The sequence below is a fragment of the Chionomys nivalis genome, chromosome 7 (assembly GCF_950005125.1).
Source record: "Chionomys nivalis chromosome 7, mChiNiv1.1, whole genome shotgun sequence".
NCBI classification, from domain to species: Eukaryota; Metazoa; Chordata; class Mammalia; order Rodentia; family Cricetidae; genus Chionomys; species Chionomys nivalis.
Genome location: NC_080092.1, coordinates 35,492,847 through 35,553,794, shown reverse-complemented (window position 1 = coordinate 35,553,794; position 60,948 = coordinate 35,492,847). Strand labels below are relative to the sequence as shown.

Below are 60,948 nucleotides of genomic sequence, written 5' to 3'. Positions count from 1 at the left end.
CCCAGATGCCACGCACGCCAGACTTTCTTGATATTACTATGTCTTTTCCCCAGGACGGTACCAGCACGCTTGGACACCTGCGACCTCTTCCTTCTGTGCAAAAGCAAAGCCAGTGGCAACCCCACGCTGATAAGATAAATCTACAGGGCCGAGGATGGTGTAATTTCCTATGCTGAAACTTTGTAGATTTTTTTTTAAAGGGTTTCATTTTCCAATTGGTCTGATTTCACAGGAAAATTTACCTGTTTTCTCTGAGGCATTTTTTCTCCTGGAAGAGAGGTGCTGATTGGCCCAAAATAACTGACAATCTGGTGTAACAAAAATTTCCAACGTAAACTCATTTTCCCTTGGTTTCAGCAATTTTAATGCTATATATAGAGATATCTCTGTCAGAATTGCATTGTTAGCGTCGCTTGATAAACTTAATTGTCGCCCATCACTGACAGTGGAGATCTATTGATGGGTCTCAGCCCCCAGGGAGTTGCTATCTTGCTCTGCCTTCTAGCATGTACTGGGAACTCTACCCACGGATGCGACGGCAGAGCCTTGAAAGAGATCATCCACATTTTGAACCAGGTCACAGAAAAAGGGGTGAGTATCTATCTGGCACCATCTCCCCAGACGATCAGGTGATACTGCCGGCGGTTCTAGGCTAGGAGAACCGAGTTGATAGAGAAGCCAGTGGCTGGTGGTTGGAGCAGGACTAAGGACATAGCCAGACTTCAGGAGATCCTGCTACTTCCAACTGCGAGGCAGCAGGGAGTTTTCTTGGGGTAGGGGAGTGAGAGGAGTATGGATGATTTCTCTGTCCTGCTTGGATTTAACGCTTATCTTTTCATCTTGTCTGTGTCAAGACGCCATGCACCGACAGAATGAACGTATCAGACATCCTTACAGCGAGAAACGTGAGTGGAGCCATGGGGTCTGCTTCGGCATCTGTGGGAGGTGGGAGAGGAGGGTTTCCCACAAGTCTGAATGAGAAACTTCGGTGACAGAAAACTAACAGGCCCAAAGGAGGGACTTTTAGACAGACACCGTGGAGGCTCTTACTCCAGTGTAGCTTGCAGTTTCGGATTTGACTAGACTTCGAAAGCATCATAGAACGAGTGGATGTGTCTTCCTAAGTCAGGGTGCAGGAGTGCTAGAGCCCTACCCAGGCTTGGGCGGTATCTATAACCTAGGAGGCCCACAACTGTGTCTGTTGAGAATTCTCTCTCTCTCTCTCTCTCTCTCTCTGTCTCCTCTCTCTCTCTCTTTCTCTCTTTCTCTCTCTCTCCCTCCCTCTCTTTCTCCCTTTCTTTGGCCCATGCATTTCTGAAAAACCAAATACTCTCAAAAACAGATATGGAGATTACAGGCTGAGAAGGCTTTCGCTTTGTCTAAGAGACTTCCTACGGTACCACTAGATCTCCTCTTTCTCAGCCTGGTCAACCTAACAGCCAGCTGGGATGGTGGCCCTCTGTGTGGATCCTCAGCTCACTCTGCCCCACCCCAGTGCCCCTCAGCCTAGTCCGGAACTGCCTGCTGGCTGGAGTCTGACCATCCCGGCTCTGCTTGGGCATCTAGCACCCCTTTCTGCCTCCCGCACTGCCTCCCTCCCACCCCTCCATCTGTAGTGGGAGGGGACAGATGTGACAGCTGATAGTGCATTTTCTCTGACAAACACATGACTGGCTACCTCCATATCAATAGCTCTGTGCTCTTCAGTTCCTGTTTTCATGGAAACACACAAGTGAGAATGAAAGCCCCAAAGCCTTAATTTACCAGTGGTCTCCCTGCTGCCTGCTTCCCACGTGTGCCAGACGGGGGTGAGGTCGGGAGCGCAGCTCTGGGGTAGTCAGGGTCAAGGGCCAGCACCCAGGCCTGATTTACATGAGGACACTTTGCCTGGATGATCTCATTTTATTCAAGATTACTACAGGATGTTTCTGAAGGACAAATGTACATGTATGTATATATGTAAACATTCATATGCATACATGTGTGATCTACATATCTATATATGTGCGCGTGCATATATATCTCATTGTTTAGTAGCTATGTAACCTTAAGTATTTATTGATTCTCTGAGTCCTTCCAGCCAGGAGCCAAATCTACTGTCCTGTCCTAGCAAAGCCCAGGGCAGGGAATGGCTCCCGATAACTGGACCTAAAGGGAGTGCCAGGCCTGGCTGTGAGAACCTTTGTTTTGGCTGCGGTTCTGCCATTTACTGGCCGTCTGGCTTTTGGCAGATCTTGATATACGTCTCATCATCCACATGTGGAGACACAAAGGTTGATTCTGAAGGTCATATGAGGGCCGGGTGGAGGCTAGTTCTAGGAATTTAGCTGAAATTGTTTGTGTGACCAAGTGCACAGCCCTGCTGCAGAGAAGCAACAAGTCTAAGGAAAGCCGTCAGCCGGCCAAGCCTCCATGGCTCCAAGCCTGGGGCTACTCATTGTAGGCCACATCTAGACCACTGTGTGCCCCCACTCCCGCCCCCACTCCCACCCCCACCCCATACTGGCTTTGCTCTTCCTCAGTCTGCCCCACACTTACCTGTGCTTGAAATCAAGCCTTCCCTGACTTCTGTCGCACGCCCTTGTCTCATGGGCTCCCCCCAAATGCTTCAGTGCCTTCCCTGGCTTCTGTCACACGCCCGTCTCATGGGCTCCCTCCAAATGCTCAGGCCTCCTGGTTTTGCTCCCCTTCCTCCCGTTCTTGTCTGTCCCCTGAAGACTAGGCCTTGCTTACTTTCAGAGTGTGGTATTTCTGATCAGGGAAAGGTTATTCTCTAGAGTCCACAAAATCGGTTTGAGGGGGACTACTTCTTTGAGGTTCCCAAAGAGACTACCTTTCTAAAATCTAGTATTTAACTTTTGGGGGGATCAAAGCTTGCAGTCTCTTTAAGCTGGGCAGCACGCAGCTGATGGTAGGGAGACCTCTCTGAGATAGACCCCTGGTGTCAACACTGACAGTGGTCACCTGGGAAAAGCAAGAGGCAAGCACCAAGCTGGCTGTTCTGTGAAGGGCCTCTGGGTGGCCCATCAGCCGCTGGGGTATTTCTTCTTGTTTTGCTTTTTTTTTTTTTTTTTTTTTGAGACAAGGTTTCTCTGTAGATTTGGTACTTGTCCCGAAACTCTTATAGACCAGGTTGGCCTCAAACTCACAGAGATCTGCCTGCCTCTGCCTCCCAAGTGCTGGGATTGAAGGTGTGTGCCACCACCGCCCTGCTGGGTATTTCTTCTTTACAAAATAAAATTAAAGACAGAAGCCCTTGAGATGCTCGGAAGGTGTGTGTGTGTTCACATATATGCATGTGGATGCATGTAGTGGCACCCTCTATATTGTTGCTTTTTCATTTTTTAAAAGACAGATTCTCATTGGCCTGGAGCTTGGCAAGTTAGGCTATACTGGCTGCCCATTGAACCTCAGGGATCCTCCTGTCCCTGGCTCTCCAGCCCTGGGATGACTAAGCTACACTACCACATCCAGTCTTTTAAAAAGTGCGTGGGTTCTGAGGGCTGAACCAGGGCCCTCACAGTTGCCAGGCAAGCTCTCTAGCCACTGGGCCATCTCCTCCCTTCCCACTTGTTTGCTTTAAAGGGTTACCTCATCTAAAGCGCTGGCTGATTAGATCTGGGCCCAGCTAGAGATAAAGGAATGCAATAGGGATAGGATTTGATTTTCTTGGGCCTAACCAAGGCTGGTGGAGACCTGGTGGGGACCCTGAAACAGTTGCTGCCCCAGAAGACGCCTCCTTGGTAGTCGTTTCCTGCCATTCTTGTGAGCCACAGACTCACTTGTGGTAAGGAGCGAGGTGCAAGGCTGGCTGCCTGTCACCGTGTGTTCCCTGAGCCGCAGCTACACCTGCCAGGCAGGACTTTCTCCTGCAAACACACACAACAGGCAGGTGGGGTGGCATGTCATCTTTGGTGGTAAAATCGATGGAACTAAAACTCAAAGGTCCCTGGCTAAGCCGCCTTTGAGACCAGCTCTTTTGAAGTTGTCCCACTTGCGCAGTCTCTTTCCATTTTGAATTTAGTTATTTTTAGAGACTACATACTGATGAGCCGGTGTGGTGGCGCATGCCTTTAAATCCCAGCACAGGAGGAAGAGGCAGATGGATCTCTGTGAGTTCTAGGCCAGCCAGGAGTGCACAGTGAGATCCTGTCTCAAACCCAACAAGACTCTAGTAAGATATTTGGTATTTTCTCTTTCTATATTGGAGACTGAACCTGGCCCTCACACACACTAGGCAAGTACTCTACCACTGAGTTCATCCTCATTCCTGATATTTACCCAAAAATTACCAGTAGAAGGGTTACCTTTGGCTAGTGGGATAAGTGAATTCATTTTTGTTAAGTATACCGTAATAGTCAGGAAAAAATTAGGCGACCGTGAGAAGTGAAAACAGCTGGAAGCTGCCTGGGCAGTGCATCGCCTGGTGTCCTCAGGGTACATCCTGGCTCAGTGGGCTGAGAGTAGGCCGTGAGAGTCACTGCCAGCCTCCTGGTGATGTCAGACCATGGTGCAAGCTGCGGGGTAGCCAGGGTTGTGCACACATCATGGCATAGGTAGCGGCAGTTTCTCTCAGTGGGATACAGACACTGACTCACGCTGACACTCTCCATGATCTGTGCGAGCTTCAGGGGAAGCCAGAGGAAACCTGAGGCCTGGGAAGACAGAGCCCATCCTGCCCCCAGGTTCCCCACTGGTGCCTTCTGTCTTCTGAGACCTGAGTCCTTGGGAAGAGCCGGGAGCTCTTATGTCTACCAATGACAAACAAAGGCTCCTCTCAGAAGCCCCAACCAAGGCCCAGGACAATGGCACCCTCTCCTAGAAGCCCTTCCCGGCCACCGACTGGGTTCCTATCTCTGGCTTTCTGGGGGACATGCCTTAGCCCTCCATCGAGAGGGCATGTCCAGATACTGCTTTCTCCTTGGGTAGGGCCGTGTGCTCCCAGCAGGCATTCGGCCATCAGTAAACATGGAGGTCTCCAGGACCATGGAGGAACAAGAGCCACAGCTGGCTAAGAACTCATATGGGCACCTTGGGCAGACAGGAGAGCCCACAGGGTAGAAAGATGGGGACTGAAGATGTGGACGGGTCCTCCACACTCTGCCATTGACCTAGGTGGGTGACTTTACTGAAGGAACCCTTTCAATGAAACCCTCCATGGAAAAGAACCTGGGAAATTCTGCAGAAATACTTGCATAGAGATCCCGAGCTTAGCAGACCCACCCCTGGGGTAGGAAAATCTCCCGCTCAAGTTCCAAGCTAAGCAGCTGACAGCTTCCTGTATCATTTCCCTTGGCAGGACACCACGGAGAGGGAACTTATGTGCAAGACTTTCCAGGTGCTTCACAAGTTCTATATCCCACATAAGGAGACTCTGTGCTTGGCGAACAATCCCAGGCTTCTCAAAGACCTGAAAAGACTCATCAGGAGCATCCGCGGCCTGTCTCCATCGCCGGTAAGCAGGGCAGGACAACAGCTCACAGCTCACAAAAGACCTGGCGCTGTGGGAACAGCGTGAAAGACCAGCAGACAGAGAGCTCTTGGCTCTCATGGAATGTTCTAGTGAAGTGGTTAGAAGAGATAAGCAGCAAGACAATGCCCAGTTGTGTTCGTGCTATGAAGAAAGACATAGGGATAAACAGAGTGGGTGGCTGGGGAGGGGGCTGATTCTCTGAGCAGATATTTGAATTAAGTGAGGAAGCAGGCTATGAGATTAACAGACAAATGCCCGGATGAAACGCATGTGTTCTAGTGTGGCTGCATCAGAGTTAGGGAAGCAGGTTTAAGCCAGGCGGTGGTGGCGCACGCCTTTAATCCCAGCACTAGGGAGGCAGAGGCGGGTAGATCTCCGAATTTGAGGCCAGCCTGATCTATAGAGTGAGTTCCAGGACAGTCAGGGCTACACAGAGAAACCCTGTCTCCAAAAACAAAACAAAAACAAAGAAGTAGGTTTAGCAGCTAGGCTCATACAAGTCTTTGGATGTGGTCCCAGGGATGGAGGGAAGCAGCTAGAATTGCCATCAGGATGGAGCCCAGGTGTGCTCCAAGTGATACTTGTTCACACTGGCTCCTGGGTGGAGGGGGACAGGTAAGCAAGTGGAGAAGAAGATAGCCCGATGAAGGGCCATTGTCACACGGCCAGGACAGGGATAACGGTGATAGTCACTGATGAATAAACTCAGCACTGCCACCTCACAGTCCCTAAGGGAGGGAACTGAAGCTTTTGTGAGCAAGGTGGCTGGTCCAAGCTATGTAACGATGGTGGCACTGATACCCAAACTGCAACATCAGCATGGAGAGGATTCCTAGACTCCTTATTACGTCACTGTCCCACTCTGAAATGCACCTGCTGGAGGGGAAGGAGGGCAGCAAGACTTGCATCTTGCTTCCTAGGCCGAGTGACAGCACAGCCAGGTCTGAGCCTATGTGTTCTGCTCCCCCTCCAGCATCCTGTCTGTGACACGCCACTGCAGAGGCTGTGGTGTCCTGAAGGCAGATCAGTAGTGACCATAGCGCATACCAAAAAGCAGGCCAGATCTTGCTGGCTTCATGAAAGTCAAACTCAGGCCGAGATAGTCTGGAAGCCCTGGTCTGAACATTGTTTTGGAGGACACCAGAGTGGGCTTGACCGAACACGCAGGCCTGACAGGGAGACCTGATGTACTCACACGATGAACGTTTCTTTTGTAGAAAAACTGCACTGTGAATGAGTCCACGCACACAACACTGACAGACTTCTTGGGAAGCCTAAAAAGGATCATGCAAAGGAATTACTGGCTGTGTGGGAGCTCCACGTCTTAACTTATAAATTTTTAATGGTTTTATTTTTAATATTTATATATTTATAATTAATAAAATATGTATAATCTAACAGCAGTGACAATTAACAGCACTTCATTTGGCAATGAGGTCATAGTTCCTACTGTTACAGAAGCTTGTTTAACTGACAGCCACTACAGTTTGTGTGAGGACACCACAGAAAGCCTGCTTCCTTCTCAAGGAGTCTCCACTTGTGTCAAGGACATAATATACAAAATCATTAAAGGATAGCAGTGGGGTGGGGGCGGGAGGAGGCTGGAGGGATGGCTTAGCGGATAAGGGCACTGACTACTCTTCCAGAGGACCAGGGTTCAGTTCCCAGCACTCACATGGTCTGTAACTCCAAGATCGGACACACACACAGACAGACATGCAGGCAAAACACCAATGCACATAAAATAATAAATAAATAATTAGAAAGGAGGCTGGAGAGATGGTCCATTGGCTAAGAGTATTTGTTGCTCTTCCAGAGGACCCAGGTTCCATCTCCAGCACCCACATGGGGCCTTAAAAGAGTAACTATAGCCCCAGAGAATCTGATGCCCTCGTCTGGCCTCCTATTGGAGGCATGCGTGTGGTACACAGACTACATGTATGTAGACAAAATACCCATACACATAAAAACAAAATAAAATAAAATAGCCAGGCGGTGGTGGCACATGCCTTTAATCCCAGCACTCAGGAGGCAGAGGCAGGCAGATCTCTGTGAGTTCAAGGCCAGACTGGTCTACAAGAGCTGGTTCCAGGATAGGCTCCAAAGCTACAGAGAAACCCTGTCTCAAAAAAACCAAATAAATAAATTAAATAAATAAATAAATAAATAAGTATAGAATAGCCAGGGAGATGAATCCGTAGGTAGGAAAGAATTGACTTCATGGGATTATCCTCTGAACCCTACACACTCAAACCCCCTATACACACACACACATACTCAAACCCCCTACCTCCCACATACAAACCCCCTACTCCCCCAACGCTCACACACTCAAACTCCCTACACACACACTCACACACTCAAACTCCCTACACACACACTCACACACTTAAACCCCCTACCCCCCACACTCACACACTCAAACCCCCTACCCCCCACACTCACACACTCAACCCCCCTACCACACACACATACACTCAACCCCCCTAACACACACACACACACACACTCTCACACTCTAAGTAAATAAAACAGCAGAAACAAAGAGGCATGGCACACACTCTACCTTCCAGAGGAGGAATCACTGAGACAGCAGAGCCTTTGCAGCTGACGAAACAAGAACCAAAAATTTAAAAATATTTTTTTTTAAAGGGCAGGGAATTGGTAGCACATACCTACAATCCAGTCTGAGGCAGGCCAGCATGGATCCCCAGAACCCATATCAAAGTAGAAGGAGAAAAAGCTCTGCAAAGTTGCCCTCTGACCTCTACCTGTGCATCTTATGTACACAATCATAACAAAGAAAAACAGGAGACCTCTGTGACTTGTGTGAGCCTGAGGCCAGCCTGGCCTATACCGGAGCTGCAAGCCAGCCAGAGTTACAAAGTGAAACCCTGTTGCAAGGAAAGAAAACTAAAAGTCACTGGGCAGAAGTGGCCCAGTGGTTAGAGCACTTGCTGCTCTTGAATAGGGACCAAGTTGGTTCCCAGCACCCACAAGGTGGATCACAATTATCTAACTCCAGGGGGTCTGACACCTCTGGCCTCTGGGGGCACTGAACTCATAAACACACATCCACATGCACACACACACACATTTACACGTAATTTAATAGAATCAAAGTATATTTTTTAAAAGAATGTGAGTTATGACCAACATGAATAAATGAGATTTTGCCTCAACTCTGCACCCTCCAAAAACATGAAATAAGTCTTAATTTTTCAATAAGGAAATAAACATTTAACATCTAAAGTTGATAATTGAGAAAACTGTTGTAGTTATGATTGAGGGCTGGAGAGATGGCTCAGTGGTTAAGAGTGCTGACTCCTTTTCCAAAGGACCCGGGTTCAAGTCCCAGCACCACATGGGGATTCGCAACTGTCCAAAACTCCAGTTTCAGGGCATCTGATGCCCTTTCTGACCTCTGTCGGCACTGCATGCAGAACACAGACATGCATGCGGGCCATACACTCACACACATAAGAATGAACAAATCTCAAAAAAATTTAGAGATTAGTCCTGAGTTGGTGACGGCTGTAAGAGAGGCCACAGGGCGAACGACCTTGCTCCCATGTGGAGCTTTCTTTATAGAAAGTGAAGAAAAGTAAAGAACAAGTTAGGAGATCTTGGAATTTATGATGACGGCCACCGGAAGAATAAAAACAAGGGAAAGATGGACAGGTGATCGGGCTAAGGAGGGATGAAGCAGAGCTGGAGTGGCTATTGGCAGTCAGTGCATTTTAAGTCTGTGTGTGTGTGTGTGGACACGCACGTGCACACACCCTGTCCATGTGCATAAGAAACAACACTGTGTTTCATTCTGCTGACCCAGGTTTGATTCCTAGCACACGTGTGGCAGCGCACACCCATCTGAAATTTCAGTTCTAAGGGACTCACAGGCATCGCCTCCTTCACATTGTGCCCGCATATATGAAGGCAAAACACGCGTAAAATCAGAATAAAATGTGTGTGTGTGCATACACATACACAAACACACACACACTTCTTTTTTTCAAGACAAGGTTTCTCTGTGTAACAGCCCTGGCTGTCCTGGAACTCACTCTGGCCTCGAATTCACAGAGATCCACCTGCCTCTGCCTCTTGAGTACTGGGATTAAAGGTGTGTGCACCACCACCTGGTAAAATATATTTTTCAAAAGAGCAAGGGTTATGTCTTAATAACACTTATTTTAAAGGAATGGAAGCAAGAGGAGAAAAACTAGCTAAGGCCCCTGGCATCCAACTTGCCCCTGGGAAGATACTCTGTGAAGGAAGAGGAGTCTAGTAACAGTGACTTGGCATTCTTTTGGCCCTCAGTCACACGCATGTGACGACAATTAACACCAGCACTAAAATCACACCAAAAATACATACCAACTTTTTAACCCCTTCAAAATAAGGGGAAACAAATCAAAAGCTTAAAATCTCACCCTGACCACAGTCAGTTTCACCCTGCCCACATAAAATACCAGTGTGCCAAGGGCAATAAAAGCTTCTAAGGCCAATTGGGGAAGATGCACAGTGACAATTTTAATTTCCTTACTCCTTTGATTGAAACTCATTTGCATGTGCTACCTAACATGAGCTGTGTCTGCCACAGGATATGAATTGTGGGTTTGTACTTGGTATATGAGGCCAGGATGATGAAGGAAAGGCTGTCAAAAAGAAAGACCTAGATCAGACCACAGGACACACACCGGCTCTAGGTCAGTCAATCACACAGGGAGCTCAGATGATCAGGGCATACTAACATTCTTGTTTGCATTCGAACAGAGGGGCTAGACTCTGGATCCTCTGATGGGACCAAGAGAAGAGGAAAACACAGGCTAAGGATAGACATAAAACACACGTGAGGAGAAACTTCAGGATTAAGTGCAAGCCTTGGGGCTTGTGATCGGAGCAGTTACGGAGGCTACCTAGCCACAGCCAGCGCCTGCTCGGTGGACTGTACCTTGTCACTGACAGCGAAGATGGTACCATCGGCTCTCTCCCATCGTCCCTATCATCACTGCTTTGCCCTCAACCACTGGATAGGTTATCTCTAACTGGCACTTGGCAATGGGTAATCAGTACCTAGTGGATAAATGCCTAACAAAACCACATATCTGTGTCTTGTGCGCAACACTTTTGGGGGCGCATTAAGGAATGTTGGCCTCTAATAAGAATGCCATGGGATGTGCCAATCAAGATGGCCCAGCTTGAACACCTGAGTTTGGTCCCAGGATCGACATGGTAGGAGGAGAGAACTGGTTTCCACAAGCTGTCCCCTGGTCGCCACAGGTGCTGTTGCATACACGTGTCCCTAAGTGCTCACGCACACACATGCACACATGCAAATAAATAAACGTAATCTAAAAAATGGTCCAAGGATTTTTTTTTTTTTTTGGTTTTTCGAGACAGGGTTTCTCTGTAGCTTTGGTGCCCGTCCCGGAACTAGCTCTTGTAGACCAGGCTGGCCTCGAACTCCCAGAGATCGGCTTGCCTCTGCCTCCCGAGTGCTGGGATTAAAGGCGTGCGCCACCACCACCAGGCTCCAGGGATTCTTTTTGTCGCTGCTCTCTTTGCACCATTCCTGTGACCTTGGTTTTTCTTTGTCTGCCTGCACCTGTCTTCTCAGGTGGCATCCCGCAGTATCAAGATCCTCCAAGGATGGGGCAGCTCAAAGCAAAATGCAGCACCCAACTTCCTTGTGGAAGAGGCGTGTCATGCGCCTTCAACACACAGGTCAGGGGCTCAGCTCTGTCAATCTCCATCCAGGGCAGGTAGGGGCTGTCTTGCATCTTGGGGCCAATCTCTTGTTAACTTGCAGGGTTAATTTATTCAACACAAGGTAGGGTTCCACTCTTGGGCACTGTAGTTCCTTAAGTAACTGTCATGGCTGACATCTCTTGAACTGGCCTCTCTTAAAAAAGAAAAGAAAGGTTTAAGAGTCCTCCTGCTGTACTAGGGATTGAACCCAGGGCCTTGTGCACAGTAGAGTACCCCCAGCCCTCTTGGTCTCCCACCCTGAGACCATGACATTCCCACCTTAGCTCTCCAGATTGCCTCTGTGTGGGTGTGTGTACGCACAAGTACATATGGGCATGTGACTTTACATTGCAATGTGAAGGCCAGACAATTGCATGTGTCTTTCTCAATCACTATTTTTCTTTTTCTGAATGTGTGTGCGCATGTGAGTGTGCGAGTGCATGCCCGTATGTATGCATTTAAGTGGATGTGAGTGTGTGCCTGTGTGTACCTGTGCGGCATGGCACACATGCTGAAGAACAGTCAGCCCTCTCTCCCTCCTTTAGGTCAGTATCAGACACTGACCTCAGGCTGGTAGGTTTGCACAGCAAACCCCTTTACCCTCTGAACCATCGCCCCGACTATCTTGCTTCTTAAAACAGGATCTTACTTAACCTGGAGCTCACCCTATAGGGTAGATTGGCTGGCTAGCGAGTGCCCCAGATCCACCTGTCTCCACCTAACTCTGGGCAGGTTTGAGCTGCTATACCCGGCTTCTGTGTGGGTGCTGGTGATGGGAACTCAGGTCGGCATGACTACTCTGTAAGTGTCCTTACCCACTGAGCCATCTCCCCAATCCCAAGGCACACTTAATTAACCAGGACACTTAGACACTACTGTGGGAACTGGTGTGGAGGTGCCCAAAGAACTAAACACAGGTCTCCCGCGTGTTTCAGTTACTATGAACCAGGAGGGTTGTGAGTGAGCACACCACAGGGATGCTCGTACATTCACGATTGTTGTAGCTCTGTGAAGCATGGAGATATGGAACCAAGATATCTACCGACAGATAAACAGAGGATATGCTGTTCGGACACACAGTGGATTCATGCTTAGGCATGAAGAATGAAATCATGGTGTTTACAGAAAGCAGATGTAGCCCGAGATTATGTTAAGCAAAATAAAGCCAGATACAAATTTTTCCGTTTTATGCAGAATCTGGATTTAAATCTGTGTGTATTTAGAGTGTGTGCACATGTGTAAAGTGAAAGGGAACTAAGGGAGGGGGGACCTACAGGGGTGGGGTGACCTGTGAGAAGCACAAGCCAGGACTATTTGGAGGAAGGATGGAGAAGGAGAGAGGACGATGAGTGCTAATTAATCACATTATGATGGTGTTTGAGCATGAGGATGCTACAAGGAAACCAACCATTCTGTATGGTAACTTAACAACAGAACGGAGGCCGCCTGGCCAGTGGGGGTGGGTGGAGGCCGCCTGGCCAGTGGGGGTGGGTGGGGCAAGACTCTAGGTGGAGATCAGAAGTTGAGGCCAGCATCGGATTTCTGCAGCCTCTCTGGCACTTTTAGGTTGGGTTAGGCAATATCCTCTTTGTTCAGATTGGTATCAGACTCTGAGAAAATTTTATTCAGTTGTAAAGTCCCAGCTAAATTCTTAGCTACAATGGGAGAAACGCAGCCTTTGATTACAACTCAAATTTCCCCAGTCCTCTGAGAGGCTGGGGGAGGGGAGCAGGTGTGGGAGGACATCTGATCTGTCCCAGGCTTCAGAGAGCCACACCGTGTCTGGGTAAGACAGCCCGATGTTCTGATAACACTGATAAAAGTAACCTGAAGGTTGGGTCGCAGGAAGCCCAAGATAAATGCTGAGAGGAAACAGGTTGTTTTTGAAGTAGCCTCTTCACCTCCACTTTCCCACACAAGGGCTCAGCTTCCGAAGGAAGACGGAATACCTGATTTGCTTTGCAAATCAAACGGTTTAAGGAGCAATTCTGCTAATCCACTAACAAATGTGCCTGGAGGCCCCGCCCCTCAGCCTGAAGCTCAGACCCCAAAGGCTTCAGAGCCCCTGGACTGTTCCTGCTGGACTTGGGCTCACAGTAATTCCCACTCGTTCAGATACTGCCTAGTTTTACAATGGAACTGAGTGATTCACTGGAAAAGATGAAGGCAGGAAACAGCAATGGTGGCTAGCCTTTGGTGTCTACTGCCCATGATCTCAGCAATCAGGTGGAGTCAAGATGATCAGAAACTGAAGGTTACTCTTGTCTCTGTACAGAGTTGGAGGCCAGCCTGGGCTAAACAAGACTGTCTCAAACAAACAAAAAGCATTGGGGTGGGGGGCCCCTAAGAGATGGCTCAGAGGTTAAGAGCACAGACTACTTTTCCAGAGGACTGGCATTTAGTTCCCAGCACCAATGCTGTGTGGCTCCCAAATGTCGGTAGCTCCAGCTTAAGGGGATCTGACGCTCCCTTCTGGCTTCCACTGGCAATTGCATCACGCCCACCAAACACATAAATAAAAATAAAATCTTAAAAGCAGAGAAGGGACATGGCTGAGAAGACAGCTCAGCAAGTGAAGTGCTAAGTTTGGCCCAGCACCCATTAAGAAGCAGAGCATAGCAGCATCTGGCCTGGGGAGGCAGAGAAAGGACCATACCTGGGACTCCCGGGTCCGCCAGCCTGGCCTAACCAGTGGTCCCTTGGAGCGTAAGAACACTGCACCTGCACACACACGCACACACGAGGTGTACTCATGTGCCTCCCCCCAAACTAATGCTATTCGTCTCAAAGAAAGGAGTAGGGAATGGTGACCCAGAGTCAACCAGGCCAGAGATAGGGAGGCCATTAGATCATCTAGTCCATTAGATCATCTAGTCCATTAGATCACCTAGTTCATTAGATCATCTAGTCCATTAGATCACCTAGTCCATTAGATCACCTAGTCCATTAGATCATCTAGTCCATTAGATCACCTAGTCCATTAGATCATCTAGTCCATTAGATCACCTAGTCTATTAGATCACCTAGTCCATTAGATCATCTAGTCCATTAGATCACCTAGTCCATTAGATCACCTAGTCCATTAGATCACCTAGTCCATTAGATCACCTAGTTCATTAGATCACCTAGTTCATTAGATCACCTAGTTCATTAGATCACCTAGTTCATTAGATCATCTAGTTCATTAGATCATCTAGCAATCGGAAGAATTCTTGAGGGCTGTGCAGACAGCTCGGCTGGGCAGTTAAGAGCACTGGCTGCTCTTGCAGGGCTGGAATTCAGCTTCCAGGACCCACAGTTCTGAGGGATCTGACGCCTTCTCCTGAGACTGTAGGCACCAGGTGCATTTACAGTGCACATACATAGATGCAGGCAAACATGCAAACTCATAAAACAACTTAGTCCTTAAAAAGGAAACCGTGAAGCCATCCATTCCTAGAGGACATCAGGCTTTAGAGAAGTTTGCTTTTGGGGGCTTGTCCTGGAGTCCTCTCAAGTGTCCCTCCCACAACCAAGAATAATTCTGCCCTAGTTGTCTACGGCCTCAGACTCACTGGGGAAGTATGAGGGGAGATGGTGGCATCGGCACAGCCATGGAGAAGCCGGGACCCCAGTTAGGGGTGACATTCCCTGCACCTCATTTCCAAGCTGGACTCCTGAAGATGGCCGCATTCTGGCGCAGAGGGGGGGCTCTATAAAAGCTAGCAGAGAGAAGATTATCTGGGTAGAAAAGGGGGCCACCGAGGCAAGCAAGGGGGATGAATATGAGCAAAGCCTAGTGAAATGCATGTCTGAAAATGGCAAACAACACGCAGTCACTGTATGTTAACTTGGAATAAAAAAAAAGTTCTTTAAAGTAATCATTAAGTCAAACCTTCTCAAGGCCCAGGCTGAACTTCTTTAGCCTGTCTACCACACACATGGCAACTCGTAAATGTAACTCCAGTTCAAGGGACCCAACACTCTCTGGTCAACACAGGCACACAGCACACACATGGTGCACACATGTGTAAGCAGACACAACAAAATAAAAATCTCTTAAAAGACAGTAGGCATTGGGAGGAATTTTATTTCTCATCATGCTGCATGTGCACACAACACTGATATATACAACTTAAACAAATACAATTTATACATAAAATACAACCGAAGTGTGGTTTTTGAATTAACACAGCCAACTTATTATACAGTTTGTGTCCTGGTTGGTAACAGCAATACAGCAATGCTGCTCAGGTTTCCACGAATTCTAATTAGTCAAAACTGCAGGGTCAGCTCAAAGGCACTAGGAAGAACTGTGTTTTCTAGTAGTTAAAAGAAAAAGAACAAAGAAGAAAACAATTCTATATATTAAGACATGGGGGAGAGGGGCTGGGGTGTAGTGGTGCATAAATGTAATCCCAGCAATTGTGAGGTGGAGGTAGAGGAGGATCAGGAGTTCAAGGCCAGCCTGAGCTACATAGAGGGTTTGTGGCCAGCCTAGGCTAATGGGAGTCTATCTCAGAATGAAAGGAGGGAGGAGAAACTGGGTGGACACAGTGTGTGCAAATGTAAACGTCGCCCGTCCGTAACTCACAGCTCTACAGAAAAGAGGGTGTTCCTTGTGCTACACCTTAAAAGGGGGCAAGGAGGACGGGACACATTCTAAACCTAAGATGAAAACAGAAACGTTAAAACTGTAATCATGACTTTAAAACCATGTCGTAGATGAAGCAACACTTTCCCCTGCAAAACAACCTTGATATTCCAGCTGCCAAAAACACAAACTAGAAAATCACCTTCTCCAGAATGTAAACATCTTGTGAGAGGATTCTGTTGTCAGGGAAACACTGGCTGCACAGCCTTCCCTCAGCTAAGCCTGAACATCACAACAGACAGAGTGGAGCGCCTGGCTGTCAGAGCCAGCTTCCTGCTAGGGTTCCTTTCAAGTAAATAAATATTACTTTTTAAATTAAGGGGAAAAAGGATACTCATCAATACCCTATTTATAGGTCTGTGCCACTCATTTAAAATCTGTACATTTATTTTAAACATTAAGCAAGTTTGTTCTTCATCTCTATCCATTCAAGAAATCAACACTGAAAATACAAACTCCTCCTTTGTGGACAAAGACACAGGAAGTGAGGAGCAGTCAGTGCTGCTGTGACAGAAGTGGGTGTCCTACCGTCTTCAAACGGACCTCCCAACCCGGCAGGAATCTAACACGGTTTTCAGAAAATGAACCATGTCCGCCTGGTCAGAGCAAACACTTTCATGAACACACTGTTTGGTGTTAGGACATCACCTGTAATCATAGCACCTGGAGGCTGAGGCAGAAGAATCCTGAGTCCCAGGCCAGCCCGGGCTAACACCGAGAGATCCTATCTCAAAACAAGAAACAAGCAAGCAAACAAAATTTCTAAGATGTTTAGAGAATTTTCTCAATATTTTCAGTTTTTTTTTTTTCCTTCAAGACAGGGTTTCTCTGTGGTTTAGGAGCCTGTCCTGGAACTAGCTCTTGTAGACCAGGCTGGCCTCGAACTCACGGAGATCCGCCTGCCTCTGCCTCCCAAGTGCTGGGATTAAAGGCGTGCGCCACCACCGCCCGGCAATATTTTCAGTTTTTATGGAGTTATTTTGTTATTGTTATAGGTTTTAACACACATTAGAGAATCAACATCTCTAATGTTTTAGTTTAATTCACAGCAGATATTCCTTCCAGGCCAACTAAATTGTTAAATGATAGAAACACAGACTTTTAAAATGAAAGCATGTAGATTAATTTTCCTTACAGGTTAAATTAAGATTCTGTCATTACTAACAGTTAAATTTACACCATGAAGAAATTAGACATCACCAAGATGCTTGGCTCACATGAGCCTTTATGAAACACACACTCTGCTCAGTGCGCCACAGTACCCAGGCCACTCACTACCTTGAGGACACTGCCACCGTGGCCACGGTCATATCAGCACACACTGCACATACAGGACACTCTCTTTCTGGAAGACTCCACATTTTCCGTCACCTCACCAGGCTGCACCTCTACTCAGTCATTCACAGCCTACACACAGCTCTGTAATTATAAGCCATTATTTACCCAAACTTCTAAAATCATACTAACCTAGTCCTAACTTGGGAAGTCTCAAAACCTTTGTAATCAAGAGCTTGGAGTGGTCGCACAATTTCAAACTTAGAACGCATGATAGGTTTCCGAAGCATAAGACCTCATAAACTTAAAAAAGTTTTATAAGTAGACACCAAAAAAGTAAAAACATTTATTATAAAAATTTATTATAACTTATTTTACTATATATTGAATATAACTTTTTCGGAGAGGAATATGGCCTAAGTGGATTAATCAACAGAAGAAACTCAGAACAGTATTTTCTATATATGTAAATGCTATAAAGAAAATTCAAAGGTATTCTTCTGGTTTAGCTTCATTTTCTGAAAAATGAGACTGGTTTCAATTTGTATACAGTCATTTCCATCAAAACTTAAAATGCAGCAATAGAGTGTCTGTAAGCCGTACGTCCAGGGAAACCTTTAAAAACGTGTGTGAGCAAGGGTAGGTGGTCAGTGTTAGCTTTGGGAGGGAAACCAAGCCAGCAACAACAAGAAAGGCTAATGTGGGTGGGGTTAGGGTGAGAGAAACTGGTGGAGGGTAGAGGGTGGCCAGATGAAGCACATGCTCAAACTGTACCTTTAGAATGCAGACCTGCAAAGCTGTCAAATTATACATTTCTACAGTCATCTCATACCTAAATGCACAAACATCAGTATAAAGTCAGAATGCATTGAGACAGGCCTGTCAGGTATTAGGAGAAGTTACTGTTTAGATGAGCCCCCAGGCATTTGACACAGGACAAGGTGATCTGCTATGCACTGTGTGCAAACGAGACAGACTTTCTTCTACTCTGAGATTCTGCTTATCTAGATACACAATAGTTGAGTACAAAGCTAAGAGACACACATTCACATACAACCACAATGTTCTGTAAGAACTGCGCCCTGCCTTCCACAGAGCATTGCTGCACAGTGTGGCATCCCCAACAGTCATGACCTATGCACACATGTTACAGAAACTTAAGAGTCTAAGAGTTATTAGGAAAATTACTATTTCCAGTCTCACTCCATAATTTACAGCTTACATTCTATGAATTACACAGGTGTCCTCAGTGTCTTAATTAAGGATGTCTGTCCAGGCATGAGAATATCGCTCTTTTTTATTGTAACCTTAATTCTGTAACATTTACTGAAGTAAAGAATCAATTACGGTCTCAGGCTTTGCAGAACGCTTTCTGTTAAGAGAAGAAAAAAAATGCAAGGTGAGTGCTCTTCCCTAACAGACTGTCAACACATCACGTGGCCGGAGTCCACAATGGACCAACACTGGTCATGCCTGACCACAGCAGTTTGATCGATACCCAGAGTAGGTAAGGTTACCAAAAGCAAATACAAGAACAAATTACCACAGTACGGTGATCCAGAGTGGTGAGGAGCTGAGCACAGGGTCAGGCAAGGTGCAGACAGGTGTCCACTAAGCTTATCAGGGATGTCCCTTGGTCATCTCCTCCGAGGCTAACAGTACAGAGAGCCTCAGAGAAGCAGGACTCCCAGTGTCTGAGCCTACAGCACTTTCATGTGCCTTCTCTGCTCCTGTCAGCACACTGACCTGCATGCTTCTCACGAAGCACTGCATGGGCCCTCACAGAGAACACAAGCACATCATCTAGCGCACATATCTGCTTCTTTCCCACGAAGACTAGTTTTTTATTCTGTTACAGAGTTGAGTCTGGATCACGTTGGCTCACAAGTATTTTCTTTAACTTAAGCTAAACAAAAAGCGTATTTTATAGTGGTGCACTATAGAAACTATATCTAATAGCTTATCAAATTATTTAAGGTCTATACAATTTAAAAAATGTAGCTGAACTTGAGAGACCTCATGAAAGCAATCTGGATTCTCTTTATAAAGACACCGGTCCAGTAATAATGGGGCCTCTGTTCCTACACTAATGGGGGACAGAACCACTCACCAGCTTGCTCCACTGCCCTTCTCTGCCTGGCTCATTACTGCCACATCTGAAATGCATCTTCCTAACGACCACGGAGCTCAGAGGAGGATCTATTAACCCTCTAACAGGGAGGGACCACTCAAGAGCTGTTTTTCAGGACAGATTACTTTGTTCCCCGATATTACACGTGTGGGGTTGCAGAAACAGCATGACACTTAAGAGCACTGTTGTTCTTCCTTAGGACCCGAGTTCACACCCCAATACCCATACTGGTGGCTTACAACCAACTATTCCGGGAAATCTAACACCAGTGCACATATAAACATGCAGGCAAAACACTCACATAAAGATAAAATAAATACTTATATATTATAAAGATTCCATCTGAAGATTCAGTTAGCATATGAAAATCTTTAAATCACTTCATCTAAATGCTAAAAAATGCAAAAATATTATTATACATTTTAGCATGTAGCTGTTTCTTTCTAGCCGTAGTTTAATGATTCCAACATTTTTAGTGTTATATTACATCTAAAAAACTACGTAACATAAAGACATAAAACCCATTAACTTCACCTTATATGTAAAGCAAAAGTCTTGCAACTGGTGCAAATTAACTTAGTGTAGGAACATGAGGAGCACTGCCAGCCCAGGCTTCCCAGTGAGCTGACGAGATGAAGCGCTGACTACTGACTACTGTCACAAGCGGTGCTGGGGAGAAACGCATGCTTCCCTTGAGAAATCAACGTCCTTGAGGCAGTATCTTTGCCAGATAACTGCCCGGATGAATATAGTATTTGAGGAGCCTAACTAGCACTTAATTAGTTTCTTAGTAGGAGAATTATTGTGAAAATGAAGACCCTAGACAAGACAGTAGGTGGTGGGTAAACTCTAGGAACGAACAAGGCAAGCTGAAACTAGTTCTGCTCCTCCCATGGCAGAAGTCTGAAAGAATGCAGTTCTGTTTCTGTTTTGAGACAGGGTCTCATTTTGCAGTTTTGGTTGTTTTGAAATTTGAAATGTAGACAAGAGCTCTGCCTGCCTCTGCCTCTCAAGTCCTGAGATAAAAGGTGTGTGCCACTACAACGGTCCCAGAATGCAATTCTTTTGTTTGTTTTGTTTGTTTTTTGAGACAGGGTTTCTCTGTGTAACAGCTCTTGCTGTCCTGAAACTTTTGCTCTATAGACCAGACTGGCCTTGAACTCACAGAGTACAATTCTTTATCCATATTTTGCTTATCAAATTGTAACTGCATAAGAACATAACTTCAAACCACGCATCATGTTAACTAAAGTTTGGCTTCCTTGAGATATATCTAACCATAGTATCACAACACAGTCACTTTAGGACTTTAGGCCTTGGGGCTGTCCTCACCTTCTCCCAGTCTTTGGCCTTGCTTTCCCCTTGGAGGTCCGTGGCCTTTCTAGCTTCATCAAAGACTGACGCAGACTCTCCTCTGTATAGGCGAGGTACACGTGGGAAAGATCTACTTCAAAAGGCTACAAGAACGAACACACAAACACACACACACACACACACACACACGAAGTTAAATCAGATTTGAGGAAGATTTAAAACACAAACTGACACTGGGCAAAAGACAACAATATCAAATACCCTTTTGAAGAGAGTCTTCTATCCTACGCTGTAAATGCACTCTAAGTTGGAGAATTACGAGCCCAGACGTAAAGAAAAACTGTCTTCCTTTCTCTAAAACCAGCACTTTGGATGACCTGGGACTGAGGGAAGCAAGGCATCCTAGTCTCCCGCCACATCCCACAGCCCAGAGCGGTGAAGAGGGCACAGCAGAGAGTGACAACAGGCCATGTTTGTGGCAGGAGTGACTTTTGCTAAGTGCATGCCCAAGAGCAGACCTGTCCTAACAGCCCCACCCAAGAGTCTCTTCTCTTTTACCAAAGAACGAACGGCTCAGCCCACACACTAGGAACAAGGCAGCAAGCGACCCCCATTCTAGTAAAGACAAACAAGTGTGTAAAGTGCTCTCACGTCTCTCTCCTTCTTGTCAGGCACTGGGGTTTGTTTCCTCATGTTATTTCCTGTGTAGGCCACACATTTCTCAAAAAAGGAAAAGAGGGAAGAGAAATGTCTAAATCAATACTGAGAACTGGGAAGGCCGCTGTGAGCCATCCTGACGGCTCACTAGCAAACATGATGTGAACCCTGGAGCAAAAAGGCTCCAGTGTGCACCCAGCACCCAGAAGCACCAGGCCTAATGCACTGCCACAAATGGTTCACCGAGTTCTGATCTGATCCACCCAGCACCACCTTCCTCCATAGCAGTCCGCACCAGCTCCACTCCATAATTTCATGCAGCGTGAATACTCACCAGCTGCCATTCTCCTATGTCTTCATTCCAGTGGACATAGTTTTCAATCATTTCCTTTAGAAAGAGTCAAAGCCAACTTTTAGTCAACAGTTAGAACACTGAAAACTATGACCAGAACTGACAGTAGATGTGTGGCTCTTCCTGTATCTGTCACTAATATTGCTCATGAGAATCCCTTTGACTTCCCCATGCCTTGAACTAAGCTCTTTTTAAGGGCACTTCTCTCTCCCTCCCTCTCATACACATACACACACACACACACACACACACGCACGCACACACACGCATGACGAGGGTAGGGACAAGTCATGGAAGTCATGGTCCCTATGTGGCGGTCAGAATAAGCCTTTATTGCTGAACCATTTGACCCATTAGACCTACACTTCCATCAGTGTTAAGTGAAAAAAGCTGTTTCTAAACATGACATACTGCATCAAGCATTTAAAAATACACAGTCCTTGGGCTGAAGAGTTAGCTGAGTGGTTAGACCAACTTTTCTGGCAGAGGAAATAGGTTCAGTTCCCAGCACTACATAGTGGCTCACAACAGTATGTAACTCTAATTCCAGGGGACCCAACACCTCTTCTGGTCACTGTGGGCACCAGGCATGTGCATGGTACGTACATACATACATACACACACATACAAGGAAAATATCCATATGCATAAAATAAAAATAAATTTAAAGACACACACTTCTTAAGAACACATGTGGATACTATTCAACTACATTAAAAAAAAAAAAAAAAGCAAAAGTTGAATCCTGGCAATCAGGAGGACGGGCAAGCTGGGCTGGAAGAGGCCAAGGGTAAAAAGGCTGGGAAAGGACTCAGCTAGAAACGGGTCACAGTCTAGCTTTCAGCTAACCTGGGTTATCAGTCACAACATGGAACTGGAACATCCAGGAGTGTACCAGAAACCCAGCACTGACTCAGGGAAACTGAGGTCTGAAGGGAAAATTTCAGAAAAATTTCTCATAGCTTTTCTGAGATTCACAACATTGTGAATCTACTAGAAGGTGGTATGGAGAGATGGCTCCAGAGCTGAGTGCTCACTGCACTTGCACACACCTGTGGCTAATCCCAGCATCCACACCCACCCAGTAGAGGGGACCCAATACTCTAGCCTAGACTCTGTGCACAAACTCACATTCCCATATACTTAAAGAAAAAGATAAGATTTTAAATTATGCTGGTGATTAACAACTACCACCTGTTTGAAAACGACTAGTGCTGATGGCTGACTGTACAACCACGTGAACGTCTTCAGTGTTACTGAACTATAAAGATGACTATAACGAGCATTTTCATGTTCTATTTTTGTACACACACAGAGGACAGCAGCATATTCTGATTTTTTTATTTAAGAAAGTAGCTATGCATATACTCCATGTACATGAGTGTTTTGTCTGCATGTGTGTCTGTGCACCACACATCTGCCTGATGCCTATGAGGACAAAAGAGGGTGTTGGATCCCCAGGGCTGGAATTACAGATGGCTGTGAGTTGCCATGTAGGGATTAGATCTGGATCTCTGAAAGAGCAGGCAGCGCTCTTAACCACTGCCACCTCTCCAGTTCCATCTCTACTTTCTAATAAAATATGTCAATGAATCAACAGGACCTTCACCTAGGTTTCATGCATTTACATGAACCAAGATTCTTCCTTTCAGTGGACTGACACATTCTTATTTAGATACTTAGATACTCACAAAGAGAATCGCATTTTAAAGAAAACTAACACCTTTTGTGCTGGCTCGCCTTATGTCAACCTGACACAAGCCAGAGTTATCTGAAAGGAGAGAACCTCAGCTGAAAAATGACTCCGTATGATCCAGCTGTAACGCATTTTCTTTCTCTCTCTCTCTCTCTCTCTCTCTCTCTCTCTCTCTCTCTGTCTTTCGAGACAGGGTTTCACTGTGTAGCCCTGGTTGTCTTCTCAAACTCACTCACAAAGACCTGCCTGCCTTTGCTTCCTGAGTGTTGGGATTAAAGATGTGTCCCACTACTGCCTGGCAGGTATTTTTCTTAATTAGTGATTGATGGGAGAGGGCCCAGCCCATTGTGAGTGGTGACATACGTTGTTTGGTGGGCCTGGATTCTATAAGAAAACAAGTTGAGCAAGCCAGTAAGCAGCATTCTTCCATGGCCTCTGCATTAGCTCCTGCCTCTAGGTTCCTGGTGTGTTTGAGTTCCTGTCCTGCCTTCCCTCAGTGATGAACTTAATGTGGAAGTGTAAGTTGAATAAATCCTTTTGTCCCCAAGTGGCTTCTGTCATATTGTTTTAGTACAGCAATAGTAACCCTAAGTCACTTTTATATGATGGCGTTAGTTCAAGAAAGCTTTACAGAGGACAGCTGCAAAGTAAACATGTAACATCTTAATTAGTTACACGGGCTTATTCTTTATTCTTTAGCCCTTGCCAATGACCCAATGTCTAAATCAGACTCTCCCCTCACCTGGTAATCCTGAGGTATGAAGTTATCAATAATGAGCATCTGAAGCCGAAGCTCACGGCTGAGCTGCCGAATGTTCTCCAGGAGGCCTTCAATTTCTCTCTGATGCTCTTGCTGGAGATCAGCCATCTACCAGAGAACCCATGACAGTATAAAGCAAACAAGATTTTAAGCAATAAGTCAGGCGGCGGTGGCACACACCTTCAATTGCAGCACTTGGGAGGCAGAGGCAGGTGGATCTCTGTGAGTTTGAGGCCAGCCTGGTCTACAGAGTGAGTTCCAGGACAGGCTCCAAAGCTAAAGAGAAACCCCTGTCTTGAAAAACAGAAAACAAACAAACAAAACAAGATTTCAATCACAAATACTGCACTGAGCCCAGGACACTGGTCTATAAGGCCTGGTGAGAACTGGCCAGTTCGTGCACAGACCGATACTGTCACTTAGAGCCAGGGGCAGGACCACACTGCAAACACACAGAAAGGAGTGTTTTAGTGCTTCACAGCTGTAACCACACAAAGCTAGGTTGTGGGGGCAGTGGTGGCAGTAGGCAGTAGTCACACTTTTAATCCCAGCACTCAGGAGGCAGAGGCAGGCAGATCTGAGTTCAAGGCCAGCCTGGCCTACAGAACAATTTCCAGGACAGTTAGGGCTATATAGAAAAATTCTGTCTTAAAAACAAAAACAAAACAAAAAACCCATAAGCTCACATTAAGATTCTGAACTGCATTGTGGGCAGTTTCTAAGACACGAACCTCTGACTTTGCAGCCATCAGCATGGTCCAGACTTTCTTTAATTTCTTGGTCTTTCCCTGCGCCTCCTCTTGCAGACTGGTATATTTTTCCTCAATGTCCAAGCGTTCTTGCTATGATAAAAACAGGTTAAGTTCAGAAAGTTTTAAGTTGCAAATTCAACGCAACAAATGATCTAGATGTTTCCTAACTACTGTCTTCAAGTCTATTTCCACCCTATTTCCGGGAGTTTCCCTCTGGAAAGGGCAGGCATGCCTCACACACCATACTCAACATGGCGTCACCTCTTTCTCCTCGAGTTCTTTCCGAAGTTGCTCAGCTCTCTTCCTCCTCTCCTCCAGCTCCATATTGGACTCCTCAAGAAGCTTCTCTTGCTCCTCAGCTTTGGCCAACAAGTCCACACCACCAACAATGACCTTCTTCTCCAAAGCAGAGAGTTTTTCCAGCAAAGACTGGTGCTCTTGTCTATAAGGAAGAGGAGAGCACTCTAAATTCCTGTCTGCCGCTCTAATCTCACTCCTCCATTGAAGGAGAACTGAAGATGCACTTAGAAAAGCTCAGTCATGTGATTTATCTCTCCAAATCATACCAGTACATGGCATTAACTCATCAGTTAAGGTATCATTCACATTGGCCACTATTTTCTCCTACAGAGAATAAATGATCAGAAAGACCCAAGCTTTAAAAATATCACACACGGTGGACCCTCTACCCTAAAACAGAGATCTTGGAGACAAAGATCAAGCTTTAGATTATTTTTTAATTGCTTGACTTTCCTGATGCACAGTTTTATGAAGAACACAGAAACTGCAGCCACGAGCCTGTCTGGACCCCACCACACTCACTGGGCTTTCAGAAGGTCCTTCTCCCGTCTCTCCAGTTCAGCTCTAGCCTTGTTTCTTTCTTCTTCTTCCATGTCAAGTTTTGTTTCCAATGCTTTTCTCTCCTCATCAATTTTCGCTTGCATTTCCACCATCTTATCTGGGGAAACTTTCTTTTTACCTATTTGAGTCATGTAATTGCAGCAGTCACTAAAAGCAGTCAATGTTTCAGACATAAGAATTAGCTTAGTATAGCACTGTCTATACCCAGTCAGCAAATGTTAAACTTCCGTTTCTACTTCGTAGTTCCTAGACTTTTTAAATTCATTAATAAATTCAAACTGTTGTTCAACTGTATAATGATATGTAAAGGGAAAACAAAAAAAAAAAAAAGGAGAGAAACAAAGTAGATGAGCAGAAAAATAGGGAAAGAAAGTAATAGGAAAGCCAAATAAAAAAGCAAAGCTTGTGGGTCCCCAAATGGCAAGGAGAGGCTAAAAGGGAAAATGATTCTTCAATCATTTTCACAGCCATTATGTAAGTTACTCATTTACAGCAGGTATTTTACACTGATAAGCTTCACTGGTAAATCACATATGAGCCTCCAAAGTAACTTACTATGTCAAACTAGACCATCAAAGTCCCTAACTCTGATCAAATATGCTAAGACAACAGTCAGTAGAAGCAAAACCAACTAATAAGATGGAATGCAGCTTCCAGCTGACTGCAATGTCCAAGCACGTGTAGGTGTATGTACGCAGCCTGCTCACACAAAGTTCATCCGTGAACCTCAACGCCATCAAGTTAGATGAAAAAAATCAGAAAGAGAAAACAAACACTAGCTTATTAAAACGGTTCTGAAACTGAGCCAATGACAGTTCATTTCTGGCTGATGCAAGTTCTTAGAAACGCGCTCCCTTGGAACAACAAGCATTTCACAGAACTGTCAGACCTGAGGCTCTGCTGAGAGTCTGCCATTCTCAACTTCCTTCCCGAGGGACGAGGATGGAGGATTACAGATTAATGTCTCCACCCCCAAACCCAGCTCCTCCTGCTAAGAAGGAAAAGGGACTGAAAAAAATCATGATTGCACCACAGATCTGAGTATATTCTTGTAGGAATCATGAAAGGCAGGGTCATGCATAGGCTTTTTCAACTCAACACAAAATCTCATTAGGAACTTAAGGGTTTAATGGCATCCTTCCTTCTACAGAACCAAAGTCTAAAGCAAAATCTAGGCACAAAACCAAAGAGGAACTAAGAGCTGTGATCCAGGCAGTTGGTGTGGTGTGATTCACTGCACTCCGTGTCAGCGGTGGGCCTCAGTCTATTGGCACAGCCACCTGCCTTTAACGTTCTGAATTACGCTGTAGAAGAAAATTTTTCACAAATAAGTTAACTTCTATTCCCAATTGAATTACTTGAAAAGATTTTTTATCCATAATAATACTTACTAAAAATTTGAGGAGAAAAGTCTAAGTTGAGGTTTTCAGGAAGTATATGCAACAATAAAACATGTATGTAACTTCCACCTCAGGACTACAAATGTTTAGAGAAAATCGCAAATACATTAAAACCAAAATAGTGTGTGTGGAAGGCGTGGGTGCCAAAGGCACAGACAGGTCAGTAAATGAATCTCGGATTTTTAGTGCTTTGTTCTGCTAATGTTATAAAGGGTTCCAAAAACCCATCAGGAGGGAGTAATACAAAAAGGGTTGCACGTAAAAATATATAAACACTGTCTCTTGATGAACTGACTGCCTTACATAGTAATCCCTTCAAACCCATGTTTTGGAAGCAGGTGTCTCACTGTGCACGAGGGCTTCACGAAGACACTCTCTACACATCTAGGGTCAGTTCAAAAGTCCACACATTCAAGTCCCATGTGGCTCTAGGCAGAAACACCGTGACAAGCCATGGCATTATTTTTCAGATAACACTTTAAGTTAAATGTGACTGTGTAAAAAGTAAAAATTTGGTGACCAATAGTTACTTGTACATAAATCTTTAAGGCATTCCTTGATGCCTTAATCCTGAGCATGTGCTCCCCTGTGTACAAGTCTTAGCCTCCACTGGGAAGGAGCTGCCAGGAGCCTGAACTGGTCTGTGCCCCTATGCAGCCACTGAGCACGTTCATCCCTCCAATGGGATAAGAAACTACATGTGCTTCTAAAGACATTTTTAAAAGGAGATGGGGGCGTAGCTCAGTCCTTGGCCACCAGGTGCAAAGCCCTGGGTCCTTCCCAGGACAATACACACATACACAGTCTCCTCAACCAAATCAACTTAAAAAAACAAAACAATCTCAGAAACTTTTCTAGTTCCCCATGATAAAACTTTGCACAAAAATTTTAAGTAAATAAATCTAAAAAGGCAGCTGGGTGATGGTGACACAGACTTTTAACCCAGCATTTGGGAGACAGAAGCAGAAGGATCTCTGTGCGTTCAAGGCCAACCTGGTCCACAAATTGAGTTCCTGGACAGCCAGGGCTGTTAATCAAAGAAACCCTGTCTAAGGGAAAAAAAAAAAAAAAAAAAAAAGAAAGAAAGAAATCTAAAAAGGCATTCTGATGTCAAAGGGAGGTAGTGAGCCTTTCCCTTCCCCTTTGCCAAGTGCTACCTGAGTGAAGGTGACCTGGTAGGGTGGGTGTAAGGGTAGCACTAATGTATCTGCATCACAAGCACCCATGGTGTGGACTCTTGGCCTGAATGTCAAATCAATTATAAGTGTATTTTCAAAAATTGGTTTAGTAGATTATTAAGGATTTAGGGGAAAAGTTTTTTAAAATAGTTAAAATGGAATTAAAAAAAAGACAGATACTTACCTTGTAAAAATTATTAAATTAAAAAAATGTGAAGAACTTAAATAAAAGGTCTTGAGAGAATGAGTAGCTGCACCACGTGGAGTGCGAGCCAATCACACCAACCTGCTTGGTCTTGCAAAGAAGCGGTAAGCGAGTCGCAGACAGGAAGCATGTGCACAGAGATGAGGAGGGAAGAAAGGAAAACATTATTTCCTTTGTAAAACAGAGAAAACGTGTAACAGCATTCACTTGGCATGAGCAAAGACATGAATCAAATAATCAAAACTGAAATAGAGTCCACAGAAAAAGAAAGCATGTTCCATAAGAAGACACCACGAATGCTAGACGCAATCAATCCCCTCTGTGGTTCCCACACAATCCCAGGTGCCCACAGTGCCCCTGCAAGTGGACCAGCTCAGTGCATATGCTGATGGATTACACATGGAATTGGGAACCTACTGAGACCTGCAAAAATATCTAAAAGGGCAAAAACAAAAATGAAGTCAATTTTTAAAATTTGCAAGTTAAAAGGAACAAAGCTCTCACTGTCCATCTCCAAAATTTCCCAATTCAATGTTTCTCCTATAAAGACACATTACAGGTGTTCCCCATTTTAAGAAAATCCACCAGGTAGACCTGAAGTAACTACACAGATAAACTATTTTGCACAAGTTTATACTGGTCGTGAGATTAACAACAGGGTTAATGAATTTTAAAGGCAGTAAGTTCACAATATTTTATTTCCTAACTTGATTTGTAAGCAGTTCTCTCTGAATACGTAAAATGAAGTGCACCTGTATAGTAGCAAACTTACATTCAGCCTACGTGTTGATTGTTCTCGGTGATTAAATAATGACTAGATAAATAAATGACAGCTGATGATTCAAGCAAGGGACATTGAATGACCATTCATATTTAATGGGAGGGGTAATACACACAAGTTACACACAGCAACCACATGCTGGGACGATAATCTCTCCACCTCCCCAACGCATCCACGTTATGACAACAAAAGTTAAATGCTAGGCATGAAAACAGCAATTAAAGCTTCTTGAATTGGAAAAAAAAGTCTTGAATTGAATAAGGTACAACTCATTTTGTAACTTACTTTCATATAACTACTCTCTAAGAATGGTAAGTGTAAGAACAGAAAACTAAATTACAATGCTTCCTCTCATATATTTTCTCTCATTTCACAGTTTATAATACAAAACTGTGCTTCTATGTGGTGTTTGAACAATGTCATGAGTTTTATAAATTATCAGGTGAGGTCAGCTGTTCTGGTAATTTGCTTCAACAGTGTTCACAGACACAGTGTCTTGAGATTCCTGAGATTTTCCCTGGTAAAGCTAAAAGCAATGGCCTTTGCCATTAGTCTGGAAAAGGTAAGGACACAGATAATGCTTTAAGAGACAGCAAGCTGCAAGGTGGTGAAAGCAAGCATCACTTCCATTTTCTTCTGAAAGTAGAAACAGACAAAATTAAATAATGCTTTTTAACTTACAGTTAAAAAAATATCTAAGACTAGAGAAGTCTAGACAAACTTTTTGTACTCTGTGTGACTCCGAATTTTCTAATCACATTTCAGAAAGAGTCTCAAAATTGACCGGTATTAGGAGTGGGGAAGCATCCAGTTGGGATGAAGTGCTACTCGGTCTTCTTCACCTGCCTTAGGCTTCGCTCATCCTTTATTTGGAGCACACACGGCCTGTTACACTGGGCGCTGTTGCACCAACAAACATTAATTTGTACTCGTAGAGATTCAAGATGTGTTGTTCACATCTCTTACACTGACCAGAATTAAAAACATATAACGAAGCATAAAAGAGAATCCTGAGAATTATTCTTTCACACAGCTCACTGGCTCTCTTGACATTATCTCAGCAGCAAAGGCATGAGTCTTTCTTTCACTGTCTCAAACATAGGCTCTGGCCTATGTTTCAGTTAACTGAAGCCATGGCAGGGTGGGGCCACATGCTTTCCTCCTGGGAGCCCAACATGAACCAGTCATGACAGGGAGTGGGGCAGCATCTCTCAAATGAAGCCCATGAGTGATGGAGAAGCCAGAGCTCTGTTAGAGAAGGTGAGGGCCGCCACTCACGAGGCAAGAACTCATCCAGAGGCTTCTCTATGACAGAACATGTGGAGTCTGAGCTACTGCTGCTGCTACTGCCTGGAAGACAAAGAAACGAGCCCACGGAACCAGAGAGAGGGAACAAGAAATGAACAAAAATACACAGAGAAAACTTGAGTTCTGTAGGAAGAATTTAGAGGACAATCAAGCTTTGCATTCAAGAGCGACTCACTCTAGCTTACAACTAAGTCCAGCTGCTTCCTTGTCACAAAGCCATGCGGGATTAAAACTGCATTTCTTTACAGATCCGCAGTAGTGCAAACCCCACTACTCATCTGAACATAATTATTCAGAGGGTTGAAATGACCAAAATGTCACCTAGTGACATGCAAGTCTATATACACTGCTAAGAAAAAGAAACAACTTTAAAATGTAAAAATCACACAATTCACATTACTGAAATCAGCCACTCTTCATTATAGACAAGGCACTGTCTCCAAGTCCCATCCCCCCAAAACACACTATCAGATTTTACTTATGTCTAAAGCTTGACAGCATAATTAACAAGGCTCAGAGAAAAATGTTAAGCTTCTCAGCACAAGTTAAGACATATTTAAAATATTTTAACATATTAAACCGTGGCACTTTTTCTATATAAATTTATTTTTAGTAAGTCTACTCTCAGTTCAAGTAAAAAAAAAAAAACATTATTTTACTCTGAAAAACTAGCTATGAATAAAAACACTTATTTTTTTATTTTCGAGACAGGGTTTCTCCGCAGCTTTTTTGGTTCCAGTCCTGGAACTAGCTCTTGTAGACCAGGCTGGCCTCGAACTCACAGAGATCCGCCTGCCTCTGCCTCCCGAGTGCTGGGATTAAAGGCGTGCGCCACCACCGCCCGGCTAAAAACACTTTTTAAGTCAGGGACTGATAAAGAGTTTTTGCAAAGGGCCAGGTCACGTGTTTTGATGTGAAAGAGCCATAAATCACACGTAAACAAATGATTGTGGCTGCTTTAAGAACACTTTAAAAAAAAAAAAAGGCTCCACATGGACATGGCCAGCACACTGTACTCTGCCAACTTCTGCCCTACTTGGTGCTTTTTCTGTATTCTGGATGTACAAAATCTTCAGTTTTTAATTTGGGATCTCACCGAGCAGTGATAGGCTTGTTTTCACCAAGACTGATTAACTATGACTGTGCAGCAGCCTGCAGGAGCTGAGGAGCGCTCAGGGTTTGAAATGAGGCAGGGACCTTCTTTTCTCTCTGCCCTCTGCAGCCTCAGCAAAGCAGTTCATGCTGGAAGCTGCTCCAAAGGGTGAGGATGCCACACAGTTTACAAAGAAAGAACTTGGGGGGCGGGGCGGTGGTGGCACACGACCGTAATCCCAGCACTTGGGAGACAGAGGCAGGAGGATCTCTTTGAGTTCAAGGCCAGTCTGGTCTACAAGAGCTAGTTCCAGGACAGTCAGGGCTGTTACACAGAGAAACCATCTCAAAAAAACCAAAAAAAAAAAAAAAAAAAGGATGGACTTCAGTGAAAAACTGTATTCCTCACGCAGCTCACCACCTGCAAATTATTTTTAAAGGCTAACATCACTTTAAGAAAAATCCCACGTTATCCTAGTTTCAAAAACTGATAGGGACCTAACAGATGTAAAGCTGGAAGATAGTGTATCTCCTACCACAGTTTCACAACTTAAAATTTTACAGGAGATGATATGGCATCCTGGGTAAGCAAAACAAACAAGAGAGAATGTTTACAAAGTTAACCATATATAGCGTAAGTTCCCTGCTGGAACCAATACCATAATTAAAAATGCCAAATATAAAGTGGACATCATCAGGGAGCAATTCTAGCCAGCTGTGAGCGATCAGAACATGAAGAGAACTTACCCCTTCTCTTCTTCCTTTTCTCTCCATCTTCTCCAAGTTCACCCTCCTCATTATCATCCTCCTCCGACCCACTGACGTCAGAGCCTGAAACTTCTTCCCCTTGAACAGAAATTTAACCATTTTTAGTCTGTACCAAGTCACTGGCTATTTAGAAAATGCCTATATTCATTCAATTCATTACATTTTTGTTGCTCAAACACAAATTGAAAATCTACCTAAACGTTCACAGTGTACCTGACAAGCAGGTGTACACTGGGGATCCCTGGGGTTTGCTGACAAGCCAGCCCAGACTACTTGGGGAGTTCCAGGTCCATGAGAACCTGTCTTCCCCTCGCCCACCGAAACAATGAACAGTATTTGGACACATTCTGTTATTGTCTCTAAGCATGCACACATGCACATATTCACATGCAACCTCACACACATGTACACAGAAATTTTATTTTACTTTCTTAGAAAAATTAATTTTTGAGACAGGACCTAACTATGTAGTTCCAGCTGGCCTGGAACTCACAGCATTCTGGCTGCATTTGTCTCCTGAGTGCGGGGTTAAAGGTGTACCTTCATGCCTAGTTATAAATTTTATTTTACAGTCCTGAAAGAGAACTTAAAGTCTGACACATGGTGAGTAGAGGTATAAACATACACAAGGATTACGTGCTAGCATTTGCATTTTTAAAAATGTGACAATTAGCTGGGTGGTGGTGGAGTACTTTGATCCCAGCACTCAGGAGGCAAAGGCAGGCATATCTCTGTGAACTCAAGACTAGCATGGCCTACAAAGCAAGTTCTAGAACAGCGAGAGCTGTGAAACAGAGAACTCCTGTCTCAAAAAACAAAAACAAAACAAACAAACAAAAAAGTCCTTTAATGTCTTTGCCTACTGAACATAGGGTCAGAAGAATAAAAATGAAGTGGAACACATCACAGAGAATATGACTATACGACTGCCTCTGGCTGCGTGCCCAGCACATACACAGGGACTGGAACATGTCTACCCAATGTGCACAGCCACGCCATCACAAGGACTAAGAGAACTCCGGGTGGTGGTGGCGCACGACTTTAATCCCAGCACTTGGGAAGCAGAGACAGCAGGTGGATTTGAGTTTGAGGCCAGCCTGGTTGGTCTACATAGTGAGTTCCAGTACAGCCAGGGCTACTGAGAGATACCCTGGGGAGAAGGAGAAGGAGAGAAAGAGGGAGGAAGGAGGGAGGGAGGAAGGGAGAGGCAGAGAGAGGGGAAGGAAATGAAATCATCAAAATGAAGGCACGCATTCAGCACTAACTAGGGGAATAAAAGATCTTAAAAACAAACTGGCTACAAATGCCACCTAGTGGCCATTTAAAAACACAACTTTACTATCTGTGAAGTGGTTCTCAGGCTTCTTCCCCAGACACACCAGTCGTCTCTGGGTCTTCCCCCAGAGACTCCAATGGCTTAGACTCCAGGCCCTTCACCTGCTGCACAGGGAGTCTACACCAGTCAGAGAGGGTTCATCCCCCTGTTAACGGCGTGGGAGTTCCAGAACTGATCAGGAAGTTCCTCATCACCATCAGTCGGACTTCAAACTTTCCTGTTTTTGTTTTGTTTTGGTTTTTCAAGACAGAGTTTCTCTGTGTAGCCTTGGCTGTCCTGGAACTCACTCTGGCCTCGAGCTCAGAGATTGGACTGCCTCTGCCTCCCAAGTGCTGAGAATAAAGGCGTGCACAGCCACCACCACCATCAGGGGCTGTGACTTCAAACTTTGTAATCTAGATGGTCTTAGAAAACATTTTCTTGCCGGGAAATAGTAGTGCATGCCTTCAATCCCAGCACTCAGGATGAGGCAGCAGGCGGATCTCTGTGAGTTTGAGACCAGCCTGATCTATAAAGCAAGTTCCAGGACAGGCTCCAAAGCTACACAGAGAAACTCTGTCTCGAAAAACCAAAAAGAAAAAAAGGGGAAAAAAAATTTTTCTTAGAAGACTCATATTCCTCAGAAATAGTATTTTTAAATGTCAATGTTACAATCTAACAAAGGGCTCAGGAGGTAAAATATTTGCCCTCTAAGTCTGACATGAGTTCAATCCCAAAAACCATAATGCAAGAGAGAATCAGCTCCCACAGGTGTCCTCTGACCTTCACACATACACCACGGCATGAGTGTGCTTGCACTCACACATGTCCAACATACACAGATGCACATGCGTAAGACACCTTAAATGTCAGTGCTAGAGGCTACTGCTTGGCAGGTTGTTCTGGAAGTAAATGCAGTGGTCACCAGCAAGCCTCAACTACAGTAAGCTTTGTGAGAAGTTACCTTCCTCAAGCTTTCTCTTCAGCTCTTCTATTTCTTTCTGGAACTGACGAAGCAGAGCGTCCTTAGGGTCTTCATTAATTCTCGCTTTGTTTTTAATGTTCTTGGCTCGGTTGGCATACCGCAAGGTACTGATGGTTTCATCGTAATTATAATCTGCTGGCCCAATATTTGCACACTGTTGAATTAGAAACGTAAATCATTCTACACAGCTACTAATATCATCATTACCAAAACAAATGCCCAAACTAGATAGACAGTTTGGTCTTCGAAAAACCAGTACATAGGTACGGAAACAACACAACCACAGGCAATTACATTTTGTAATACACAAAGAAAAGGAATTGATTTGTAAAATGCTATTCACATCAATTATGGAAATAAATTAGAATCTTAAATTTGCCTTAGACAAATTAACTATGCCATGACTGAAGTCTTACCATCATGGTTTTTGAGTTCCCTCCCAAGGAATCCTGCAGAAGACGCGTCAGTTTAGAGTTCCGATATGGCACATGCGTGCTTTTTCCATCCACCAAGGCAGAGATGACATTGCCCAGGGTGGAAAGTGAAAGGTTGATTTTTGTAGCTTCCTTGAGGCGCTGTCCCGTGGCTCCAGTTTTCGCTTGTCTTTCTGACCCCTAGCAATAAACAGATAAAAACTAAAGTTTTTTTTAAAACCAAGAAGTACTTTTCTAAAATCTGGGTTTTTAAAAGTAATTTAAAATATTCCAATGTAGCGTCTGAAATTCACTTCAAAACAATAAGGGAAAAAGGAAGAATAGACAAAAAAGTCTAGGCAGTAGGTGAAAAAAAGCGCAGTCATAATGCTACTATATCTACTGTCAGATATCCCACAATAATAAGCAATTTAAAATCACATGTACACCATGCCTTTGGCTTTAATTTTTTATTAACAGGTAACTGGAGCACAAGAAAAACTCTCCCTTAAGTAGTAGCATCCTGTGGGCTAGAAAAATGGCTCAAAGGTTAAGATCACTGAATGCTCTTCCAAGGGTGCTGAGTTCAATTCCCAGTGCTAACATAGTGGCTCACAACCAGCTGTAATGAGATCTGGTGCCCTCTTCTGGTCTGCAAGCACACATGCAGGCAGAACACTATATACATAATAAATAAATCAATCTTTAAGGGAAAACGTAGCGTCCTGTTACTTACAGCGAGATCCACAAGATGGAGCTTCCCCATCCTGACATGCATGTTTCCATCAACACCTTTCTCGCTACACTCTATAGTAATTGTAAAAATGGCATGGGACCTTGAACTGTGCTCATTCATGTTAGTTGCACCAACAGAACCTTTAACAAAGAAAAGAAACCCTTAAAAACTGTAACAGAATGCCTTTATGTTTACTTTTTTTTTGTTTCCACAGGGTGTTCTGTAGCCCAGGCTGTCCCTGAACTTTGATCTTCTATCTCTCTACCTCCTGCGCCACCACACCCAGTTTATGGAGTGCTGGGGATTGACCCAGGACTCTGTGTAGTAGGGAGCTGCGGGCCTCTTCCCACAGCCTGGCTCATGGCTGCCTAGCTAGCTTATGCCTGTTTACTCCGCCTACCTAATTTTTTGTCCTATTAAAGGGGCCAAGGCAGTTTCTTTATTATTTAACCAATGACCTTCCTCCCTCAACTCTGTGCATGCTAGATAAGCACTCTACCAACTGAGTTACCCTCAGCCATCTGTAATGAGATCTGGCACCCTCTTCTGGCCTGCAGGCATACATGCAGACAAGAACACTGTGTATATAATAGATAGATAGATAGATAGATAGATAGATAGATAGATAGATAGATAGATAGATAGATAGATAGATAGATAGATAGATAGATAAATGGGAAAAGAATTGCTGACAACTCTTTCCAGAGAGAATTTTGTTTGGGACTCTAAACCACAGACTGATTTGCACACACACATTAGAAATCAATACAACACTATTTAAAACAGTGAGACCAGAAAGATCCAATACAATATTGTTTAATCTACTATAGAATAGTTAAGTCACTAATCGGTCATTAAAAACATGATGTGGGGTTGGAGAGATGGCTCAGAGGTTAAGAGCATTGTCTGCTCTTCCAGAAGTCATGAGTTCAATTCCCAGCAACCACATGGTGGCTCACAACCATCTGTAATGAGATGTGGTGTCCTTTTCTGGCATTCAAGCAAACATGCAGACAGAACACTGTATATATAATAAATAAAATAAATCTTTAAAACACACACACATACACACACACACACACACACACAGGGTAGATCCATATACAGCAGCATCAAAAGATGCCAATTCCACAGGAACTTTGTTAAACCATGAAGAGTTTGGCATGGATGGTGCATGTCTTTAATCTCAGTGCTTAGGAGGAGGCAGAAGCAGGTGGAACTCTGTGACCAGGTTCATCTATATATCAAGTTCCAGGCCAACCAGAACTACCTGTGAGACTTTTGCTAAAATCAAAAGTAAACAAACAAAAATTTTAACACAAGCTAAGCAATCAGTGTAGAGATTCATTCTTTTAATCTAGTACTTAGGAGGCTGAGGCAGGAGGATCACAAGCAAGACAGTTCTGTCTGGTCTAAAACTCCCTCTGTAGACAAAGCTGGCCTCAATCTCAGAAGCCCATCTCCTTTGCCTCTTGAACACTGGGTGTGGAAGGCCATGGGAATGTAGAGCAGTGACAACTAACTAGTGTTTAACAAGCCAACTCATCTAGAAAGGCCATGGGGTCACCGGCTCTGGAAACCAATTGCTCCTGTCTGTAGTTTCTCATGAGTCACTTCATTTCTTCCCTAAGAACTTCATTTCTTCCCTAAGAACTTCATTTCTTTCCTAAGAACAGCTTTGGGTGTATTCCCACTGCTTGTGTGTTTATCTCATGAAAACATTCCATCCACTGGGCACACATAGCTGTGGATGGTTAGGAAGATGACTTCTACTATTGTATAATTCTGATGAACAGAAATAATACTGGGATATTTTACATTACTCAGACTGACACAGGGTTCTCAGTCACAAAGACAGCCTTTTACACAGTAACTTTAGACTTCAGAGCAGATTCAAAGCAGGCTAGCTGCCCCTAGAGACTATCTGGTTGTTCCTAGAGACAAATACATGAGGTCATTTTCCCAGGTGTTGTTTTACTGAGTCAAGACCAGAGCTTGAAGCAACTTTAGTCTGCATCTACTCCCCAGCCTCAGGGTTCAGTCAACTGTTTACTGTCTGGGAACCCTCACCAGCTTAGAGCTACGTGTAAGGCCACAGTTGCTCACTGGCCAGTCACTGTGACATTCCTAGCCCAAGAGAAACTACATGACTTATCTTGGGCTTTGAGTATGAGTCGGGCCCTGAAAATGTAACTTACAATTAACTGTCCAGAGTTTGTCTGTGGGAGAGGAGAGGGCAGCAATGCAGAGAGAGAAAGACGGCCGAGAGAAGTGTGAGAGATGAAGAGAGGACGCGTGAGAGAAGTGTGAGGGAATGAATGAGTGATGAGTAACGAGCGAGCGAGAGAACGATACAGAAGTGTAAGTGAATGAGTGTGAGAGTGGGTGTGTGTCAAGAGAAATATGCAGCAGTAAAGAGATGTAACTGAATATAAAATATGTAACTCAGCAGGACAGGGACGTATTATGTAAAGAGAGACTGTCAAGAAACAGATTATTTAAGTTGAAGTTCCTTTCTTATTAAGCTACCAGCAGAAAGCTGTTGTTTCCCCAGATAGAAAAGTCTAGCAACCCTCAGATCAGAATCTTTCCTATGTCCCTGCTACTCTGAGGCATTCTCTTGGCTACCCTGAGCAGATCTAGGAGCTGGACTCCCACAGTCTGCGTCAACTGGGATTAAAGAAAGGTATATGCCATCATACCTGGCAAGACTTTTATTTTTTAGATGCGAAATCTATAACAATTATAGAAGAAAATGTTGGTTTAATTTTGCTTTTCTTTTCAACAGAAGGGAAGCAGTATATATTCTAGCTAACTCTCACCCTACCACGTAGTGATTGAATTCCTCAGACATGGTATTTAAAGTACATCTCAGTTTCCTCATTCATAAAGGAGGAACTTTATATCCCCACACTACAGTGAAGATTGATCATCCCGATAAAGCACACAGCATAAGCACTTTCTACTAAGTGCTCAAACAAAATGTTTTAACTATCAAGCTCTAACAGTATGACAGCTTCAAAGCCTGGCACTATTAAAGGCTGGAGAGCTGGGCCTGGTGGCACACACATTTTATACTAGCACTTAGAAGGTAGAAATAGGCGGATCTCTATGAGTACAAGGCCAGCCTGGTATACAGTGTATATACAGTGAGTTCCAGGACAGCCAAGGCTATGTAAAGAATCCTATACCAAGAAAACAAAAAAATGAAGAAAAAAAGAGGCTGGAGAGATGGCTCTGCAGTCAAGAGTATCTACTGCTCTTCAGAGGACCTGGGTTTGGATCCCAGCACTCGCACAACTGATCACAATTATCTGTAACTCCAGTGCCAGGAAATCTTTTGCCCTCTTCTGGCCTTTGTGGGCAATGCATACATGTGGTGCACTTACATGCATACAGGCAACATACTCATATACATATAATAAAAATAAATAAAGTCACTGGGTGGTGGTATTGCATGCCTTTAATCCCAGCACTCAGGAGGCAGAGGTAGGCGGATCTCTGTGAGTTTGAGGCCAGCCTAGTCTACAGAGTGAGCTCCAGGACAGGTTCCAAAGCTACAAAGAGAAACCCTATCTCTAAATAAATAAATAAATAAATAAATAAAGTCTTATTAGGACAGTAAGACCCTGCCTCTAAATAAATAAATAAGGAAGGAAAGGGAAGGGAAGGAAAGGGAAGGAAGAAATGAAGGAAGGAAGGAAAAGACTGGTATTAATGAAAAGAAAGCTCCAAAAAATCAGTTGCCTTCCTATACACTAAGGATAAGGAAGCAGAGAGAGAAATCAGAGAAGCATCACCTTTCACAATAGCCACAAATAGCATAAAATATCTTGGGGTAACTCTGACCAAGGAAGTGAAAGATCTATTTGACAAGAACTTTAAGTCTTTGAAGAAAGAAATTGAAGAGGACACCAGAAAATGGAAGGATCTCCCTTGCTCTTGGATTGGGAGGATCAACATAGTAAAAATGGCAATTCTACCAAAAGCAATCTATAGATCAATGCAATCCCCATCAATATTCCATCAAAATTCTTTTTTTTTTAAAAAAAATTATTTATTTATTTATTTATTCTGTCTGCTTGTATGCCTGCATGCCAGAAGATCTCATTACAGATGGTTGTGAGCCACCATGTGGTTGCTGGGAATCGAACTCAGGACCCTTGGAAGAGCAGGCAATGCTCTTAACCACTGAGCCATCTCTCCAGCCCCTCCATCAAAATTCTTCACAGATCTGGAGAAGACAATAATCAACTTTATATGGAAAAACAAAAAACCCAGGATAGCCAAAACAATCTTATACAATAAAGGACTGTCTGGAGGCATTACCATCCCTGACTTCAAACTCTATTACTCTATTAAAAACAGCTTGGTACTGGCATAAAAACAGAGAAGTCGACCAATGGAATCGAATAGAAGACCCTGACTTTACCCCACAAGCCTATGAACACCTGATTTTCGATAAAGGAGCTAAAAGTATACAATGGAAAAAAGAGAGCATCTTCAACAAATTGTGCTGGCAAAACTGAATGTCAATCTGTAGAAGAATGAAAATAGATCCATATCTATCACCATGCACAAAAATCAAGTCCAAATGGATTAAAGACCTCAATATTAGTCCATACACACTGAACCTGATCGAAGAGAAAGTGGGAAGTACTCTACAACACATGGGCACAGGAGAACACTTCCTACGTATAACCCCAGCAGCACAGACACTGAGGGCATCATTGAATAAATGGGACCTCCTGAGACTGAGAAGCTTCTGTAAAGCAAATGACACTGTCACCAAGACAAAAAGGCAACCCACTGACTGGGAGAAGATCTTCACCAACCCCGCAACTGACAAAGGTCTGATCTCCAAAATATATAAAGAACTCAAGAAACTAGACCGTAAAAGGCTAATCAACCCAATTATAAAATGGGGCACTGAGCTGAACAGAAAATTCTCAACAGAAGAAGTTCAAATGGCCAAAAGACACTTAAGATCATTCTCAACTTCCTTAGCAATCAGGGAAATGCAAATCAAGACAACTTTAAGATACCATCTTACACCTGTCAGAATGGCTAAAACAAAAACACCAATGATAGTCTTTGCTGGAGAGGTTGTGGAGAAAGGGGTACACTCATCCATTGTTGGTGGGAATGCAAACTTGTGCAACCACTTTGGAAAGCAATATGGCGGTTTCTCAGGAAATTCAGGATCAACCTACCCCTGGACCCAGCAATACCACTCTTGGGAATATACCCAAGAGATGCCCTATCATACAACAAAAGTATATGCTCAACTATCTTCATAGCAGCATTGTTTGTAATAGCCAGAACCTGGAAACAACCTAGATGCCCTTCAATGGAAGAATGGATGAAGAAAGTATGAATATATACATATTAGAGTACTACTCAGCAGTAAAAAACAATGACTTCTTGAATTTTGCATACAAATGGACGGAAATAGACAACACTATCCTGAGTGAGGTAAGTCAGACCCAAAAAGAGGAACATGGGATGTACTCACTCATATTTGGTTTCTAGCCATAATTAAAGGACATTGAACCTTTAATTCGGGATCCTAGAGAAGCTAAATAAGAAGGTGAACCCAAAGAAAAACATATAAGCATCCTTCTGAATATTAACCTTCATCAGGCGATGAAAGGAAACAGAGACAGAGACCCACATTGGAGCACCGGACTGAAATCTCAAGGTCCAAATCAGGAGCAGAAGGAGAGAGGGCATGAGCAAGGAACTCAGGACCACAAGGGGTGCACCCACACACTGAGACAATGGGGATGTTCTATCGGGAACTCACCAAGGCCAGCTGGCCCGGGTCTGAAAAAGCATGGGATAAAACCGGACTCGCAGAACATAGTGGACAATGAGAACTCAAGAACAATGGCAATGGGTTTTTGATCCTACTGCACGTACTGGCTTTGTGGGAGCCTAGGCAGTTTGGATGTTCACCTTACTAGACCTGGATGGAGGTGGGTGGTCCTTGGTCTTCGCACAGGGCAGGGAACCCTGATTGATCTTTGGGCTGACGAGGGAGGGGGACTTGATCGGGGAAGGGGGAGGGAAATGGGAGGCAGTGGCGGGGAGGAGGCAGAAATCTTTAATAAATAAAAATATTTTTAAATAAAAATAAATAAATAAATAAATAAAAATAAAAGCACTCTATGCTATTGTTCACTCACATATGCTCCCTGGATAGTAAATAAAAAGAATGGACTTAAAAAAAAATTCAACCTCTATTGGACAAAAGCTGTGTTTACTTGCTTCTTAACCAGCATTCGAATACAGGCATTTCATCACGGTTATTAGCACACTTACGATTTTTGTGGCCTAGTGTCATGATTCTATCCATATCGTCAGCATTATTGACCACATAAGCTGATAAATCTTTGATATACACTCCCACATCAGGCCTTTCTTTAACCTAAAAAGCAAACATAAATCATGCCTAAGACTGTATTTATGATGTAAAATTTCCAGTTATTTACATAGGAAGAAAGCGAAGATGGCTATGAACGGGGACCACACTCACAAAGGTGATAATGCAGCAGCACGAGTGAACCCTGCACACAAAGTACTTGTGATGCCATGAATAAAACACAAGACAGCGTGAGACGATAGTTCACTAAAAACTGTACGCGTGCGTGCAGTGCACGCCAGGGCACACAGATCAGAAGATAACACGTGGGAGTTGGTTCTCTCCTTCCACCATGTGAATCCTCAGGCTTAGAGGACATCCCTTTTACCTGTTGAACCATCCTGCCACTCTGGGAATGTACTCAAGGACAAGCTAGTAAAAGGCCCAGGGTAAGCTTCAGCAATGTGATCTTTAACCTAAAACTTGCAAAAATAGAAGGCAGACTGGTTTGGGGTAGGAGAACACTGACAAGGATCTTCAAATAGAAAAATCAAGCCAGGAACTTATAAAAAAATTTTTTAAAAAAATCCAATACTAGTATTTAAAAGGTTCATTTTTCCTTGTTTGTCTTGTATCTTAAAATATTTTTAAGATGGCACTATCCCCCAAATTTACCACCCGACTCAGCAGCTGTGCTTCAGTGACTTATACTCAGATGGGTTTATATTTGTGGCAGATGCAGGTAATTTTTGTTAGTACCCTTTGTACAAAAAGGACCTTAATCTGGCAAGCACTCTATTCCAATTTGTTTTCATGTTTCTTTTTTATTTATTTTTTTCTCATACAATACATCCCAACCATAGCCTCTCCTCCCTCCACTCCTTCCAGTCGCTACTTCCCATCTCCTCCTGCCCCTGAATTCTCCCTTCTCCTCCTCCCTGCTCCCACTGTTCCTCCCTTTCCCTTCAGAAACAAAGCAGGCCTCCCAGTGATATCAACAGAACACAGCACAAGTGTGGTTGTTTGAAAGAAAATGGCCCCCCAAAGGGAGTGACACTATTAGGAGGTGTGGCCTTGCTGGAGGAAGTGCAGCACTGTGGGTATGGGCTTTGAGGTCTCTCTTGCCCAAGCTTCTCTCAGTGTGACTGTCAGTCAAGTCAAGATGTAGACAGCACCATATCTGCCTGCATGCTGCCATGTTCCCCAACATGATGATAATGACTGAACCTCTGAAACTGTAAGTGAGCCACCCCAATTGTTTTCTTTAGCTGGGAGGTGGTGGCGCACGCCTTTAATCCCAGCACTCGGGAGGCAGAGGCAGGCGGATCTCTGGGAGTTCAAGGCCAGCCTGTTCTACAAGAGCTAGTTCCGGGACAGGCACCAAAGCAACAGGCACCAAAGCTACCCTGTCTCGAAAAAACCCAAAAAAAAAAAAAACCAAAAAAAAAAAGTTTTCTTTATAAAAGTTGCTGTGGACATGGTGTCTCTTCACAGCAATAAAAATCTAACTAAGAGATGCAACAAGACTAAGCACAAACCCTCATATCTAGGCTGGAAAGGCAACCCAGTAGAAGAAAAAGGATCCCAAGAGCAGATAAAAGGGTCAAACATGAGCTGGAGAGATGGCTCAGAGGTTAAGAGCACTGGCTGCTCTTCCAAAGGACTCAGGTTTAATTCCCAGCACCCACATGGCAGCATAACCACCTGCAATTCCAGTTTCAGGAGATCTGACACCTTCACACAGACATACATACAGGCAACACCCCAATGTACACTAACTGAAAGCTTACTTCTGTTACACCTCCACTCTCACTCCCACAAACACCCCAGGCTAAACAAGCACAGCGTGTGTGAAGAAGACCTAGCACCCATGCAAACTCCTTGACTGTTGCTTCAGTCTCTGTGAACCCCTATGAGCCCAGCTTAGCTGATTCTGTGGACCGCGTTCTCCTGGTGTCCTCAACCCTTCTGCAGAGTTCCCCAAGCTCTGTCTAATGTTTGTGTGGGGGTCTCTGCATCTGCTCCCACCAGCTGCTGGAGGAAGCCTCTCTGGTGACAACGGGACTAGGCACTCCTCTACGAGTGCAGCAGTCTGTTCCAATTTTTTTTCCTTTTTTTCTTTTTTTTTCAAGACAGGGTTTCTCTGTGTAGCCCTGACTGTTCTGGAACTCACTCTGTAGACCAGGCTGTCCTCGAACTCACAGAGATCCGCCTGCCTCTGCCTCTTGAGTGCTGGGATGATGGAGGAGTTATTTTTATTTAATAAAGAAACTGCCTTGGCCCATTTATAGGCCAGTCCTTAGGTGGGCGGAGTAAACAGACAGAATGTTGGGAGAAAGAAGCCGAGTCAGGAGTCGCCATGATTCTCCCATTTCAGACAGACGCAGGTTAAGATCTTCCCTGGTAAGCCAACTCGTTGTGCTACACAGAATATTAGAAATGGGTTAGATCAATATGTAAGAGCTAGCCAATAAGAGACTGGAACTAATGGGCCAGGCAGTGATTAAAAGAATACAGTTTCCGTGTAATTATTTCGGGGCATAAGCTAGCCATGCGGGCGGCTGGGTGCCAGGGACACAGCCCTGCCGCTCATATTACAACACTGGGACTAAAGGCATGAGCCACTATACCCCGCAATCCAATTTCATCCTTACCTCTAACCGTTGTGTACCCCGCACTCCAATTTCATCCTTACCTCTAACCGTTGTGTCTGATCCTTGCCCAAAAGATCTCGAACTTCTTCATTATATATCTCCAAGTATGACACTCGAACCAAAAACCTGCAAGTACAAAAAAATATTCAATGTCGTGAGTGTGTTTATAAATTTGATGCTGTTCCCAGGTCTGAACCTCTCAATATTAGGAGAGGAAGCACTCGCTCACCTTGTGTCTCCCTCTGCTTTTGCAATGTGACCAAATATGTGAGCAAATGAGTTGGGGATGACTCCTCTGAGCCCTGGCACAGCACGGACACCTTCCATGGTGAAAGTCTTGCCTGTCCCAGTCTGTCCATATGCAAAAATGGTCCCTGAAAAAGGTGCAGAAAGCCTGTTACTTCCAGAATCTAATGATCTAGAACAATGAATCTTAAAATTAAGCTGTTGACACTGTTATGTAATATTTCATGTGTATTTTAATAAATAAAGCTTGCCTGAAGATCAGAGAGTAAAACAGCCCCACTGGTCAGCCTCACAGATCAGGCAGTGGTGACACACACCTTTAATCCCAGTAGACACACTAGTTTGCCATAGAAACCAGGTGGTAGTGATGCACGCCTTTAATCCCAGCCCTAGAGAGGAATATAAGACAGGAGGAGACAGTTCCCAGTCTCATTCTGAGATTCTTGGAACCAGGATCGTCATTTCAGACTGAGACAGAGGTAAGAGCTAATGGCTGGCTGTTTTGCTTTTCTGATCTTCAGGTTGAACCCCCCATATCTGTCTCTGGGTTTTTATTAATCATGCTACAATGTAACATACTTCCTCAACTAAAACTTCATTCAAAAGATAGGCACGGGCTGGAGAGATGGCTCAGTGGTTAAGAGCACTGCCTGCTCTTCCAAAGGTCCTGAGTTCAATTCCCAGCAACCATATGGTGGCCCACAACCATCTGTAATGAGATCTGATGCCCTCTTCTGGCCTGCAGGCATACATGCAGACAGAATATTGTATACATAATAAATAAATAAATATTTAAAAAAAAAGAAAAGATAGGCACATTGGCACACATCTATAATCTCAGCACTGGAAAGGAAGAGTGATAGGATCATTGAAAGACTGAGGGCAGCTTGGGCTACATAGTGAGACTGTCTCAAAAAAGGGGGGGGGGCTGGTTGGTGGTAGTGCATGTCTTTAATCCCAGCACTTAGAGGTAGCAGCAGGTGGATTGCTGTGAGTTCCAGGACAGCCAGAGTTATACAGAGAAACCCCGTCACAAAAACAAACAAACTGGGCAGTGGTGGCAAGTAGATCCTCCTCCTTCTGCTTCCAGCCTGAGCTCTCTCTTTTTCCCACTCTTTCCTGAAGAGGTAGCTTCTCCTCCCCCCCCCCCCCCCCGCCGTTTCTCTCTCTCTCTGTGTTTTTCCCTCTTCTCCCTCCGTAATCCACTAAATAAATCTAAATAAATATGCAACCTCACTCTGCATGGCGTGCCTATCTATCTCTCTCTCTCTCACCCGCCGAGGTCTCTCACCTGCCCAGGTCTTTCATCCACCACTGGGCTCCCTACCTGGGACCCGCTGCCCATTACTGCCCTTGGGGAACGTCGCCTTTTTATTTTTACCATTACACTAAGTATTGCTGAAGCACCAGAATCAACAAAACACGTCTAATAATTAATCTTTAGAAAGTATCCTAAACCCTAAATGCAAAATTCTTATGTTGGCTGGTTGAGGTAGCCCCTGCCTTTAATCCCAAGGAGAGAGAGGCAGATGGGATTTTAAGGCCAGAATAGTCTATATAGTGACATCCAGAATGGCAGTGGTTACACAGTAACATCTTGTCTCAAAAAAAAAAAAAAAAGGAAAATTTACATTGTAGTTAATTCTAATTAAATTGGAGGAGGCCATTAAATTACAGGCCGTGAAGGACAGCAAAAGCATGCAGAACCCAGGTTACAGAGAGGAAGCATCTGTTTGAGTCCACCACATCTAATGTTTGACATTAGATTAACTTCCAGAGAAGTTTGCACATTAGTAAACAGGGTGAGACAGCCTATTCTACACAGAATAAGAATCAAATGAAGACTTTTACAACCTCTGGTCTTATGGTGAGAAACAAATCTAGACAAAGCAGGGACATAAACCAGGCTCGGGGATACTGGGAGAGGAAGAGGACAGAGGTCAAGGAGAGGTGAGCTTACACTAAGACTCAAAATGTACAAGAAAGAACCAGAAGGGAGACAAGGAGAAGAAGAGAGACTTCTAGGAACTGAAGCCACCGGGATGGAAGAAACAGAGATGGAAAAGGAAGATGGATTCACAGAAAGTCAGAAAAACCAGCAGACCCCATCACACAAGTTTATGGAAGCCATGGCCTAAAGTAATGTAAAACCAGAGAGGCTGTTCTCTCAGAGTTGCAGCTTCCAGATAACTGTGGCTCCAAGTGCCAATACTGGAACAAGCAAGGAAGCTGTGCAGACATCAGTAAGAGAGCAGAAGGCCAGGACAACATACAGAGCGAACCTGAATATCAATGAGGGGTTTTAGGTGAAGATGATATGGTAAAGCCAACACACTGGCTTCCGTGCATTTATTTGCATTTATTCGCATTTATTTGGCTCTGGTGGAGACAGCTCCATTGAGGAGGCTCTGCACAGTTCCACCAGAGCGGTCTATACTTTGCTGTGAACCTAAAACTACTCCAAAAATAAAGTCTATTATTATTTCTTGATAGGGTCTCATTATGTTTCCCAGATGAATCCTGACCTTCTGGCTTATGTGATCCTCCTATATTGGCCTTCCAAGTAGCTGGGACAGGCATGCATTAATGAACCTAGCTAACAGCATTTTAAAACAGGTAAAGATTAATTCCAAGTAGCTGGGACAGGCATGCATTAATGAACCTAGCTAACAGCATTTTAAAACAGGTAAAGATTAATACCTGCCCCCCAAAATCCAAAACATTATACCTAAATTATGTTTCAGCAATGGAGAACAAACTGTACTAAGTGTTACAGCATTCCTAAATGTTATCTCTTCCAACTTGTTCTATTGTTATTACAATTTCCAGAGCTGGCACAAGACAACGGAAAATAGGTACAAACTCTTGATAGTCAAACACCATTCTTCATTGTATTTATTTTTTAAAGTGCATAACTTTGTTAACTCAAAATTAAAGCAGTGACATTTTTTATTTCAACCAAGAAGAAATAACAAGGACTAAATTAACCAACCATACTGGCTAGACTTGAAAGTAGAAAAAATGAAAACAACAGTTTTTAAATCAATTAATTAAAAAACAATCTAGGGGGCTGGAGAGATGGCTCAGTGGTTAAGAGCATTGCCTGCTCTTCCAAAGGTCCTGAGTTCAATTCCCGGCAACCACATGGTGGCTCACAACCATCTGTAATGAGGTCTGGTGCCCTCTTCTGGCCTGCAGACATACACACAGACAGAATATTGTATGCATAATAAATAAAATAAAAAACAATCTAATCCAGGTGTGGTGGCAGACATCTTTAGCTCAGCACTCAGGAAGCAGAGGCAGGTGGGTATCTGTGAGTTCAAGGTCAGACTGATCATAGTGATTTCTATGCAGTCAGAATTGTATAGAAAGACTCTGTCTCAAAAAACAAATAAAATCCTGGTCTCCATGCTCCTGCCCTTAACTGAAGCCCTGAGGAAACTTCCCAATCGTTATATTTTAGTTATGTTTTAATAAATAAAGTTTGCCTGAAGATCAGAGGTAAAAATTAAGCCACTAGAGGCCAGGCAGTGAAGTCACACACCTTTAAACCCAGAAGACAGAGGCAGGTAGGTCTCTGTGAGTTCAAGGCCACCCTGGGCTAAACAAGATCAGTACAGAAACAGAGCCAGTTGGGGGTGACTCACACCTTTAATCCCAGTACCAAAGGGGAACATGGAACGGAGAGGATAGAGGCTCAGGGTTCAGGCGGCAGTTGTCCAGTCTTGGTAGAGGTTAAGACTTCTTTAGTGGCTAGCTGTTTTGTTTTTCTGATCTTCAGCTTGAACTTCAATATCTGTCTTTATGTTTTTATTATTCGTGCTACACTTCCCCATGTTGAAAGCCAGGAACTGGCCTGGGCCTCAGTGGGTTTATGGTAGGAAGCTTATGCTATCTCTTCAGCCTCACCTGAGGACTGAGACTGGGGCCTCATTCACCTCAGTTCCTCAACCTACAGCAGACACAGGCAAATGCTTGTTGAATAGGTCAAATACAGATCTTAGGAAAGATCAACAAATCCAAGTCACAGAACAAGAGAAGGCCACCAATAGAGACTGTCCTGTGAGAACTTCAAAACGAGACTGAAGTGGCCAAAGTTTGGAGGAGGCAGTGTCCTGGGGAGAGATGCAGAGAGAGCTCCGGACACTGGCAGAGGATCCTCAAGCATCTAGTTGAGTGCCCAGACACAAGATGAGGAAGGAAGCCATCTAAAGGGGGCAGGGAGAAGTATGTGGAAAGACTGGAAAGAAGAAAGGTCAGTATTCACACTAGCCAAGAATAGATAGACTGGAAAACCCCACAATTCACAGGATGTTCAATACAATCCACAAAAGGATCTTGCCTCAACAGTGGGAAGGAGGGAGCACTGTGTGATCTTTTTTAGTTCTTTTTTAGTCCTATAAACATTGCCACATTTACAAAAAAGCAAAATGATATATAGTCTATTAAAAAAAACCAGTTGGGACTGGAGAGATGAACCAGGAGTTAAGAGCACTGGCTGCTCTTCTGGAGGACCTGAGTTCAATTCCCAGCACCCACACGGTGGCTCACAACCATCTGTAATGAGATCTTGTGCCCTCTTCTGGCATAAAGTTGTACATGCAGATAGAGTACCCATATACATAAAATAAGAGGCAGGCGGATCTCTGTGAGTTCGAGACCAGCCTGGTCTACAAGAGCTAGTTCCAGGACAGGCTCCAAAACCACAGAAAAACGCTGTCTCGAAAAACAAAACAAAACAAAACAAAAAATTGTATAAAATAAAAAAAAAAAATCAGTCGACTAAAATTTAGTCAAACTGAGAACAGTCAGAATTAGTGCCAAAGCACAGCAACAGGGCTAGAGACACGGATGTGAGACACGAAGACCCCAGACAATTAGACACACAGACCACAGTGTGAGGGACGGGAACTGCAGTGAGAACGCTAAGGGCAAACGGTGTCACAGAGAGAGCAGTAACTAGGAAACAATCATACAAGCAAAACAGAGAAGGCAGACAACAAAAATGGAGCAGAGCATCAGGCAGTCAAGACAGTTTCCAGTGCTCCTACACATCTCTGGAGTTTCCAAAAGAAATGAGGATGAGGACTACAAATATTTTTTTTTTTTTTTGGATTTTTCGAGACAGGGTTTCTCCGTGGCTTTTGGTTCCTGTCCTAGAACTAGCTCTTGTAGACCAGGCTGGCCTCAAACTCACAGAGATCCGCCTGCCTCTGCCTCCCGAGTGCTGGGATTAAAGGCGTGCGCCACCACCGCCCGGCTGACTACAAATATTTGAAGAACAGCACAAAATGTCCCACAATGGATGAAATTTATAATCCACAAATCCAAAAAATTTAACACCACAAACATAAGACTCAACAAAGCATGTACAATCAAATAAAATGAAACCAACAATAAAGCAAAAAGTTTTCAAGGCAACTGAGAAAGACATACTTGGGATGATGGTGGGGCAGACGCCACTGCAGCTCTGTTAGAATTCCACTTTCAGTACATTGAGATGCTCTGTGGGCAGAGGCACTGGCCATGCTAACCCGGCCAACTGAGTTTGAGCCCTGAACTACTGAACCAATTCCACAGAGGTGTTCTCTGACCTCCACACAAGCCCTGTGGCATGTACACACCCTTCTCCCTCCCCCCTCACACACACACACACACACACACACACACAACACACACACATTTTAAAAAAGAAAGGTACTTTCAATATCAAAAACACAAATGAATTAAAAGGATGGAGAAAGACACACCATGCTAACACCAATCAAAAGACAAACCACAGTGTCTATATCAATACCAGACAAGAGTCAGTTCCAGAGCAAAGAGTAAGGGGAATGATTTCACCGGGTTGAGGCCGTAGCTTAGTGGTAGAGCACTTGCCTAGTAAGCACAAAGCACTGGGGCAGGAAAAAAAAAAGTCAAAAACAGAAAAAAATTTAATTTAATTTCACAATTAAAACAAAAGTCACCAAGATGGCAAACATGTGGGTAATACATGTATGCATGCTGGCACAAACATAAAGGTACAAACACATAAACATGTGCACATACATACACAAAGTATAATAGAAAGCATCCTAAAATGGGTGTAAGCAAAAACATGGTCTATATGTCAAAGTCTTTTAGATGACACCAAAGAAGTTATATGACAGATGGACACAGGCTCACCAGCCCACCAGTCAAAGGAGTACATTTCCCCAAGATCAGGAGGAGACAACAATGTCCACTCTGTGCTCACTGGCGTTCCTGGCCAGAGTATCAGGCAACAAATTGAAATTAAAGGCAAAAGATTGGAAAGAAAAGTAAAAACTGTCTTTACTGGCAGACAATATAATTATGCATGTAGAAAATCAACTAGAATTACTAAGTTTAACAAGGTTGCAGAATACAATCTTGCTGAATATATAAATCTATAAAATCAATATAAAAAATCAACTGCAAGTCATGAAACAGCACTTTGTGCTATTAGGTCAACACTACCAAAAGGACAACAGATGCTGGCAAAGACATGGAGAAACTGGAATGCTCACATTGCTGGTAGGAATACAAAATAGTGATGTCACTGTGAAATACCATTTGACAGTTCTTCAAAAGGTCAAGGAAAGTTACCCCATGACTCAGCAACTACACTCCTAGGTATGTATGTTCATAAAAATTAAAAGCTTGTATAAGAATATGCATAACAACATTATTCCTAACAGCTAGAAACAACCCCAACGTTCAACTGATGAAATATACAAACAAAATGCATCTATACAGGCAATATTATTCAGTCTTGTAATGAATGAATCCTGATACATTCTACAATAAGAATGAACCTAGTGGGGCTGGAGAGATGACTCAGAGGTTAAGAGAACTGACTCTTGTTCCGGAGGTCCTGAATTCAATTCCCAAAAACCACATGATGGCTTACACCCACATCTATAATGAGATCTGGTGCCCAGAACACTATATACATAATAAATAAATTTAAAAAAGAAGAATTAACCTAGCAAACACTGCTAATGAAAGAAGTCAGATAAAAGACTATTCAATAAGTGAGCCCCTTTCCCTGAATTGCCAGAGCAGGAAAACTCCAACAGAGGTGCTGAGAGGGCTGCTGTGGCTGACACTGAGATCCAGAATCTTTGGGTTGCTGGAAAACTGTCTTAAGAACATGTGATCCACTGAAAACCTAGGAATCTGATACTATAAAATGATGAGTGAATTTGTCACTTGAATTTTATCTTAATAAGAAAAATACTTAAAAATCAAATGTATTTCTGTATCTATATATACATGTATATATAGATACATGTGTTTATGCACACACACACATATATTCATTCATACAAACACACACACATATATATGTATTATGTATTTTGTTGTTGTGTTTTTGTTTTGGTTTTTTTATGAGACAGGGTTTCTCTGTCTGTCCTGGAGCTCACTCTGTAGACCAGGCTGGCCTCAAACTCACAGAGCTCCATCTGCCTCGGCCTCTTGAGTGCTGGGGTTAAAGGTGTGCACCACCACTGCCTGTCACATTTCTGGATATTAACAATACTTAATCTCAAAATAAAATTATGCAAATGATTCTATTTACAATAGAATGCAAGAGAGAGGCTGAGTGGGTAAGACACTTGCCACCAAACCTGACAACTAAGTTTGATGCTTGTGATACCCATGGTGAAAGCAAGAAATGATTCCTCCAAGTTGTCTTCTGGTTGCTATATACTCATGGCCATGGTACATATGGCCTCATATAAATAAGTAAATGTAATTTTTTAAGTTTGTAAGTATAACATAAAAACTATCAGAAGTGAAAGAGTTAATTAAACAAGACATAAACAGAAGACTCAATAGTGTCAATACAGTAATTCAACACAATTGTGACCAAAATCTATTTTATGGAAACAGATAAGATGGTTATAAAATCTCCATGAAAATACAAAGGGGAAAACCAACCAACCAAACACATATAAGTAGGGGGTGGAGAAATGGTTCAGTGGTTAAAGTCCTTGCTGCTCTTCCAGAGGACCTAGGTTTGATTCCTAGAACTGGCATGGTGGCTCACAGATCTGACAGCCTCTGAGAATACCAGGCATGCACATGGTGCACATACATACAGGCAAATACTCACTCATACACATAAAATAAAAAAAATAAATCTTTCTTTTTCTCATTAAGTCACAAAGAACTGATAATATGCAAAGATAGGTAAACTTCAAAAACATTACACAAAAAGACAGAAAACGGTATTAAAAAAGAAAGTACTTTAGCCGGGTGGTGGTGGCCCATGTCTGTAACCCCAGCATTCAGGAGAAAAGGGATAGGCAGAATTGTGGGTCAGAGGCCAGCCTAGTCTACAAACTGGCTGTCCAGCGCTGCTACACAGAGAAACCTGTCTGGGCACCCAGACATGGCTCACAACCATCTTGAACTCCAGTCCCAGGACTGTCTTCTTCTGTCTTCCATGAGCACTGCACACACGTGACACAAGCACACACTTGGTGCCTACACATTGGTGAAATACACATACATATAAACTGAAAATAAAATTTTAAAAATAGCCAGGCGGTGGTGGCGCCTGCCTTTAATCCCAGCACTCGGGAGGCAGAGGCAGGCGGATCTCTGGGAGTTCGAGGCCAGCCTGGTCTATAGAGCTAGTTCCGGGTCGGGCACCAAAGCTACAGAGAAACCCTATCTCGAAAAACCAAAAAAAAAAAAAAATAATAAAAAAAAATAAAATAAAGAGATGGCATTTTAAGATGTCTTAAATGGAATTTCAAAAAGACAAAACTATTGTGACATGAGGGCAGACCAAAGGATGCAGGGTGGGAGGTTGCAAAACCAGTGGAAAGGAATGTTGAGGACAACGCTGGAGTCTAAAATGACATCACAGCTGCATATGTTTACTGTCACTCACCACACTGTAGCTGCAACAGGTAAACCACTCATCTTACTGGGTGTTACTAAACAACAATAAAGCGAGCTGCACACCACTCACCATTGTAGCCTTCCAGAACAGAGTCAATAATAGGTCTTGCAGTTAAGTTATACACATCAAGTTGTTTACTTTCTGGTCCAAAAACAGTATCAAAAGTAAATGTCTTTGGAGGTTCATTGGAAGAATCGGTCTTATGGACGGTGATGGTTCCCCTCATCTCATCCACGCTGACGGCCTGTCTGTAGCACATTGATTTCTCTCTCTCATTGAGGGGCCGGCACCTAACAACAACCTTCACATTATCGCAGCTTTCTGGCTTCTCAGATTTATTGATCTGGTGGAGACAATGTTTACAAAGAGTAAGAAGACCATTCATTTTACCCTAAATTTATAACTAAAAAAAGTTACTTTTCCATCTCAGCACCCTGAATGTGATCTCAGCACTCCGGGAGGCAGAAGCAGGTAGCTCTCTGTGAGTTTGAGATTGGCCTATATAATATGGTGAGACCCTATTTCAAAACAAACCCACAATGTATGATGTCCTCTGCTCCCCCAGGAAAATGAAATATAGTTTCATTTTCAAGAATGCATTTGTAAAATTTTTATCTTAGCAAAAATTCATACGTGACTTACCTTCTCTACAGAAGACAACAATAAGGACAGAGAAGGCCAATGATACACAGGGGAAAATGTAATATGAATGTTTGTATCGAGTTTTGATTTTCAAAATTTTCCATGACTAAGGAACTAACTCAAAACAATGCTATTACTGTCAATATGCTTCTCTCCAGCTCAGCCTTCACCACCCTAGGCCAAGTCACATCACATGGGCCCTGCACTGCAGTCTCCTAATTGTGTTCCTGCACCTGATTAAACTGTCCTTCAGTATGTACTCAAACACAAATCAAATCAGGACACTCTCCGATGTAAAACTCTCCCACAGTTGACAAGCCCAAAATAAACAATGTCAAGGTCATCTAGAAAGGTCTCTGGGTTTCACAAAACACTCTGCCTCCCCTCAACCATAATGCCCTAGGTTCCAGGGTCCTTTCCTGGAGTCCTTCTTTACTTATATAATATCTATTCCTCCTTCAGTTTCCAGCTCAACAGCCACTTCCTTTGGGAATACTTCTCTCACTAGGTCAAACGCTTTTTTTTTTTTTTATAATTTAAATAGACAGAGAGCACATCCTGCTTTTGAAGGATAGTTTTACTCTTGTTTGCTCCTTAATTGATGTCTGTCATTCTACCTTCACCTGAGTTCCAAACAAGCTGTCAAGGGGCTGAATTCAGTCCATAAAATTCTTTTATTTGGCTCAAAGGTTTTTTTTTGTTGTTGTTGTTGTTCTGATATAGGGTCTCATGAAGCACAGGGAAGCCTAGAACTCACTATACAGCAAAGGATAGCCAGCCTTAGATTATTTTTGTGTTTGTTTTTCAAGACAGGGTATCTCTGTCTAACAGATCTGGCAGTCCTGGGATCGATTTGTAGACTAGCCTGGTCTCGAACTCAGAGACTAGCCTGCCTCTGTTGCTGAGTGCTGGGATTAAAGTCATGTGCCACCAATGACAAGCTGCAATTTAAGTCTTTTGAAAACAAAAGTAGATCTGATATCTGTAGTGATATTTCATTTGTATTTTAATAATTAAAGCTTACCTGAAGATCAGAGAGTAATACAGACCAGGCAGTGATGGCACAAACCTTTAATCCCAGTAGCCACACTAGTTTGCCACAGAAACCAGGCGGTAGTGGTGCACGCCTTTAATCCCAGAGCTAGAGAGGAATATAAAATGGGAGTAGACAGTTCTCAATCTCAATCTCATTCTGAGGACTCCTGGAGCCAGGATCGCCATTTCGGACTGAGGTAGAGGTAAGAGCCAATCCTTGGCAGTTTTGCTTTTCTGACCTTCAGGTTAAACACCAATATCTGTCTCTGGGTTTTTATGAACAGTGCTACAGATATCTGTGGCCAGCATTCCTTTACGGCAACAGTTTCCAATTCACCAGAGCCTGTCTCTATCATATGCCGCTCACTTCATTTATTCAAACTGTCTTTTCTCTGTTAGTGAGTATGGTTTTCACTTCTGCCTCAAAAGGCAAGCTTCTCTTTCTCCAAAGTCAAAAACTTGGCAAATGGGGCTGGAGAGAAGGCTCAGTGGTTAAGAGCACTTACTAGCTCTTGCAGAGGACCTGGGTTGGGTTTCTAGCACCCAGACAGTGGCTCTCCACTGCTTATAGCTACAGTTCCAAAACAGGCCCACGCCCTCTTCTGCCTTCCTCTGGCAGGTGGTACACATGCATGCAGGCAAGCACTCATACATATAACACAAAATTAAATTTTTAAAAAATGCCTGGCAAGTTTTGCTCAACGAACCCTACCATCTACATGATTAGCATATACACGGGTGGTGCCCAGGATTTATTAAATGCATACTGTGAAAGTAATAAACAGAAACAAGCCAATGCTTTGTGCTGAATGTCAAGCCTTGTCCTTCCAGTGTCCTGATAAAAACAATAAGTTTGTGTGGGAACTAAGGGTCCAGACAATTTGAAGAGCCGTCGGAGGCCTCATAACCGATAAATACACTTCCACAGCTCAAGTGTTCTCCAATGAGACTGACAACCACCCCCATATTATGGCACGATAACAATCCGTGAAATTTTAGAAGGTAACCAAATCGCCACCGCATACTCACACAAAGACACCTACGGGTTACATTCTGCACCATAAGCTAAGGCGCCCGACCAGCGCAAGTCTGACAGCTTACACCCAGGGACCGAGAGTGGACTCAGGTCGCGGGCATCCGCACGACCCTCGCGGCCGCGCGCAACCACCAAGCCCCGGCAGCCGCGCGGCGCTTTTCTGTCAGGCAGCGCGGGCCCGACGGGATGCAGCGCGCAGTGGGGCAACAGGACGGGTCCCGGGGGAGACCCGTGCGCGCGCAGGACCCCGGCCCCACCGCCCTTCCCTGCCCAGGCCTCGCGGCCCCGCCGCCCTGCCCCGCCCGCCCGCCGCGCGCTTCTATGGCAACGGCCGCGCCCCCGAGCAGGGCCGCCACGATGAGTGGGAACCCCAGCGGTCAAGTGGCCGTCCTCACCGGCATGGTGGCCGCTTCCCGTGCTCCGCCAACGTCCCCGCTCGGGATGCAGCCCAACAACACCGGGTTTGCGGGCGAGGCTGGCCGCGGGCGACCGAAACACCTTGGTGCTCTAAGAGACTGCGGCTCACTCAGCGACTGAGGGCAGTGCGCAGGCGCATTCTGAGTTCGCCCTGCCCAATCTCGGGTGCTCTCGGCTTCTTAATGTACGCGTGCGCAGGACTTTCGCGTCCGTGTCTACGGACGCCAGACTGAGGCGGCGCCTGCGCAGCTGTGCCGTTCCTCTGGGATGCAAAGCTGGGTCCTGTTGAAGCAGTGGGGACACCTGGCCAGCTGAGATTGCGAGGGCCTTCTGGTGCTGGCACTATCTCAAATAGTAAAAGTTACAGGAGAGTGCGGGTGGTGGTGCATTCTTCTAACCCCAGCACTTGGGAACCAGAGACAGGCGCATCTCAGTGAGTTTGAGGCCAGCCTTGTCTACAAGAGCGAGTTTCAGGACAGGCTCCCAAGCTATAGAGAAACCCTGTCTCGAAAAACAAACAACAGGGGGCTTGAGAGATGGCTCAGAGGTTAAGAGCACTGGCTGCTCTTCCAGAGGTCCTGAGTTCAATTCCCAGCAACCACATGGTGGCTCACAACCATTTGTAACGAGATCTGGTGCCCTCTTCTGGCGTGCAAGCATACATGGGGGCAGAATGTTGTATACATAATAAATAAATCTTTAAAAAAAAAAAAAGAAAAACAAACAACAAAATGTTCCTCAATACATCACACAATTGGCCATGAATGTTAGTAAAATGTTCTGTATTTCTCAAAGATGCTGAGTAGGAAAGACCCATTTCTTAGGATAATGTAGGAGGTCATCGTTGCACAGATATTGCTAATATATGATAATCCCTTATCATTTCATTGAAGTTTTATATTTCTGTGAGTGTGTACTCCAACACTCATATGCCATGACTCAGACGTGTGGAGATCAGAGGACAGTTTTCAAGAGTTGGTTTCTTCTTCCAGTGTGTGGCTTTCACCAATGGAACTAAAGTCAGGTTTAGTGGCAAGTGCCTCTACCCACTGGGCAATCGAGCTGGCCCTGAAGTTTTTAAGAGATGCCTCTATTCTAAACTAATCCAGTTTCCTAGCTATGCCTCTTTTACCTTATATAATCCTGCATTCAAATGCATGTGATATCACATCAAACTACACTGAGATACAGAGGCCACTGTAAGTAGCTCGAAGCTAGAGGCTTTAGATGTATTTTCTCTTTGTGTCACATCTCGGAAATGCTAGTAAAGTGTTTGCTGAAAGAGTGAATCTAATCTATCCTGCGTGCATTGCTTTGCATTCAAATACCTTCTACTAATGTAAAAGGTCTGTAGTTGTGTAAAATCAAATTATTAATACTACACAAAAGTAAAAAATAAAAGTGCCCATTGTACATTGTGTTCCACATGGTGAGCAAAAGGTCTTTCATAATGACCTTGTTTGAAAATTTATTTCATGTACCACAGCAGAAAGGGAGCTCCTTAGGAGCTAGCCTAGATTCTCACCGGTCTTGCCACAGCCTAGCACGGAATCTGGCCCAGAAAAGCCAATTGTGCACCCCTTCCAGCCCAGCACCAGTCCACTTGGATGTGTCACAGATATTTTATCATGTCAAAGGTCAAATCCCGTTCCCCAGACCAGTGTGCCTCCCTTCTACACTGTCCCTGTCACACACAAGAGGCTCCACCTTAGACTTCCCTCATTTCAACAAACAGAAGCGGAATTCCAGCAATTGCTCTGCTCAATCCCCAGTCTCTTTCTCCCACCCCATATCAATCCTCAAACACTGCCTATTAAGTAAAACCAGGATGTGGTTCTTACCACCACCATCACTAGGATCTCTCACGTGTATTACTACACTCAGAGCCTGTTTCTATAGCATCCTTGAGGGATAACAGGAGTAGCTTGGTTGATAGTGTCCTTGCCTAGTATGCTTGAACCCCTGGCCTCCATTCTCAGCACCTCATAAACCTGGTACACACAGGTGAAGGCAGGAGAATCAGAAATTCAAAATCATCCCCAGCTCCATGGTGAGTCTGAGACAACCTGAGATCCACGAGACAGGTGTGGTAATGCCAGCACTCAGGAGGCAGAGACGCGTAGATACCTGTGAGCTCAAGGGCAGCCTGGTCTACATAGTGAGTGTCAGGCCAGAATTACACAGTAAGACCCTGTCTCAAAAACAAAAAGCGAGGAGGCAGAGGAGCAGGAGAAAAAGCAGAACATGGAAAAGACTCAATCACCCACAGATTGGGGCCTGGGAGGACCCTGGATCCAGTCTGCCACTGGATATGCAGAAAGGACTGTATTTCCAGCACAGAGCCTACAGGGATGCTGTTAAAACATGAATCAGATCTTGCCTTTTTCTGCTACAAAACATCCTTTGATTTTCCATCTCAGAGTAAAAGCCACAACCAACCCTCTGCCTCTCCAATTCTTCCTCTTCTTTTGTCTGAGTCAGCCCCAGTTGGCCTCCTTGTTTCATCCACATCCCAGATACAATTTCATCTTCGCAGACAACGGTTATCTTAGTAGGAACTAATGGACATAACTATAAAGAATTTTAGCTGGGCAGATGGCTCATGCATGCAATCGCAGTATTTAGGAGACAGAAGCAAAATATCATCTATGAGTTCAAGAATGATCCCGGGCTCCAGAATGAGACTCTATCTCAAGCAAACCAACTTGATATACTGAACTGTTTTTTCCTTTTAATCATGTAGCATTTTTAGCATTCGTTTTATGAATATGAGCATTTTGTTCCTGTGTGTATGTGTCTTAGGGTTTTCTATTGCTGTGAAGAGACACCGTGACCATGGCAACTCTTATAAAAGAGAACATTTAATGGAGGTGGCTCACTTACAGTTTCAGAGGTTTACTCCAGAATCATCAGGATGCTGGGGAGCATGGCAGCCTGCAGGCAGACATGGCGCTGGCGCTGAGAGTCCTACATCTTGACTCAGAGGCAAAAGGAAGTTGACTGATTGCCACACTGAGGGAAGTTTGAGAAAAAGACCTCAAAGCCCACCCCTACAGTGACACATCTCCAATAGAAAAAGGTGTTCCCTCCAACCTCAAGGTCTGGATTAAAGGCTTGTGTCCTCCAGTCTCCTCCAACAAGGCCACACCTCCCAATAGTGCCACTCTCTATGAGTTTATGGGGCCCAAAGCAAACAAACTACCACAGTATGTATGTGCACATGCCTGGTGACCTTGGAGGTCAGAAGAGGGCACCAGACCGCCTGGGACTGGAGTTACAGACAGTTGTCAGCTACCATGTGGGTGCTGGGAACCAAACCCAGTGCTCTTGAAGAGCAACCAGGGCTGTTAACCTCTAAGCCATCTCTCCAACTCTTTCTTTTAGAAATCACTTGCGGTGAGTGGATACGATGAGTTAGCACATAGAGACGCTGACCACCATGTCTGACCGTCTGAGTTTGATCCTTAGGACCGCACCGTAGAAGGAAAGAACTGGCTCCCGCAAGTTGTCCTCTGACCTCCACGTGCACATAGTGGCCCACGCTAGCACGCGCAAGTGCACACATACATGAATAAATGAGGAAATGTAATAAAAACACATTTTTCTTAGTTGTTTGTTGTTTTGTTTTTGAGACAGGGTCTCATTATGTAACTCTGACTGTCTTGGAACTCACTATGTAGACCAGGTTGGACAAGAAATGACAGAGATCCACCTGCCTCTGCCTCCCGAGTGCTGTGATTAAAACTGTGTGTCCACTCTCAACTCTGAAACTATATTTTAAAAAACCACCTGGGACCT

General features: G+C 44.1%; 2 protein-coding genes across 4 annotated transcripts; one reads left to right on the top strand and one right to left on the bottom strand.

Annotated features, from left to right (window-relative positions):
- Nucleotides 1-459: 459 nt before the first annotated feature.
- Il4 (interleukin 4) lies at nt 460-6,801 on the top strand. Its single transcript, XM_057773464.1, has 4 exons — nt 460-591; nt 855-905; nt 5,300-5,455; nt 6,691-6,801. The coding sequence occupies exons 1-4, from the start codon at nt 460-462 to the stop codon at nt 6,799-6,801; spliced, it is 450 nt and encodes a 149-aa protein (XP_057629447.1).
- A 10,660-nt stretch (nt 6,802-17,461) lies between these two features.
- On the bottom strand, nt 17,462-57,270 carry Kif3a (kinesin family member 3A). Of its 3 annotated transcripts, XM_057773888.1 has the most exons (19): nt 57,129-57,270; nt 54,090-54,363; nt 45,081-45,225; nt 44,893-44,977; nt 42,158-42,263; nt 35,834-35,973; nt 35,101-35,298; nt 34,664-34,838; nt 32,364-32,462; nt 30,495-30,566; nt 28,517-28,525; nt 25,614-25,770; nt 25,053-25,233; nt 24,771-24,881; nt 24,022-24,147; nt 21,566-21,619; nt 21,226-21,294; nt 20,593-20,717; nt 17,462-18,501 (listed from the first exon to the last, which is right to left on the bottom strand). In XM_057773888.1, exons 1-19 carry the CDS (start codon nt 57,132-57,134, stop codon nt 18,453-18,455), a joined length of 2,181 nt encoding a protein of 726 aa, XP_057629871.1. In that variant the 5' UTR covers nt 57,135-57,270; the 3' UTR covers nt 17,462-18,452. The 3 variants fall into 3 exon arrangements, with proteins under 3 accessions (XP_057629871.1, XP_057629869.1, XP_057629870.1); XM_057773886.1 differs by lacking the exon at nt 28,517-28,525 and having other exon boundaries at nt 57,129-57,262; XM_057773887.1 differs by lacking the exons at nt 28,517-28,525; nt 30,495-30,566 and having other exon boundaries at nt 57,129-57,262.
- Nucleotides 57,271-60,948: the final 3,678 nt, after the last annotated feature.

Bases quoted from the DNA above. Each gene is read 5' to 3' on its own strand.
- Il4 (XM_057773464.1), top strand. From the start codon at position 460: ATGGGTCTCAGCCCCCAGGGAGTTGCTATCTTGCTCTGCCTTCTAGCA. The intron at 592-854 runs GTGAGTATCTAT...GTCTGTGTCAAG, and splicing joins ACCAGGTCACAGAAAAAGGG to ACGCCATGCACCGACAGAAT. The intron at 5,456-6,690 runs GTAAGCAGGGCA...TTTCTTTTGTAG, and splicing joins GCGGCCTGTCTCCATCGCCG to AAAAACTGCACTGTGAATGA.
- Kif3a (XM_057773888.1), bottom strand. The intron at 35,299-35,833 runs GTAAGTAACAGG...GTTTATTGCTAG, and splicing joins TCCATCTTGTGGATCTCGCT to GGGTCAGAAAGACAAGCGAA. The intron at 25,234-25,613 runs GTGAGTGTGGTG...TCTTCCTTATAG, and splicing joins AAGGACCTTCTGAAAGCCCA to ACAAGAGCACCAGTCTTTGC.